The sequence below is a fragment of the Barbus barbus genome (assembly GCF_936440315.1).
Source record: "Barbus barbus genome assembly, chromosome: 13".
NCBI classification, from domain to species: Eukaryota; Metazoa; Chordata; class Actinopteri; order Cypriniformes; family Cyprinidae; genus Barbus; species Barbus barbus.
In genome coordinates, this window is record NC_136741.1 from 31,279,016 (window position 1) to 31,350,000 (window position 70,985).

Here is a 70,985-nt window from a genome sequence, read left to right on the forward strand (position 1 = left end):
GCTCGCTTTTATTGTCACAGAAAATGAGAAGCTCGCTGTGGCGCTGGGGGGGAGGAGGGAAGAAAAGTACGGCGATGCATAATGCAAAAGCTGCGCGTGTTTATACGTGCTGATGATTCACTCGAAACGCTCTTTATCACCGCACTCCTGCTACACACATCACAGATCTGCTGTTTGTTTGTTTGTGTGAGAGCAGAAGAGAGCTGTGCACTTAACAACACCTCAGATTAGCTTAGCAAAGCTAACGCAGGCATCAGTGTGACTAGTGCTCATGTACTGCACTAAACGATCAGACGCAGCATGCTCACCTGCTGGAGCAGTACAGGAACCTGAGTGACAGCTGGATATTTACAATGTCATATAGCATAGCAACGCCCTAGCAACCTCTTAGAAGCTTTGCTGAAATGCCCTAGCAACCACCTAACAACAAGAACATCCTAGAAACTTTGTTGAAATGCCCTTGCAACCACCCACAGTACCCTAGCAACTAGAACACCTTAGAAACTTTATAGAAATGCCCTAGCAACCACCCACAGCACCCTAGCAACTAGAACACCTTAGACACTTTGTAGAAATGCCCTAGCAATCACCCACAGCACCCTAGCAACTAGAACACCTTAGAAACTTTGTAGAAATGCCCTAGCAATCACCTAACGACAAGAACACCTTAGAAATGTTGTTGAATTGACCTAGCAACCACCTAACAACAAGAACATCTTAGAAATTTTGTTCAAATGCCCTAGCAGCCACCCACAGCACCCTAGCAACTAGAACACCTTAGAAACTTTGTAGAAATTCCCTAGCAACCACACACAGCACCCTAGCAACTAGAACACCTTAGAAACTTTGTAGAAATGCCCTAGCAACCACACACAGAACCCTAGCAACTAGAACACCTTAGAAACTTAGTAGAAATGCCCTAGCAATCACCTAACGACAAGAACACCTTAGAAATTTTGTTTAAATTCCCTAGCAACCACCCACAGCACCCTAACAACTAGAACACCTTAGAAACTTTATAGAAATGCCCTAGCAACCACACACAGCAACCTAGCAACTAGAACACCTTAGAAACTTTGTAGAAATGCCCTAGTAATCACCTAACGACAAGAACACCTTAGAAACTTTGTTGAAATGTTCTAGCAACAACCCACAGTGCCCTAACAACTAGAACACCTTAGAAACTTTGTAGACAGGCCCTAGCAACCACACACAGCACCCTAGCAACTAGAACACTTAAGAAACTTTGTAGAAATGCCCTAGCAACTGCCCACAGCATCAACGTGGTCAAACATCAATTTTTTTTCCACAAATGTAAAAATGTGCTTCCTGTTAAGAGTCTGTAAATCTGCATAGTTCATGAAAAACCTTCATGTTGTCGCTGAGCCATCAACTACAATGCCTTATGTAAAGGTTAGTTTCATTTATAAAGAACAGAGAGATATGAGTGCTCGGACCGTCCATAAGCGCTGTACGTGTGAAGGAAGAATGAGTTTTTTCCACAATCACTATGACATTTACAAGAGATTCGAGAGAGAGATGGTCTATTTTAAAGAGAAAAAGTGATAGAGACATTCAGAAAGTTGGTGTTTGGTGAGAAATGAGAGTGGGGGGGATCCCCAGGTGAGAGTGAGTGAGTAAGAGCGAGAGAGATAGAGAATATGATGAGAAGCTCTGGCTTCATAATGCTGGCGATCTGCAAGTCGTGCAAGACTATGTTATGCTATGACATTTTTATCGTATCACTTAAAGTCAGTGAATGTTTCCTGCACCAAAAACAGTCACCCTTAAGACTTACACGTAAACGCCCTGTTTTCTTTGCAGGTTTGCTGTCGGCTCAATATACTGCGGTTTCAAGCTGCTCCATCCTTCAATAACAGCCTCTGTGTAAAGCATAAAAGCAATCTACACTGAATGTGCTGCTTAAACTGTTGTAGTGTATTCTGGTCAAAAAACAACTCCAAATGACATGCAAAGAATTTTACCAAAAATAGGTAAATCTGAAATAGTGAATACACAATGTAGATAATTCTCATAATATAAAATATATATTCAAAATATATCTCTGAATACAGAAATAATGCATGAAAAATCAGTGACACTGTGTGTACAGTTTGTGATCAGAACTTCTGTCTGTTCTTGGTTAATTCATTAACAATAATGCAAAGCAGAACTTCCACCTAATTTTTAACATACAAAAACAGTTCTTTCCATTTTTGTGTGGAATATGCATCAGATGAGCAGTAAACACACTTTGGGTGTCATAGTTAAACACCAAATTTCTCTGGTGTTTGGAAATAATAGTATCTTATGCTTCAGCCATTTTTGCTGCATGCCGTCTAATACTTTGTGTTCATTGTGACGTTAAAATGTACATGCCGTGCACTCTTTGAATAATGAAATTGGTTGGTAAAAGCAGTCAGGGCCTGTATGACTTATTCAAAAGCACATTAGCAAGCAGCAAAACCAGCAAGTTAGTGACTTATGGAGGAAAGTGTTTACAAAGAACCCCTAATGAAGTCTTAATTATGTTTAATCACGTTGCCTACCTCATTGTTGTTTTGATATGGAATAGTGACTGAACAGAATATGCAAATGTTTAGCGAGCTAATGGTTGACATGCAGCTGCGAACGCAGTCGTTTCTTAACTCATTCCACATGATGACCTTTTAAGTGGAGCAAAAAGAGCGAAAGTGACAATACTGATGAATAATGGATGATTAAAAAGGCTTTCGAAAAGCTTAATGGTGGAATTAAATTTACTATAATAACAGATTTGCATGGGGCCCGTCATTCTGCTAATATTTAAAGTGGAAGTTTAAATATAGCTTTATGGCATGGCATTGAGAGATATGATAAAACACATTGTATGCATAATGCACAGATTTCTACATCCTGCTGTACTCGAGGAGAACGGCTTTTCATTGTATAATTCAAGGTCAGCTGCACCTCATGCACTGTACAGTTTATGCTTCGTATTCAGAAACATCAAAACCTAAACACACAGGAATATGCATTTTAGTGATATACAACACTACCAAATTAAAAGCATTTGCAAATTTATAAATAGATCTTTGATCCCCAAGATTAACACTTACACTGCAAAAAATGATTTCTTACTCAGTATTCTTGTTTTCCACTACAAATATCTACATATTTTTAAATCAAGATACATTTACTTAAGATGCAAAATGACTTAAGTTGTTTTCTAAAACAAACAAACAAATAAATAAATAAATAAATAACAAAAAAATCTAAATAAATAAATATAAATATAAACATAAATAAATAATAAATATAATACAAAAATGTAATAAATTAAGTTAAATTAAATTCTCAAAAAAAAATTTTTTTAAGTTTATACTTAAAACAAGATTTTAAAAAGCTGACAATGGGATAATAAATATACATTTTAGAAAATAAGTAGATTTTTCTGACCCCATTGGCAGATATTTGTTCTTGTTTTAAGCATGAAGTCACTTAATTTTGACCATTTTGTCTGAAAACAACATTTCATATCTGATGTAATTTTACTTCAAGTAAATGTATCTTTATTAAAGATTGTTTAGATATTTTACTGAAAAACAAGACAAAAATTCTGAGTAAGAATATAATTTTTGCAGTGTACAGTGTTCATATTAATAACTTTAATGTAACAGTGATGCATGGCTTAGAGAACACCACAATCTTAAACAGAAAAAGCAAGTAACTCTCCTTTCTGTCCTTCAGTGTTTTGTAGCATTTATTTTCATTTGGCCGTGTCTCTAAACGAGTGTTATTGTATTATTCATCTTCCCCAGAGCTATGACTATCTCGGTCCTCGGTAAGAGTCGTACTCGCCGTCCTGCCGCTGCCAAGACAACAGCAACGGATTTAAAACAACACAGGCATTAATGAAGAACGAGTGGCGTTCTGCAGTATTTTAAGAGCGATTGAAAAGCTTTCAGTGGCCTTGGATGTGGAGTGTCGGTGTGGGCCGCTGGAGTCGCTCCTCTGTCTGTACTCGAGTGTTTCTCTGCTCAGAGCTGATATGGAGTTGATTTAGGTGCCGGATATTTAACCTCTCTTGCCGATGGCTGTCATTAAGAGTCAAAATGCTGAAAAAATACTCTCCAGCCCTTAAAAGGTGAAGTTTTTTCAAACAAAATCCTACAATACTCCCATCCTGACATCAAGTCAATATGAAATGCAGTTTATAATGCATATTACTTAAAATGCAAAACAAATTTAGAAAGAGTTACAAGAAAATGTGAGCGAAATATGTTTGGTTTTATTCAATTTGTTCACACTTTGAAACATACCTCAATCCTGAATATTAATATAGGCATGTAACTGTTCTGCTGATGCAAAATATCCCAGAAACAACATAGCAACTTCTTGGTAAACACCTAAAACTAGAATCATGGTAGTGAATTTCTTCGGAAAATGTAAAATCTTGATGGTGCTTCAGCCACAGAAATAACACACTTTACCTTTAATAAACAGGAACGAATCTCTCTTCACTGCCGCCCTCTCCAGACCCATAAACAAAGTCAAATATTAATATCAAATATAAACATTCAGCAGTCTGAATTCAAAGTGAGTCTATATCAGTTTTTGTCTTTCTCATACACGTTCCTCCCAACTAACAAGGAAAGTTTGGCTAATTTTCTCTCAGAGTTATCCAGTAATGTTAATAGAATCTTTATTCAAAGTTATATGATCTTTAATAAGGTTCTCTAAACATTAGCATAGAAATGTTATTTATAAATCATTCATGGAATATTTGTGTAACATTTTTTAAATGTTACTTCATGTTTCAGAACATTTAGGTAACATTCAAAAATATTAGCAAAATGATAAAATATTTGCAAAATGATAAAATATTTGCAAAATGATAAAATATTTGCAAAATGATAAAATGTTTGCAAAATGATAAAATGTTTGCAAAATGATAAAATGTTTGCAAAATGATAAAATTGTGTAACATTTTTTAAATGTTACTTCATGTTTCAGAACATTTAGGTAACATTCAAAAATATTAGCAAAATGATAAAATATTTGCAAAATGATAAAATATTTGCAAAATGATAAAATATTTGCAAAATGATAAAATGTTTGCAAAATGATAAAATGTTTGCAAAATGATAAAATGTTTGCAAAATGATAAAATATTTGCAAAATGATAAAATATTTGCAAAATGATAAAATATTTGCAAAATGATCAAATGTTTGCAAAATGATAAAATATTTGCAAAATGATCAAATGTTTGCAAAATGATAAAATATTTGCAAAATGATAAAATATTTGCAAAATGATAAAATGTTTGCAAAATGATAAAATATTTGCAAAATTATAAAATGTTTGCAAAATGATAAAATATTTGCAAAATGATAAAATGTTTGCAAAATGATAAAATATTTGCAAAATGATAAAATATTTGCAAAATGATAAAATATTTGCAAAATGATAAAATGTTTGCAAAATGATAAAATATTTGCAAAATGATAAAATGTTTGCAAAATGATAAAATATTTGCAAAATGATAAAATATTTGCAAAATGATAAAATATTTGCAAAATGATAAAATGTTTGCAAAATGATAAAATATTTGCAAAATGTTAAAATATTTGCAAAATGATAAAATGTTTGCAAAATTATAAAATGTTTGCAAAATGATAAAATATTTGCAAAATGATAAAATGTTTGCAAAATGATAAAATATTTGCAAAATGATAAAATATTTGCAAAATGATAAAATATTTGCAAAATGATAAAATGTTTGCAAAATGATAAAATATTTGCAAAATGATAAAATGTTTGCAAAATGATAAAATATTTGCAAAATGATAAAATATTTGCAAAATGATAAAATATTTGCAAAATGATAAAATATTTGCAAAATGATAAAATGTTTGCAAAATGATAAAATATTTGCAAAATGTTAAAATATTTGCAAAATGATAAAATGTTTGCAAAATGATAAAATATTTGCAAAATTATAAAATATTAGCAAAATGATAAAATATTAGCAAAATGATAAAATATTTGCAAAATGATAAAATGTTTGCAAAATGATAAAATGTTTGCAAAATGATAAAATGTTTGCAAAATGATAAAATATTTGCAAAATGATAAAATATTTGCAAAATGATCAAATGTTTGCAAAATGATAAAATATTTGCAAAATGATAAAATGTTTGCAAAATGATAAAATGTTTGCAAAATGATAAAATATTTGCAAAATGATAAAATATTTGCAAAATGATAAAATGTTTGCAAAATGATAAAATGTTTGCAAAATGATAAAATATTTGCAAAATTATAAAATGTTTGCAAAATGATAAAATATTTGCAAAATGATAAAATGTTTGCAAAATGATAAAATATTTGCAAAATGATAAAATATTTGCAAAATGATAAAATATTTGCAAAATGATAAAATGTTTGCAAAATGATAAAATATTTGCAAAATGATAAAATGTTTGCAAAATGATAAAATATTTGCAAAATGATAAAATATTTGCAAAATGATAAAATATTTGCAAAATGATAAAATATTTGCAAAATGATAAAATATTTGCAAAATGATAAAATGTTTGCAAAATGATAAAATATTTGCAAAATGATAAAATATTTGCAAAATGATAAAATATTTGCAAAATGATAAAATATTTGCAAAATGATAAAATGTTTGCAAAATGATAAAATATTTGCAAAATGTTAAAATATTTGCAAAATGATAAAATGTTTGCAAAATGATAAAATATTTGCAAAATTATAAAATATTAGCAAAATGATAAAATATTAGCAAAATTATAAAATATTTGCAAAATTATCAAATGCTTGCAAAATGATAAAATATTTGCAAAATGATCAAATGTTTGCAAAATGATCAAATATTTGCAAAATGATAAAATAAAAGGTTAACTTAACATTCTTATAACCAAGAAGAAAAAAACAACGTTTAAAAAAAAACTGGACACTATAGGAGCACAATTCTAGATAAATTGAGAGTCACTTTTTTTTTTTTTTCGTCTCAAATAGAGATCACGATTCTCCCACGATTCTGAGCTAATCGAAAAAATAATGTGACAAAATATTATTGCTGCAGTCTATTTAAAAGTGTTTAATTCATCTGAATGAATTATTAAACGTTTTACTATACACGTATTTAAAATATAATATATTTAGTATACTAATTGTTTATATAAAAATGATGAAAAAGTGGTTTCGGTGAATGATTCAATGACTCATAAATACTTCACTTGTTTCATTCATGTTTCATTACAGGATGATTCAGAGTTTTGGAGCAAATCTCTTGAATGAATGATTCAATGACAAACACATTTTTAACCCTCACTTGTCGCCACCTACACTGTAAAGAAATCAAAAGCAAGCATCTGAATACAGAAAGTTGAGAAAACTCAGCTGAAGCTGGTTGCCTTAAACTTTAAATTTTTTCTCGACTTTTCATTTTATACAGTAGCGAAACAATGCAATCGACGTTATTTGAAGCGCCAGTTACTTTCAAAAGATGCCTTTCTCTGTTTTGATCTCTACCATAGACATAAATGTTTATATCCGAACAAGAAACTTTCATCCCAGTATTTCTGTGATAATACGAATGACTGTCAGACAGAAATAACACAGTGTATTTGAAAAGTCTGTTTGTGAAGCTGTTTCGTACCTAAACATGGTAAATGCTCTCTGTGTCAGCGGCAGCGCAAACAAAGATATGAATGTTCTGGTAAGATTTTTTCAAAGATTTAATAGACGCGGGTGAACCATTGTCATTTAAAAATGGGATCGCATGGGTGTTTGAATCGAGATTTCAATCTTTTAATAGTGCAGCTCTACCAGAGACTCACAAACAGTTGCCGGTAGCCATTGACTTCCATAGCAGGAAAAAAAACACTATAGAAGTCAATGGCTACCAGCAATTTTTTGGTTACCAATTTTTCTTTTTTCCTTTTCTTTTTTTTTTTAAATATCTTCTTTGTTGTTCAAGAGAAGAAAGAAACTCAGGTTTGCGTGTTGAGGGTAAGTAAATGATGACAGACTATACATTTTTGGGTGAACTACCCCTTTAAGGGAACATTAACAAAACATTCTTACAACACATTTTTGTGGAAAAGGAAAAATACGCCAACCAACCTTACAATAAAAATCAACCCTATTGTATTTCACTGGAATATAGTTAAAGGATTTTCAATGACATTGGGAAGTACCTACGAAACATTAACAGCCTTTACTCTTCATGCCAAACAAAGTGTTTCCAGCAATCAGCAGCTATACTGTACAGAGCACAGCAGCATTATTACGGTAAGAGACACTATAGCGTGATTTCACAGGGAAATGATTTGCTTCTAAAGGCAGGAACACAAACACGGAGGTTGGATTTAAATAAGGGGGTCGGACCAACGATGAAAAGAAGAAACTCACTGTTAGATTGCAATCAAGGTTTTATGCTCAGCACTCATCACAGAAAAGAAGCACGGCCGTTCACTAACAAGTGTACTTCTCTGCACACTCAAACTCCTGTCTGTTCAAACTGAAAGGCTCAAATTGGCATCTACTTCTCATCAGCAATTATTCCTGTATGTATAGCTTATTTACAGAATAACAGAAAATACTCTCTCTGTGTTACAATTAATTAGCAAGCATTATTGTTCCATGTGATTTTATTTGTCTTTGTTTGTCTATGTGTGAATATGAGCAGCACCTGCAGTTATAGGGGCGTTGCATAAATGCACAGGCCCAGGACAACATGTTTATGGGTGGATCTCCTCATCACAGGGTGCAGGACAACATTCCCCTGAAAACAGCTCTGTCTTTAGATGCATTCACATGATGCAAGTGTTTACAGTGGGAACCTGCTGCCATCTAGTGCACTACACTGCACACTACAGTCGTGTCTAATTTAAATATGCATATATATCACAAACAATATCCCAGAGACATCAAACAAAGTACACATTTTTTATATTAAAACTTTTAAAACTTTTAGAATTATAAATGTCAAATTTTAGAAAATAAGTAGATTTTTCTGACCACACTGGCACATATTTGTTCATGTTTTAAGCATAAAGTCACTTCATTTTAACAATTTTGTCTTAAAACTAAATTTCATATCTTATGTAATTTTACTTCTCAAGTAAATGTATCTTGATTTAAGAATGTCTAGATATTTTACTGAAAAACAAGACAAAAATACTTAGCAAGAGTATACACAACACTGGACACTACAGTCGTGTCCAATATAAATCTGCATATATATCCCAAACAATATCACAGAGACACAAAACTGTTTTTTTTTGTTGTTGTTGTTTTATATAAATGTAAAAATCCTCAAGAAGGAGTTGTGTTGCATGTTATATATATATATATATATATATATATATATATATATATATATATAAACCTGTACTACAGAATTTGTTTATATACACACACACACACACATTTCATATCACCAACAGAATAACTACAGCCAAAGACTATAGAATGCCCTCATAAAGAGACTTTACAGCCTAGCAAGCAAACCAGCATACAAACCTTCTCTTCTTCCTTTTCTAACTAACCAAATTCAAGAGCAAACCACAAGAACAGACACAACCAAACCACATAGAGAAACACAAAATCACATAACAGACATCAGTTTTAGACTCAGCACAACAGACAGATGAGCACTTTCTCCATGCAGTAAATACTCTCCTCCTGAATAATTGATCTTGACTGCCTGTTCGGGTTACTATAATAAGTGCTGTGTGCGGTGCCAATGATTCTGACGTCTAAAGAGACCACTATACAGATGCCAAATCATGCTGACAACGAGGTTTGGAGAATATTTTTGACTATTATAACTGCTTTTAAAATCTCAGATGCTCTGTTTACATTATTCTCCCTGATAAATGTCAAACAAAATACTATCGTTAGTTACATAAACTGTAGCTACAATAGACTTAGCCACAAAAATAAATAAATAATAAGATTCTAAAAGTATAATCCACAATTTGTCTGATTTATTATAGTTTTACAGCAACAATTGGCAACATATATACAGTTGCCATGGTTACTGATTTAATTAAGTAATTTAATAAACAACTACTTTAAACAAATGATGCACTCATTAAACTGATTATTGTGTTGCATATTTACAGATTGGCTTTAAAATAACGATTGCTTTGAATTGAGAATGAAAAGTCATTATAATTAATATTCCGTTAATTTGGTTTGGTCTGCCAAAACATGCTCTGAATGAAAGCTAAAAGACAAATGGATGAATAGAAAAACACATTTGTGAAAAACACCAAAGGGCGCATTTGATCTTCTCTTACAAAAGAAAAAATGTAATTTTTTTAAAACAATTTTTAAGTGGAAGATGGATGCATTTTTCTCAGTCCTGTTACCAAAATGCTAATGTCTTTTAAAAAGCATGTTTAAAATTATGTCAACAAATTCCTTCATTTCCCCCTCATGCAGGTGTTTATTTGAAAGAAATTGATGTCAAAAAATATTATTTTTTATCATAAAAATCACTATTTATCTACACAAGCAAACCCATTATTTAATTTTAAACGCGACTCAAACCTCAAACCTTTTCAATTTTCTATGATGCAATTTATTAAACAATGGGATAAATTATGGACCAAACTTAATTGAAAAAATAGTGGTTTAACTTTATTTTTTAAAGAAAAAACTAGCAGGAATGAAACTGGTAACAGGAAGGAGTATGCATTATATTAGTATGCAGGTTTGAGTACACACGTGAGGTATTAATGCCCGCACCGATGTAGTGAAAGTGTTGAACACTGACTAGTGAGCTGACCTCACTGATAAAAAAGACCAAATCATGTTTCCATCTAGTGGTCTGCAGAGGTTTTTGTTAGGGTTATGTATAGTGGTAGAGGACGGGTAATAAGATAAGATATAAATATCTAAAAAAATAACAAATATTAAATTATAATTGATATTAAAAATAATAAACTTAAATAATATATCAGTTTTTCTTTGGATATTGTTTTCTTATAGCGCAGCTCACACTCAAACTAGATATGACAGAAATTTCAAGTACATTTTCTGTCATACTTGCAGGAAAGTAATATAAAACAACAATGCAGGAACAACCATAGGTTTTCTCTGGGCAAAAGCATTGTCTCAGTGTGGATAGAAGGCCAAAACGTTGAGAAAAAGATGCATTTTCAAATTTGTCTAGATTAATATGTATGTAGCCTAATATTTACATGAATAAATCTGATGACACTACTCACTCCTGTTACTTTTGCTCAGTTACTATGTATAAGTATAGGATATATGAGTATATGAGTAACAGGACTGAAAGTAACAGGATTGAGATGTTAGGAAATACATATAATCTAGCCACATCTAGTACATGCTAAAATTACGAGTATACTCAGCAAATTATAGTGATTCACCACAGATTTGTATTTTTAAAATAAACAAGTAACATCTAAGAAATAATTTAGGTAACAGGACAGTATATTTATAATGATGCACCCAGCCACCGTTACAATATCATCAAATATACAGAAAAGAAAACAAGACCACATGCTTCCGATCATTTCATTGCCTTCAGAAGATCCAGATGTTGCAATATTATGTTGAAAATGTGTCAGTTTTTTAACCCTAACCCTAACCCTAACCCTAACCCTAAATTGAGATGATTTATATTTCACACATAAAATGTGTATTTTATCCAAAATATTATACATTTATTTTGAAATATGTATTTAAAGCACAGATGGGATATGGAGGTACACAAAAATGCAAAATAAAAATGATAATATTTAATGTTCAAATGTAGCGTTAGATACTGGGGACATGCTATATTTTCAGTGTTTTTAATAATTTTTTAAAATTATATATTTTAAATTTGCAGTTAGATTAATGTGCTTTGCTTATTAATAAAATATGTTTTATAGTTATTTTTTATGCATGTTTGTACCTATTATGTCCTGGGGACAGAAATGGCACCCTTTCGGTGGAATGGCCCATTTAGTGTGTGACTTTGATTCTGTTTGATACTGGCACTGTGATTGTGTTTATTTCTTACCTGACAGAAACTATTGTGGCGTTCACAGCACAGAGTCGAGTGATTTACAAACGCTGGCGAATCTGTGCGATTGAATCATTTGGAAGAATCGGTTCAAACGAACGATTCGTTCACATCAGCCACTGCAGCCAGCCAAACCCCCGCCGCCGCCTGTGCAGACGATGGAGGAGCGGATCTGATCTCATCGGATCTACCGACAAACATGCTGCTCGATCAAACCCGCTTTCCCCGCAAAATCACCAGAAACACCGACTGATTGATATGTGAACTGAATCAGGTAACGCGGTTTATTCATATGTCTGTGTTGCGTTTGTGTGTCCGGCTCGGACAACTGTCACATGGGCCGCGTTCTAAAACCTAGCGAGCTGCCTACGTAGACAGCACTCTGGGGCCTTATATCATATCCAAGTGTGCTGCCTGCTTACCCAAAGGAGACACGGAAACATGTTAGCTGCCTACAGAATCCATGCATCTTTGTCTGGAATCCAAGTGCGCTATCTAGTAAGCGAGCGTAGTAGATTGAGACACCGCCACAGTCCCGCATTGCGGCCTGCTACAGTATATACAAAGCTCTTTAATACTAACTATTAGATTTAAAGTTTAATCTTTGAAGAAGGGATGATTGACAGCTGTCGTTTGTTTATTTTGAAGCCTTCGTGAGACCGAAATCAGCGCCACAGCTGGGAAAACGTCAAAAACTACTGCAGATATAGTATGTTTCCTGGTTGATTTATACGCAGGGAAGGTAATCTTGTTTTTTTCTCGACTGTTTGAACGTTTAGCTATAAATTAGTGGTTTTAATTCCAGTCAGTCTGTGTTAGCTTAGCTTGCGAGTTGCTAATATACTGTAGCGTTTCGCCCTCTGGGATAAAATGAGTATAATTTGGATATAAATTGTCTAAGGGTGTAAAATGAATATGTAAATATGAATGTGAACGGTTGTGTTAGGATTTAAAGCTTCATTGACTCGTATTCGATCGGTTAGCACAGAGGCTAACAAACACAGCGGCTACGGAAGTCCAATTGAAAACATCTAAACATGTTTAGCAAGATTTTACTATTATTTATCTATTGGTGGTCGTTCAGTAAGAGATTGCTTCTATAGTAACTATTGCTATGAAATAAAAAGTACCATGGTAATATTCTTTGATTTACCTTAGATTAACATGTAAATGCATGGTTATATGGTAATGCATCATGTTTTTTAGACATGAACCATGATATTCTTCTGTGTGTGTGTGTGTGTGTACTTATATATGTGTATATATATGTAAATTAGTAGTTATTACAAAGATAGAAATAAATGCATGTTCTCTCTCTGTGTATATGTGTATATGTGTGTGTGTGTGTGTGTGTGTGTATTTGAGTCTATATTCTGTGTAATAGATAAGCAGTGTTATTCCTGAGGGTTTGAGATCCATTTGGCGTGGCTCCATGTTTAAAGTTTGTGTTCTAATATTAGCAGAGCCATCAGATTGTGTCTAGATTAGAAGAAGGAGAGACTTGTGGAGTTTTTCTATACTTGGTTAGATTGGCCTTATCTGTTTAGTGAGATCAAACTAGCTGATAGTTCCTCATGTCAGATGAGCTCAGGATCAGGTGATGGACACAGAACACAAAACACCGTCCTGCATGGTCTTCTCATCACTTCTGTAAGTGACAGCAGACACTGATGTCTGATAAGAGGAAGCTTGTTATGAAACAGGACGCTTCATTTTATAGCACAGTAATAGCATGTATCGTAATATAGCTTTATTTACTGTAAAAAAAAAAAAATGTGTGTGTGTAATATATTATACACATACTTGTAATATGTACATTTATTTATTTGGTATAAAAATTTAGATAAATTTAAGTTAAATATAAAGAAATTGTGTGCACACAACAGTACAAATTTTTATATAAATAAATACATTAAAAAAGCACAATTATAAAATGTATATTGATTTAATTGGTATAAATTTATATACATTTAGCTCAATTAAATATAAATAAAAAGTGTGTGCGTCCTAAAAATACAAAAATGTATATAAATGTGTTTGTATGTAGGGTTAAAGATTAGTGGGTTTTATATATATAAATATTATGTATTTATTAAATGTGTATATACATAAAAGCATATTAATCGCAAGTAACGTGTCTAATGTTTCTTTTGTAAAATTAATATGTCAAAATATAGGTGAAATAATGTTCCATTGTCAGTCAGTGTAACAGATAAATTTATGTAAAAATTAAACAACATACTGTATGTATCAAGTCAAGTCTGCTTTATTGTCAATTCTTCCACATGTATACTGAAGAAAAATCGAGCATAATAAACTGTATTGCATTTTAATGTCAGACAGGATTTTTGTTATTTGAACTACTCTTACATTCAATGCCATTTTTGTGGGTGTCTTCTTTAAATCATATTAAAAATGTATGATAATTATCATTTTTTTGTTCAGAAAAATAAAATAAACAGGACACATTCTAATGTACAGCTTTAAAATCTGTGTTAAAATTTTATTATTTGATGCTTGAAAACTCCTTATCATCTTTGACCTATGTGTGTGTGTGTGTGTGTGTGTGTGTGTGTGTGTGTGTGTGTGTGTGTGCTATTCTTCCTAAAATAGAGTTAAAAATAAATGCCAAAGATTATTTAAAGGGTTAGTTTACCCAAACATGAAAATTCTGTCATTAATTACTCACTGTCATGTCATTCCAAACCTGTAAGACCTTTGTTCATCTTCAGAACACAAATTAAGATATTTTTGATGAAATCCGAGAGCTCTCTGACCCTCCCATAGACAGCAAGGTCTTATGCGTTCGGAACGACATGAAGGTGAGTATGTAATGACAGAATTTTCATTTTTGGGTGAACTATCCCTTTAAGATTATTTTGTTTACCTGTGGTGTTAAATTGTTTCTCATATCTGACTGTCCCTGTCTCAAACTTCAAAGCTGTGATTGTGCGTCTCTCCTCAGGCCGCAGTCAGATCCAGCAGAAGTCGCGGTCATGTACTCTGAGTGGCGGTCTTTACACCTGGTGGTCCAGAACGATCAGGGCCACCTGAGCGTCTTACACACTTACCCAGCCGGCGTGGGTCGTGACGTGGCCAACGCTGTGGTGCGGCCCCTGGGAAACAGCCTCGGAGGAGCGCCGTCTGAGTGCCTCCTCAAGACTGACAAGGAGGTAAGAAGTGTGTGTGTGTGTGTGTGTGTGTGTGTGTGTGTGTTTCATAACATCTCTCACCTGTGAAGAGTCTTCAGTTCAAACCCGAGGCTGTGCAGGAATTCAAGGTTGACTTACTGGGTGGTATGTTTGAATTAATTCAGACGTCCGACCTGTTAACTGTTAACTTCTGCTGAGCTCAAGAGCAACATCCAGGCTTTTGGGTGGAAAATATTTGGTTTCCTCAGAGCAGTTCATGTGCAGTTTGACTTCTATTTGACATGGTTCAAATTCACTTATTACCAGACCTGCCAAAGACGGGTTCATTTGAGAACGCTTGCAGCCATAAATATTCCTTTTTGACAATGAAACTGCATTTTGCATTATTTTAATTTAAACATATTTATGCATATATATTGTGCATATATTATTTCATTTTAATTACTTCAGCTATTTTTAATGACCTACCTTTATTTCATACCTTTGTCATTAAAAAAAATATATATATGTAAAGCACTTTTATCACTCTATATGAAATGTGCTATATAATAAATTTGCCCTGCCTAAAAATCTTATTTATCTGTTTTTGCATATTAATGAGTTTTTGCATATTTATCGTGTCACTCACGGGATCATATATGCCATATAAACCAAATTATAATTTTGCTTTTCATATTTTATATATAGTGACTTAATTTGAGGAATATTCCATGAAATATGGAGGAAAAAACATTTCAGATGATTACTCTTTGTGCAGGTCATAAATTATTTTGATGATAGATGGTTTATCTTCAATCCCTCATAATTTAGTTTTAGTAGATTACACTTCATACGTATTACATTCCATAAAATTTGAAGCCACTGTTCTTTAAAAGTTGCTATATAAGGACTAATTCATCAAGCATGTAACTTTAGAAGTTGTGGTCTTTTTTTAGCAAAACGGCGACTTCAAAATGTCTCTTTAATTAATGATAATCACTGCTTTTTTAATTTATAAATCCAAAACTGCTGTTCCAAAAACCCATTTGACTGATGTGAATTAGCCTCCGGATTGGCCTACAAATTGACTTTATGAGCTCCATTTGACGTAAACCGTATAATGTTACAGTTCCTAATAAAGTTAGATTTTATTAGGAAGTTAAAGAGCAGCGCTGTTGTTTCCTCAGTCAATTATTTGCATAATTTGGTTAGAAGCAAAACACGCTGCTCAAGTTATGTCTTGATCTAAAATGAGAGACATGCTGTGATATTATTAGTGCAAAGGTTTGAGTCTGTTTTAAGGCTTTGTTGAGTTTGTTCTGTTGTTTGTTTGTGTATCTGGGTGGGTTTCAGTGCTTCTCAAAAACCTTCATTTGCGTGTGTGTGTGTGTGTGTCGCACTGACTTCCATTGCATTGTGCGTGTGGTTCCTGTAGGCTTCTGTGTACTGTGATAAGAGGAGAGGAAATCCTGTCAATTTCCTATCGGCCTCTGATTTTTTTTTTTTTTTTTTTTTCTTCTGACCTCTGATCCGTCTCATTGGCGACCGATGCTGTTTGGAATATAATCGCTCAAAAATGCAGATCCATTGAATGCAGCGCTGTTCTGTTTCCTGCTGACAGAACCAGTGTGTTTCACTGACAAGCGTGCATGAGGGAGTCATCAAACCTCCCTCTCAAGCTCAAGGACTGTTGATCCATCTCAAACCGGTTTAGGTAGTTATTTGTCCATCTAATGCTGTCCATGTCCTCAGGTGAAATGGACCATGGAGGTGCTGTGTTACGGCCTGACGCTCCCGCTGGATGGAGACACGGTTAAGTTGTGTGTGGATGTCTACACTGACTGGATAATGGCCCTGGTGTCTCCACGTGACTCCATACCCCAGCCCATCATCAAAGAGCCCAACCTCTACATCCAAACCATCCTCAAACACTTGCACAATCTTTTCCTGCCCAGGTGTGTTCGGCCTATGTTTTTAATTACACATGATGCACAGAGCACCAAACTGTGCCATGACTGCATTGATGAACACTGCATACTGCACACTTTGTACTGTATAGTACCTACAGTATCATTTTTATTTATTTTTTGATAATAGTATGGGAAACATTGCACAGTATGCAACAATTATTTCAAACATTAGTATGCTTCATCGATGTTGTAACATTTATTTCAATGAGCAGTGTCCACTTAATATCTCATAAAATAAAAAACTATTATTTAGTATGTTTTGTGCAGTTTAATGTAAAAGTGTCTATTGCAGCTCAAATAAAAAACATATTTCACAGATAGATGGATATATATAATTATAACTAAATATGAATATATATATATATATATATATATATATATATATATATATATATTTAAAAAAAAAATATATATATATATATATATATATATTGTGGCGGGAGGAGCAAACGACAGACACAGTGGGCGTGGCGTCAGGCCTCGGAGAGGTTTTTATTAAACAATAAATCAACAAAAGTAGTGTCCAAGGGGAAAAAGTGTCCCAAAATAAACAGGGGGATCTGGTGTCCTCGTCGTGCTGCGGGGCTAGTGAAGGAGGGCAGTGTTCAGGAGGGAAGGGTCCAGTGAAGAGGCGGAGTCCGGTGGCCGCACGCGCTCCCCTCTCGGGTCCGGGAGCGAGTGGCGGCGGCTTCTTCCAACGGCGTCATCCTACTCCTAGGCCCCCGGAGCTTCTGGGGGACTCAACGGCCCAGCATCCTGGCCCGTCAGCCGTCTAAGAAAATTATTTGTATTGTTCTGATAAAATGGCTCTTCTAGAACATTAACAATATTATTTTTGGATTTGTGTATGTGATGATAAGCTTGTGTTCTGTCTAGGAAGTGTAGCACTTCCTGTTTATGCTTTCTGATTTTGAATATTCATGCTTCTTTTTTTCAGACCAGAGCACTTCAGCCTGGTTCACTTTAAATTGTGTCAGCAAGTGCTGTCTGCAGTGCAAAAGTTGGCCCGTGACTCGAACGGCATGGCCAGAGAGACGTGGGAGGTGCTGCTCCTCTTCCTGCTGCGCATCAATGACACGCTGCTGGCCCCGCCCACTGTGGGAGGTGCGTATGTCAGACGGGGACAAACACAGTGATGTTTCCCTCTAAAACAGAGCCAGGTTCTGCATTTAACTAGAACTTACATTGACTGGCAAACAAGGTGCACGCTTTGCATCTAAACAAACTGCATTTTGTGTGCAGTATGCAAATGAACCTGCTTTAATGTAATTGTGTTTCCTGTTTTAAGATAACGAGTGCAAAAATGTGTAAAATTGGCTTTGCTAATTTTTCTGCAATCACAAATTCTATTTTTCTTTTTAATCAACCATGCATTATCAGATTAATATAAATAAATCATATTTTGTACTTTTGTAGCATTTTATTTATTCAGTGAAATGCAGTTGAAATGTCATGTTTTCAAGGTTTCTTACACCAAGATCTGTCCTAGTTTGTTTTTCATGACTATTTTCAACCTTTACAATGTTTTAATTGTTTTCACATGCTAACTTATTAACCAATCATATTTTGACTTTGCAGCTTTACAATACATTTAAAAGCAGCACATTTCTGCTTTTAAACTTTTTTTAGTTGTCTAAAAGTGCCGCATGTTCCCACTGTTTTTGTATAGAAAAATTCTGAGTGTCAAGTCAAAATGAATGGCCCTTATTCCACTAGTGCTGCTGATCGTGCTGATCGTGTAGACGGCAGACTGTCTGAAAAGGTTTGGCTGGTTGTGTCTCCTGCAGGTGGAATAGCCGAGAAGCTGGCAGAGAAGTTGATCAGCGTGCTGTTTGAGGTTTGGTTTCTGGCCTGCACACGCTGCTTCCCCACGCCGCCCTACTGGAAGACAGCCCGAGAGATGCTGGCCAACTGGAGACATCACCCTCCGGTGGTGGAGCAGTGGAGTAAAGTCATCGCTGCGCTCACTTCCAGGTACTGTAGGCCTGCATAATAGCTGCTTTTATTTTCTTTCAATTATTGCATATTTATCCAGGGCACTACAGAATATCATTTCTGCACAATATTGAGCAGCAAATGTTATGGATCAAAGACAAAAAGGGGTTTTCAAGCATCAATGCAAATGTTTAATAAGGCTTTTTTCTTTTTCTTCATACATTAGAATGTCCTATTTAATTTTATTTCATCTGAGCAAAAAACAATGACTATCGTACATTTTTACCGTGAATTACTGAGACGCCTACTAAAATGCCATTCAGTGTAACAATATTTCATATACCAAAAAATCCTGCCAGGCATATTTAGAACAAGATTCATTAGATGACATTAAAAGACTATTTAAGGATCCCAGTGCAGCTTTAAAAATCTAATTTTAAAATATTTACCAATCTTTGCCACTATCCTTCAAACCACTAGGTTTTACCCATTTGTCAACAAGACATGTTTAATCATTTAAAAATAATAATAGTATGATCACTTACTCGTTTATATATTTTAGTAAGTACAGGTCAGAATAAGCATGTTTTTCATTTTTACCTGAATATATCTGTTACACTGAATGACGATGAACATTTATTTTAAACATGTATTTTGATGTATCATTATGTATGGGACGCACTCGTCTAGGTAGTAAATTTATATGCTCAGTCAGAACCGTGGCAAAGTGGGAAAGACGCTTGTTTGTGACACACAATCATTGTGCTTTCAGAAATGCTGGTTCAAATCCTGTACATTAAAGGCTCAAAAGCTAAAATAATAATAATAATAATAATTGCATGTATAACAATTTAATCATACCAATTGAGATTGCCCTATATGCACTCAATTTATAAAAAATGTCCCAAAACAGAAATTGTTTTAAAATAACTTCTTTATTGTGCATTTGAAAAATATGTACTTTTGCACATTCTTAAAGGAACAGTGCACCCAAAAATAAAAATTAAGAATAATTTATTCACCCTCATATCATTACAAACTCATGAGCCTTTGGTTAATGTTTGAAACAAATCAAGATATTTATAATGAAACCAAAAAGTTTAATGTCCCTCCTTTGAAAGTCCAAGTAACCAAAACTTAGAAGATCCAAAAAGGTCATAGAGTTGTAAGTTTAATCACCAGAGAGACTGAAACCAGGGGGCCACACGATGTTGCTATGTAGCCGTTAGTTCAGTTGAATTTACATTTGTTTATGCGTTTGGCCGGTTTGACAGCCTTTATTGAAAGTGACTTATATTGCAATAAGATATGCATTTAATCAGGTCATGCATTCTCTTGGAATTGATTGGCATGGCCTTGGCATTTCTAGCACCATGCTCTACTGGTTGAGCTACAGGAATCTGTAAACAGACAGCTGGTTTTTTTTACTGATGTCGATGCTTTTGTTTGTTTGACCTTCATCTTATTTGTTCTGTTGTCCACACAGGCTGCTGCGGTTCATGTACGGCCCGTCCTTCCCTCTGTTTAAAGTGCCAGAGGAAGACGCCAGCCTCATCCCCGCTGAGATGGACAACGACTGTGTGTCTCAGACGTGGTATCGATTTCTACACATGCTCAGGTCTGCAGTGGAACTGGCTTCATCTGCTTACTATCCAGGTCCGATCATGATTACTTACCTAAGTTGTCTGTTTTTCTCTCTCTCCTTCAGTAATCCTGTGGACCTGAGCAATCCCGTCATAGTGAGTTCCACCCCAAAGTTTCAGGAGCAGTTGTTGGGGGGAAACGGCGTTCCTCACGAGGTCATTCAGCACCCCTGCCTCAAACAGCTGCCTCAGATCTTCTTCAGAGCGATGAGGGGCGTCAGCTGCCTCGTGGATGCTTTCCTCGGTAAGATCTGTGCGCCACATTACAAGGCACTCTTATGAATTGCATTGGTTTATTGGATGCTTACTGTGATATTCCATAAAGTAGCATATAAATACTATGGTAAATGAATGTGGTAATCGTTCAATACCATAGTATGTGCAACAAAGCCTCTACATATACACAGTTTTGTTGTTTTGCACTATATATTAATCTCATATGTAAATTATATTACTCAGCAAACACTTTCAAATAAACTTTAAACAATAAGTCAATCCTGAATCCATTTTGGAGTTGTTATCCAAAGTAAACTTTAAAAACCTTTTTAAATGGCTGTTTCTTAGCATTTCAACTAGGGGTGTGCAATATGACGGTTTTTGATCATGGACGATTAAAATGTCTCCACGATTTTTTTTTAAAGAAATATCGTGCTACAGCGCACGTTCTATCAGCTGCAGTTCTGGCGCCTCCATCTCTATATACAACACAACGCCACATGCATTCACATCAGTGTTAAATCAGCGGTAGCAGGGCTCGCAAAATTTCAGCTATATCATAACTAGTTACCTAGCAGGGGACTACTTTCAGGCGCTACGTCATATCATTGCGCCTGCTGCACTCATGGTACGGCAGCAAAGTTTCTTGCTTATTACGCCGGAATCAGAGTATAGTTCCTAGCCATATTGACCTAGAAAATCACAACTTTTCATTTTACGTCGGTCTTCGTACACGATGTAACTACAGAAGAGACAAGCTTTAAATAGGCAAATTATCAAAACTCTTTGGTCATTGTTGATGACCAAATGCTAATGGTCTAATCCGATTCAATGAGCTATGCTAAACTAAGTTAAAAGTGCTACCGCCAGACCCGGAGATCGGCTGAATGTATTCAAAGACGGTAAAACTCAACTGTTTAACTCTAGGGGAGGTGTAAAATGAGCCTATTTCCAAAAAAAAGTGGAGTGTTCCTTTAATAGGAATCAATCTATATAGTGTTTTATTCTTATATTTGTTCATTCAATTTCTTGAACGCTCCTGCTAAATACACCTATTGTACCTAAAAATAAAGCACTGTTTGTTTTATTTGTATATTATGTGTATTTGTAATGTGTATCTTTGTTCTTATTTTTTAATAACAAAGATAAAATAATGACACAGATTTTTATCTTCACCCACTTTGGCCTAAATATCCGCCATTCTTTTTTTATATTTTGTTACCTTGAAAGGCTTTGTCTTTATAATAGGGAAATTAGTTTGGCTGTAATGCTCAGACAAAATAGTAAAACCAGCATGACAAAGAATCGTGATAAAATCGTGATTTTCTGAAAAAAAAAAAAAAAAGATATTTTTGCCATATCGCCCACTCCTAATTTCAACTTGTTACTTAGCATGGAAATAGTCAAGGAGGCTGACATGATGTTAAAACAGCAGTCATCCAATGATCTCAGATGTTGTTTTAGTGTTTGTAATGTGATTTCTGTTTGAATCTCAGTCGCAGTGATGTATGAACACTGGCTTTGACTGTTTTTCCATTTCTAGGTGTTGCTGTTTGTAAGAAACTCGAGTGTCGTGAAACTCTGCCCTCTTCTGGTACTCGTATAACTGTGCTGTTCTCTTATCATTAGCACTCTTAGCCCTTTTTTACACTGACATGGTGCTGGTAACTGCTCTGCAAGTGCATGATGTTGCTTGTGGTGATCTAGGTCCATTTGATGAACTCCTGAAGACTGGAGTAATGATGCTGAAAATACAGCTTTGATCACAGAAATAAATTACATTTTACAGTAAATTCACATAGAAAACAGCTATTTTAAATTGTAATAATATTTCACAATTTTTAATTTTTTGATCAAATAAATGCAGTCTTGATGAGCAAAAAATGATTCTTTCAAAATCTTAAACTCGTTACATCAAAGCCAGTTTGTGATCATAAAGTAGCTGCATTAATTTACTTAGGTTGTTAAAATATGTTCTCAAAACTAGGAGTAAGACTTGTGAACAACAATTTCAACGTGAGATATCAGGGTGTCCACGGGTCCTTAAAAAGTCTTAAAATGTCTTAAATTCAGATTCAGTAGGTCTTAAAATTTTTTGGTCACATTACCGCTAAAATATATTTTTCAGTCTGACGGACCTAATGACTGTTTACTAATGACCCCCCCCCCTCGCGGTAGTTACTGTTACAATTTATTGATTAATTGTAATAATTTGACATGAAAGATGACGCATACATTTAAAAAGGTTGAAAAAGGTCTTTGTAAAGGTAAATAAAAATATGCAGATTTAAGTATGTAAAAACTGATAGAACACTGAAAATATTGCTTCAGAATAAATAGTTTACACCACCAAAAATCTTGGTGATGCAGTACATTTGTGGGGATATTTTGTATATGGAATATTTTCTGCTGATATGAAAAGTTCACAGTATATCATAGTAATATAATTTATGACAGCGATGATATTTTGTTTTATTTTTACATTAAACACATTAAATATTACTTATATGTATGTACTATAATGTGGATTTTCCATTATAGTTCCATTACATCTTAAATTTCATATAAGGTGGTATTAAAAAGGTCTTAAATTTAACTTGTTCATATCTGCAGAAACCCTGCATGTTTGACTCGGTCGTTATTGTTGAGCATCAGCACCATTTCGATAGAAAAAGGGCAATAAGTCAATCTATAAACTACATTGTGGCTGTTACTTCATTCTGAAAGCAGAGCACAGTCTGGTTTAATGGATTTTTGGTTTAATTATAAGTTCAAGCATGTTCAGGCATTTAGAATCAGAATTTAAACTGAATAGAAAATAAGCTTAATTTGTTTAATTTGTTCATACAGACAATATGAGACGTTTCTGTCTGCTGTTGAATGTGTAGTCAAAATGTGTCCTGAGAATGAATATAGCGAGCTAAATGTCTGGCCTTCCACGGTCTGTGACCAGACTGTCACATCTCGGTTTAGTTAATTGTGATAGTTTTTAATCATAACTGCACATGCTCAGTGGTTTGTTCACAGTAGCCTGACATGTTGTGTCCATATCAATTTCTAACATTTCTTCAGCGGTCTTGTTTTATGTTTCCTCAGGGGTCACAGTGTCTAGGAGCAATATTCGAGACAGACTTCCCTCTATAGGTACACTAAACCTGTCCAAACCCAATCAGTTAGTGACTAACAGTGGGCTTAACTACCCAACACACTGATTCTGGAGGTCATCCTGATTATGGACAGAAATAAACATCATTTCCTAGTTGGAGTTTCTAAAATTGTTCATAATGTACTTTGTAATTCTTCCTTTTTGAGGTTACTGTGTAATCCCATTTTTTTCCCCAGGTGTTGCTGTATCTCGGAACAATTTTCGAGACAGACTCCCATCTTATGGTATTTGATAACGCGCCTCTGACTAATCAAGGGGGAGTTTGATGAGGATTGTAGATTTTGCGAGGTGTTTGGTTCATACTCAAACACTTTTAGATCAAAAATCCCTGTGTGTTGTGCAAATCAATTATCCATCGTTAATTGCCTTGTTTTTGCTCCCATGCAAGAGTAAATCGTTGCCCAGAATGAATGTGAGCATACTTATTGGTTGGTATCCAGTCTGCCTCTGTTCCAGCTGTTCTTTGTTTAGAAACAAAATCAAACTGGCTTTTAAATGGCACTTAGATTTATAGACCTCATGAAATTAAAATGTGACATTTAGCTGCTGTCTGTAGCTTTGGGATCATTTAATTCTAGATTATGCCACAAAACACACGTGTGTGTGTGTAAAATTTTAAAATAAAATAAAAAATGTAATTTTACATTTATATTTATTTATTTATTCATTAAAAAAGCATTTTCTATTATCCTCATGTGCAATTCTCTTTGGATAAAAGCGTCTCCTAAATGATTAAATGTCAAATTTAAAATGTAAAAATCTTTCTTAAAAAAATAAATATATATATATATATATATATATATATATATATATATATATATATATATATATATATATATATATATCATAATTTGTTTGTCCAATTAAATTCTCTCTTAAAGAAAATGTCATCTGTAAATTACAGATCTTCATTGTGCACTTTATTTCTCAGCCATCTAGGAAGTGGATGTCGTTTATGTAATTTGAGTCATAATCAGTCAGTTTGATTTTGACATAAGATAAAGGCTATTGGTTATTTGAAAACAGGCGACCAGGCCTTTGATGTCCTGCTCCAACTTCATGTTTCTTTAATATGGGGTCTTTAATATCCCATCTGTGAGGTGGAGATATACATGATCAAATGGCTCTAAAATATCAGCTTTCCACTTACAAGCAACAATCAATAAACTCTTTCGGTTTAAATGTCTGTGGAGCTTTCTGGACCATAGGATGTTAAGAGGGAGATCGGTTTCCTTTGCCAGCCAATCAGTATGTTCACAGATTTTAGGCAAATAACCAAATTTGAATGCAGGGGTTTCAGGATTTACTGCCAATCAGCAGCTGAGCTGGGATACTGTATGGAAATGCAGCACTGATACTGATGTCTTTGTCTCTAGTGGTTTTGAAATGAAAAGTTTTGAAATGCTGTGAACAGGTGTCCCTCGCCTTATAAGCAAAACTCAGTCATGAGCTCAAAATGAGTCTTAATGTTAAACAGTCGTTGGTTTATTGTACTTTTTATTTATTATCATTCAATGGTATGGTGTCCTTGAGTGTTTTAAAGGCACCTTTAAATAAAATGCATTATTAATGAATTATCAATTAGAACTTAACACACAATACTTTATAGTTATGGGAGAAAATTATTAGAATTAGGATGCAGCATTCTTTCTAACCTTGTCTGCCTTTTTATTAATATCGTTTGCAAAAGAAAAATCTAATTATATAACATTATTGTCCATTCTAGTTAATTTTTTCTCAATCTGTAACTTCAAGAAGAAATGAGTGAAATGAATGCTCGTAATGCGAGGGACATCTGTGTTTGAATTCAAGATTATTGCGTGGATTAAAGGAATAATTCACCCGATAATGAAAATCATTTACTCACCAACATGACGATTCAAACCCATGTGACGTTCCTTTTTCAGTGGAGCACAAAAGGAGATGTTTAGCAGAATGTTTACGCTGCTCTTTTACATACTATAACAGCAGACAGTGATCAGGACTAAAAGCTATGAAGTTGGTCCATGTATCTGTGCACTATATTTAAGTCTTTATTTGTTGGCACCTTCTTAGCTTGTGAGAACCAATGGCATTTGACATTTTTGAAGTGAAAACTTGATGGTGTTCCACAGAAAGAAAGTCATACAGGTTTAGAACAACATGAAGGAGTGTAAATGATGATGAATTTTTATTTTTGGGTGAATAATCCCTTTAAAGTTGGTGAATCTTGCACTACTGACCCAATCAGTACTCGCCATGAAGCATCATGGATATACATGTTCATTTTATGCAACAATGGGTTCAGAATATGTGTTATACAGCCTGTATCAAGATTTGCTTTTTTGTTTAGTGATTGTGTTTCACAGAGCTGAATTGTTTGGCCTTGCCGATGATGCTGAAATGGCAAAATCCAAGAAGCATCTGACGTTTAATTGTCTGATGTCACAACATATGAAAAGCCTCTTTCATTTTGCTTTTTCTCATATTTTAGGGCTGAAATGGATCTGCTGAGATATTGTCCTGCAGTTAAATAAAAGTTAGGCATTTTGGCAGGTGCTTTATGGCTGAACAAGTGTCCAGATGTGATCTCTGATGTGTCGTTGGTTCTAATTCTTTGGTTTTCTTGCTTCTCCACCTGTTTGATTTGTCTCTCAGGTATTTCCCGCCATCGGTCAGACAGTGCTCCGCCCACACCTGTCAATCGGCTCAGTATGCCGACGCCCCCAACAATAACCAACACTACACCCCCTCACAACCGCAGGCACCGCCCCACCGCTGTTGCCAAGACAACCAGCAAAACCTCAACGGTACGACCATAAAAAACAGAAGCTCTGCCTTGCCTTATTCTTTTTGGGGATTCGAACGCTGAGCCCTGAAACCTTATAGTATTTGTTTGAATGGCCAAGGATCATCGATCTCCACCTGAAACTGATCAGGCAGACCAAACCATAAGATGTAGAGACTTGAAACTTGGAGGGATGGTAGTACTCACAGCTAGTAGTGCTACAACGATCAAAAGTACAAAATAGCTCATAACTCCTAAATCGTCGTGGAGCTTGGCCACTTGGTGGCGTTATAAGAGGGAACAAAAACATAAAAATGGCTATAACTACGCAAACGTTTGTCCGATCGACGTGAAAATTGGCATGCAGTGTCATAGTCCAAAGTGCCACAAGTGACTATAAGGACATTTGCATATCTCAAAAAACATGGCTGCCATTGAAGTTTGAGCACCTATTAGTCAAGGTCAACGGAGGTCGATTGGACCAAAACTTGGTGGGCCTGTTTGACAAATGGCTCTAAAGGTCTGTGAGAAATTTGAAAAAAATCGGCCACTGAGAGGCAATATAGCATTTTTCAAGGGCGTAAACAATTGTATATTGCACGCTTTTTCACACATGCACACAATATTCATATCATATGATAGACCTCCTCATTCTGGACAACTTTGCCTCTAGAACCACTGCTGTCAAGCAAATCATTTGTTAAACGATTGAGAAGTTGTAAAAAACTGAGAAGTTGAAAAAAAAAACACTGCAGTACAATTCTCTGGACTGTCTAGGTCAATAATTGTCAAAATAAAAAAAAGTTGAACTTTACCCTTTAGTTCAAGTTCAACCTATGCTCGGATTGGAGGAGTTCGCAAATAAATAATGTCAAATATTTAAAGAGCAATTTGATCAGTGGTCCTACAGGCAAAGTTGTTCAAGTTCAACCTATGCTCGGATTGGAGGAGCATATAGGTAGCTATAACATGGTCATTTAGAAAAGGGGTATGTCCAAATATACCCAAAAGCCTATAAATCCTAAACACAAACTCAAACCTTTATGAAACTAGGTGAGAACATGTGACAGATGATTCTAAACAAGCATGCAAAGTTTCACAGAGATCGGACCATAGGTGGCGTTATAACAGTTAAAATGGCTTCAAAAACAATATTTTTCTATGGTAAATGACCTCAAATTGCAAAAAATTTTAATATATTCCTGCATACACTAGATCTTCATGTAGTACGATCAATCTCCTCGTTCTGAACAACTTTGCCTGTAGGACCACTGATCAAATTGCTCTTTAAATATTTGACATTATTTATTTGCGAACTCCTCCGATCCGAGCATAGGTGGTGCTATAACAGTCATAAATGTTAAAAATCATATTTCTGTGGTAAATTTACATGGATTTGCCAAAAATGATTTTTTTCAATCATTGATTTAGGTGGTTACAGGCTTGCTAAATAATACGTAATGTCTTTTTTCATATGTGCTTAAGTCCCTTAAAGCGCTCAAACCCTGATAGTCGCTGCTTGCAGCTGTATTTTTGTTTATTATCCTGTTTCACTCAAATGCTTCACATTAATTCGCAATATTCATTGTTGACTTCTAAAAACCCATGTAATTTACTCTCCACTCCACAGACTGGTCAGACCAAAGTGTCGCACCAGCCGTCATCCACATCCCCGCTCTCCAGCCCAAACCAGACGAGCTCCGAGCCGCGGCCGCTTCCGGCCCCGACCCGGCCGAAGGTCAACAGTGTGCTCAATTTGTTTGGCCAGTGGCTGTTTGACGCTGCGCTGGTTCACTGTAAACTCCACTCCGGCCTGAGCAGAGACAGCAGCATGACCGGTAAGACCGTGATACGTGTTATAATCAGTACTACGCTCACCCTGTTTTCATTTGTTTTTCATTTCTCTACTTATTTTACTTGGTGAGGGTGTTTTATTTTCTTTTCTTTTATAAAATATTCCTACCTGCAAGATTGTACAACATTCAGGGATCGTCTCCAGTGTTGTTACACTAGTGTAGATGCTGTGAAAAAATCAGTCAGAATTTTGAGATCTTGCAAATCTAGAGAGGTTTAATGTTAATGTATTTTAATATTTGTACATGAACATCCTGACCTGATTTGCCACACATAGAGAGCTTAAATTGCATTTATTATTCAGTTTAATAACAGCAAATTATATTCCTGTAGCTCAAACAGTGGAGCATGGCATAAACAACACCAAGGTCTGTCCATTGATAAATTTGTCAATGGATTTTGAAACTGGTGCAAGCACTTGTATTAAAGGAATAGATCACCCCAAAAATGAAAATGTGCTTACCTTCAGGTCAACCAAGATGTAGATGAGTTTGTTTCTTCATCAGATTTGGAGGAATGTAGCACTGCATCAGTGTCTCAGCAATGGATGCTCTGCAGTGAATGGGTGCCGTCACAATAATCCACACCACTCCAGTCCATCAGTTAACATCTGGAGAAGACAAAAGCTGAAACAAATCCATCATTAAGACCTTTTTAACTTCAAACCTTTGCTTTTAGTTAAAATACGAGTCCATAATCCATAAAAACACTTCCTTCAGTGAAAAAGTGGTCTGGTCTGAATCAGGAGAGAAATCTGCACAGATCAAGCAGCGTTTACAAACCAAAACAGCTCTAAACAAATATGTGGCTGGACTTTAATATGAGAGACAACAGGAGATGCACTTTATTATATCAATATTATAGATTATTGACCAATGTTTTAGCCAGAAGTAATGGTTTGAAGTTAAAAATGTGTAAATGATGGATTTGTTTCTTACAAACACGCAGCTTTTCACTTCTCCAGATGTTAACTGATGGACTGGAGTGGTGTGGATTATTGTGATGTTTTTATCAGCTGTTTGGACTCTCATTCTGACGGCACCCATTCACTGCAGAGCATCCATTGCTGAGCAAGTGATTGAATGTTTTCAGAAAATGTTCATTTTTATTGTTAATTATTCCTTTAACTGGACATGATAGTCATCAGGCAAATATGAAATTGGTCAATCAGATTTGTTTTTACACTTGTATGTTAAGAGAAAGTAGATTTATATTAACATTCAGCTTTCTAACATGGTTAGTTTCCACCTGGACAGTATTTATGTATCACACTGTTGAGAATCTAGTCAATCTAGTCTTATTTTCTATGTAATGAATGGGTTGAAATCATTCTGTGAAGTTGTTAATAGCATTGCGTACATCTTTTCTTCACTTGCATTGTTTTTGTTCAGTTTTCAATTTTGCATGATGGGTAACTGAAACTCTTTATAATGGTCTCCCTGTGTCTTTAAAAGCACAGAAGCAGAACGAAACGTCTGAATAGTTTACTGAACTCTACTGCTGTTCTTTGATTTGTTTCCATTTTATCTCTGTTATCTTGCAGCAACATTTTTCCAAATTCTTCTTTCTTATAAATCTTGTAAGTAGGAACACAAGCTTTACCAGTTGCAGTTATTTGGTTCATTTCAGTTTGTTTACTTCAATCATTTTGGTTTTCTTTCGTTGACACTGTCACTCGTCCATTGTTGCAGTACTTGTTTTCTTGGGGCAAGAGACTTGCGCATAAACTGCTTGAGTTAAAGGTCCGGGGAGTGTTTTGACTGCTGCCCAAATCTCATTGGCTCAACTGCAACAAATATTCAGGATCCTGAGGTGGGCCGATGTTTTCCGAGCATCACGTGACCCGAGAATGTTTGTTGCGCTTGATCCGTCTCCTTGATTCAACTTACCCGCCATCATTAAAACCAGTTCCTACCCATACCATCTCCTGAAGGACCTCTACTAACTGATCTTCTCCAAAGAAACACACCAACCAATCTTATTTTGAGTTTTTGCCCAGCGTTTATTTGGCAGCTTTTGTTTTTTCTGTTAGCGTTTGATTAATTTCCTCAGTTTTCATTGGTTCTTTTTATGTTTTTGTATGGATATTTCTGCATGTCGTGGTTGTTGGTGCAGTTTGTTTCAGCCATATTGTGCCTTATTGTCTTAATTTAGGATGCTGGACTATAGAAATTGGCCTTTAATCAACGTCTGTCTGACATGAAATCCAACTGACATGCTCTGATAACAGGGAGACTGACCAGGAGATGTTGAACAGCGTGTTCTGTTCTCGCTCACAAACATTTGCGTGATCCGAAAAAGATGGTTTCCTCCAAATAGATACAAACGTGCTGCTGAAGCAAAAGACCCATTAGATTAGCTCTCGCTTCCTACCGCAAATGAAATTATGCAGATATCCTGTCAAACACATGTAATAAACTCTTGTGGAAGGATACATCTTCTGTAACGTGAATATTTATAACTACAAATGATGAATAATATTTAATAACGGTTAAATGCAGTGACTTTTTCACTTTCATAGGTTTCACTTAGTATTTAAATCACAAGTTTGGAATAATTAAGATTTAAAAAATATTTTTAAGCAGCAAATCAGCATATTATTATGATTTCTGAAGGATCATGTGACACTGAAGACTGGAGTAATGATGCTTTGATCACAGAAATAAATTACATTTTAACATGTATTCTTATATTCTAATAATATTTCATAATTTTTTACTGTATTTTTAATTCAATAAATTCAATATTGGTTAATTATTCCCCAAAAAATTATTCCAAACGTTTGGCCAGTATTGTAAATATTTGAAAAATTAACATTTAATTATTAGAATGTCCAACTTTTTTATTTTCCTTAAATGTCATATGCATTTAAAGTTGAGTCGTTTCGATCCATCTACATATTTTGTAATAATGAAATTTATCCAGTAATTATTGCTATTGACCTAAAGATCAAGCTAAAACTGTTTAACAGCATGCTTGTGATGGCATTACAGGTTTTGACCTATGTGAAGTGTATTTTGATGTAATAAAAATAATAATAATTATTATTATTATTACAATATTTTTTTAAAGCCAATTAATTTTATGATTTTGTATTATATTAGAAAAATATTATTATTGCTGTTATTATAATTACATTATTTAAAAAAATAATCAACTATAATATTTTATATATTAAAAAATAAAACTACAATTCAATCAATTCAAATATATTTAAAAGCAGTTTTACAGAAAATCATGATGTTAATGTTTATAACATCTTACAGTCGCATTTAGCAGATTAGAGCAAATGATTGGGCATTTTTCACTCCTCTGCCGGTCTGAAGATCTCTTTGTCGGTAATCCCTGTCATGGCCTCCAGCGGTTCGCATGTAAAGCGTCACTGAGTGTTTGCGTTTGTGTCTCTCCTTCCCGTCTCTCTTTCTCTCTCTCTCAGCCCTGGCGACTCAAGCTGGAGTTGAACTGAGACGTAAAGGCTCTCAGATGTCCACGGACACCATGGTGTCCAACCCCATGTTCGACGCCAATGAGTTTCCCGATAATTACGAGTCGGGTCGAGCTGAAGCGTGTGGGACGCTGTGCAGGATCTTCTGCAGTAAGAAGACAGGAGAGGACATACTTCCAGTGTACCTGTCCAGGTAATCACCAGCTGTTCCCAACCAATCACCTCCTCACTCATTACACTACTACTCAACAGTTAGAATATTTGTAATGTTTTTGAAAGAAGTCTCTTTTGCTCACCAAGGCTGGATTTATTTGAAAGAAATTAATACTTTTATTCACCAAGGAGACAATAAAGTGACATTTATGTTATAAAATTTTTAGTAACACTTTAATGCATTGTAAAAGTAGTTTTAATGCATTACATATGGCATGAAATGCACCTTATAAAGCATTGCATGATCTCATGAAAAACTGTAACCACTGTTATAATACATTATAATAACTAGATATTTATTGTTACATCTTTAGAAAGTGCAATGCATTAAAGCACATGAAAAACAAACCTTCAAATATTATTATGCATTTTAACTTAGTTATTTATGAAAAAATATAATGCATCACAATGTACATTATGATGACCTTTAATGCATTATACATAAAGAATTGAAGTGTTATCAGTATTTCTATTTTTTTTTTAAATGCTGTTCTTTTGAACTTTCTATTCATCAAAACATCCTGAAAGAAATATCAGTTTCCACAAAAATATGAAGCAGAACAACTGCTCAACATTTGTAGTATTAAGAGCCATTATTAATAATCGAGCACCAGTAATAATTGATAATAACTGAGCAGCAAATCAGTATATTAGAATGATTTCTGAAGATCATGTGACACTGAAGACTGGAGTAATGATGCTGAAAATACAGCTGCAGATCACAGAAATAAATTACATTTTAACATGTATTCACACAGAAAACAGTTATTTAAAATTATAATAATATTTCAAATTTTTTCTGTATTTTTGCCTAAATAAATGCAACCTCTGGAAGCATAAGTAATTATTCCAAACTTTTGAGCGCTAGTGTAACCAAACAAATGAACCTCTGTTCTGTATCTGATGGTTCTGTCAGGTTCTACATGGTCCTCATCCAGGGTCTTCAGATATCGGACTTCATTTGCAGGCCGGTTTTAGCCAGCATCATCCTCAACTCTTCGGCTCTGTTCTGCTCCGATCTCAAAGGGATCAATGTTGTGGTTCCTTACTTCATATCTGCACTGGAGACCATCCTACCGGATCGGTGAGCAGTGCTTTCTGATTTCTGAGAAATCGGATCCAAAATATGCCTACGCACTCAATTTTTAATGCATGTTTATTCTGCGTCGACAGAGAGTTGTCTAAGTTTAAGTCATATGTGAACCCCACTGAGCTGAGAAGAGCTTCCATCCATATCCTGCTGTCCATGCTTCCTTTTCCTCACCACTTCGGCAACGTCAAATCAGAGGTGAAAAGCTTCAGATCTGGGATTAGCATTTAGTCATTTTGTCCGTAACTTAATTTTCTGAGATAAAAATACAAATTTAATAGGCTGTGCTTTTCTAATTGCATTTGCAGGTTCTGTTGGAAGGGAAATTCAGCAATGATGACAACTCTCTTCATGACAAGGCGGTCACCTTCCTCTCCCTGAAGCTGCGATTGGTCAATATTTTGATTGGCGCCCTGCAAACAGAGACAGATTCGATCAATACACAGATGATACTAGGTACTGAAATGGACATGTTACTGAAATATTGTAAACATAGTTCAGGCTCTAAACCTGATTGGATGAGCCTTGTTCAAACCCTTGATACCTGATATACACAAACTTGTGACTGAACTCATATATAAATGTTCAACAGCCATTAGTTAAGCTAATTAACAGTTTTAATATTTTTTATTATATTTAAAAATTATTGTTATTATTTTTTATTATTAAATTGTTCTATAAAAGTGAATTATACTAATATTTAATATTATTACATTAGAATATAAAATAATATTAATAATAATCATATTATTGTTGTTGTTGTTGTTACAATATTTTTTAAAAGCTAATTAACCATATTAATATTTTATATTGTTATATTCAAAAAGTGTAATTATTATTGTTAGTTATAATTAGTTATTATTATTATTGTTAAATTATTTTATAAAAACGAATTAACTATATTAATATTTAATTATATTAACATAATGATAATAATGATTATTCTTACGTTAGTTTATAATAGTTAATTATACCAATATTTTATATTATTTTAGAATACAAAATGTTAATAATAATCATTATTATTATTATTGTTGTTTTGTTGTTGTTAAAAGCTAATTAATCATATTTATTTAAATATTAATTATGTAATTTAAAAAATGTTTTTATTTTTATTAAATGATTTTAATAGAAGCAGTAAGCCATAAAAACAGTATTGATTTGAGTTGTTGATTTTTGCACATTTAATAGTGATAAGATATCAATTGCATGCGTGTCTGTTTTTACAGCGGCAATGCTGAATATCGTCCAGGATTCGGCTCTGTTGGAGTCTGTTGGTGCTCAAGCTGAAGTGGTATGATTTTCTATTTATTTATGAACTCAGAGAGAGCTTGAAGTAGATTTGAATTGTCAGTAAGGTGATATGCAGATGTAGAGCAATCACAGTTCACCAATTAAAAATGCCATTGTGTCTTTGCTCTGTGTAGGGCAGCGTGGATGGAAGCCATTCTCTGGCTAAGAGCCACAGTCGCAATAACAGCGGCATCAGCAACACTAGCGCAGGCAGCTCCGAGGCTACGACTCCAGACAGCGAACGCCCCGCGCAGGCCCTGCTGAGGGACTACGGTAAGCCCAGAGGGACACTGTGCACAACTGACCAATGCATTAGAGCCGTTTGAACCTCTAACTTTGAGGAATTGCTTTTGTTCCTCTTTTGTGAGTCGCTTTGCATTAAAGTGTCTGCTAAATGCATAAATGTAAAAGCTCAATAAGATTTCACCTATTTAATTATTCCAGAAATGCCAATGCGTTCACGTTTACCATACAAACCTCTTTTTGTGGAGCCCAAGACATTTTGGAGAACATTCTTGCTGCTCTTTCCGTTCAGTGAAAGCATACAACATAATAAAACCACCTTAAATGTATCATAAACTAGCCAATATGTAAACAATACCCATTTTTTTTGTCTAGGGCCTCTTCAGTCAGAACTGATGGAAAAAATTAACATTTTGAATTTTTTGAGTTTGAATTTTTTTTCAATTTAGCTTAATCTGTGACTTTTTTCGCATTAGATATGTGAACACAAAAAATCATAGACATGATTCGGATATGTTAAAGGGTCAAAAAATTAAAAAGTAACGCTTAGTACCTTTGAAAAAACTTTGTACGTGGAAAAAAAAGAGCTCATAAAATTATTTATGAATATTGCATAGTATCATAAAATCTCCAAATTGTAATATATAATCAAAAAGTATTGTTGAGCAAGAATACATTACATTGATTTTTCTGAAAAAAAAAAAAAAGCTTTCATTTTAAGGTTTTGGTCACTTTTGACCGTGAAGGTACCAAGTGAAAATTAAGTGTTTAATCTTGTCATTTTACATTATTGACGCACTATTTTCCTTTTTTGATATTGTGCAGTTGCTTTGACACAATTTGCATTGTTAAAAGCGCTATATAAATAAAGGTGACTTGACCAAGTATCACCCAAAAATGAAGAGGCCCAGACGGGTAGTTGTGTTTTTATTTTTATAGCATTTATGAAGTGCATCCGAAGAATGTGGTGTCATGCATGTTTGTAGAAATAGCATGGTGTTTGTCAAACATGTTGATGGTGCATTTAATGTCAATTTTATTTATATAGCACCATTAAACACAATCAAAGTTGACCGGTGTGCTATACAACAAGATAAAGGCACATTACAAAGCAGACTAAAAACAATAAAACAACACAATAACATGACTAAAAATGCAGTGCAATGATGCTCCATCACTGGACATTTTAAAATGCCTGTCTGCAAGTGAATGTGAATGGATATTTTTTTAAAGTGTGGCTCACGTGTAATGTCTTTAACCAGTTTCTGTTCTGTATAATGAATGCTTCTGTTTATTTTCAAAGCATGATGTCAGATGAATATTAACGTGGCTTGTTATTATGATTTCTCTAGATTAGATCATCCGTGTCTGTGACTAGCGAGTGATAACATGTTCTTGTGCTCGTCTGCGTTCATGTGTATGGTTTACGGCTGCCGTCACATGACTGTCTCACGACTGCATCTGTGCCTGGCTTGCGTCTGGTGTGCGTGTGTGTGTTACTAACCCGCTGTCTGTGGCGTGCTGTGTGTTATATCCCAGCTCTCCACACAGACACAGCGGCCGGGCTGCTGATCCGCAGCATCCACCTGCTCACCCAGAGACTCAACTCTCAGTGGAGACTCGACATGAGCATCTCACTGGCCGCCCTCGAGCTGCTGGCCGGCCTCGCCAAGGTACGCTGACAAAATCAGCTTCACATTTATATTTTATATATACGTTTATAGCCAGTGGATCTACAATTGCAATAATTTTTGTCTCTTCTGCTCACCAAGACTGCATTTATTTAGTGAAAAATACATTAAAAATTTTGATTTTTAAAAAAAAGTTTTCTATGTGAATATATTTTAAAAATGTAATTTATTTCTGTGATGCGCAGCTGAATTTTCAGCATCATTACTCCAGTCTTCAGTGTCACATGATCCTTCAGAAATCATTCTAATATGCTGATTTGCTGCTCAAGAAACATTTCTAATTATTGTTATATGTTGAAAACCATTCCTCTGCTTCGTATTTTTTTGGAAAGTGTGATACATTGCCATTGAAAAGTTTGAGGTCAGTATGACTTAAAGGGGACCTATTATGCACCAAAGAGGCTTTACAAGTGTTGTGTTTTGGGATGCACTAATGAACATAGGAGTCTCCATAATCTCCCCTCATCTGAACCGAGGACACTGTGGTTAAATTTCATTTTCGAAGGAAATATCCCGGAAAAAATCTGTAACGTCCCCTATATGTTTAGGAATTAATACCAACGCTTTGTGTACGAAAGTCAGCTCTAGACAAAGTAAGTATAATGCGTTTGTTTTCCAAATTGCCTTTCTGAAAGAGCTTCTTGGCACTCTGTAAGGCGTATTGCTAAAGCTATCATTGTCTCTGCCTGTTTTCACTGGTGCTGCCTTCAAGTGCTGCCAGAATGATCGTGAATAGGAATGTGGTTCTTAAAAGTTGCGTATGAAAGCAATGTGAGTTCTTGAAATTGTCGAGCTCATTATCAGAAGTGGGACTTATAAAGTTTGTGATAGCTTGAGACCATCTATGTTGTTATTTTTATCCCGCCGTGCTCCCCGTCTGTGTAATTCATAAACGCAAATGTATTATGCACAGTATAATCAGATGACTGACTTTGAGACTGATTAGTGTTCTGTAAAGATAACAGGCTTGTATTAATAGTGGAATGTTTATTTGCAAAGGCTAGCACTGCTAATGCAGAGCTGGAGCTCTTGAAGCTCCGCCCTCTTCTCCGGGAGCAACAGCTCATTTGCATTTAAAGCAACATACTCAAAACAGCGTGTTTTTGCTCATACCCTAAAAGTGGCAATTTTAACAAGCTGTAAAATTTATCTGTGGGGTATATTGAGCTAAACCTTCACATATACGCTCTGGGGACATCAGAGACTATTTTACATCTTGTAAAAAGGGGCATAATGGGTCCCCTTTAAAAGAAAAAAGAAAAGTAATTAATGCTTTTATTTAGCAAGGATGCATTAAATTGCTCAAAAGTGGCAGTAAAGATATTTATAAAGTTACAAAAGATTTCTGTTTCAAATAAATGCTGTTCTTTTCAACTTTCTATTCATCTGTGAATCCTGAAAAAAATAAAATGTATCACAGTTTCCACAAAAATCATGTGACACTGAAGACTGGAGTAATGATGCTGAAAATTCAGTTTTGATCACAGCATTAAATTACATTTTAACAAATTCACATTGAAAACAGTTGTTTTAAATTGTAATACTATTTCACAATTTTACTGCATTTGTTGATCAAATAAATGCAGCCTTGGTGAGCATGAGACTTCTTTCAAAAACATTGAAAAATCATAATTATTCCACTTTTTGGAGCACTTTTCCATCTTTTTGTAGTCTACAAACTGAGTAAAATGCATGTTTGTTTGTTTTGTCTGTCCAGGTGAAGGTGAGCGTGGAGTCGTCGGATCGTAAGCGTGCCGTCAGCTCCGTGTGCAGTTATATCGTGTATCAGTGCAGTCGTCCTGCTCCGCTTCACTCCAGAGATCTGCACTCCATGATCGTCGCTGCTTTCCACTGCTTGTGCGTCTGGCTCACAGAACACCCCGACATGCTCAATGAGAAGGTACGGCCCGTCTGACATCAGCTTCATCTATTTTAGAGTCTGTAAATGCTGAAACTTGAGCACCAACGATTGGTAATGAAGCCAAAAACAAAACTTGCGATTTGTAATCAAACTTCCATATCAGCAGCCGCTTTACAATATTTAACTTCCCGTTTATGTCTGCTGCCAAATGTCATTTTAAACACATTTGCCTAAGGCTTAAACATGCAAATATTGTGATAATTGCATACCACTTTTGATTTGCTGCAGTGAAATTCACATGCGCTTCTTGTTTAACTTTGTTTTCACGCCTCTAAGTAGTCTCTTCTGCTCAGCAAGGCTGCATTTATTTGATTCAAAATACAGTAAAAATTTTGAAATATTATTACAATTTCAGATAGCTGTTTTCTATGTGAATCTATGTTAAAATGTAATTTATTTCTGAGATCTGCAGCTGTATTTTCAGCATCATTACTCCAGTCTTCAGTGTCACATGATCTTCAGAAATCATTCTAATATACTGATTTACTGCTCAAGAAACATTTCTGATTATTATCAATGTTTTAAATAGTTGTGCTACCCAATATTTTTTTGTAAACTGATACATTTTATTTTTCAGGATTCTTTGAATAGAAAGTTGAAAAGAACAGCATTTATTTGAAATATAAATCTTTTGTAACATTATAAATGTCTTTACTGTAACTTTTGATCAATTTAATGCAGCCTTAATAAATAAAGTATTTCTTAAAAATGTAACAGTAGTTTATTAACACTTATTAACAGTAGCATACTATAAATATATATATATTGGTGCATATATTAAAACTAATAATAATTTGTGGAAAACACGCCTTGAATGTTTTAACCAGATTTTTTACTGTTTTTTTTTTCAACAGTATAATATGTTTAAATTCATAAATATCAGGATATTTATAAAGTTTTAAAAGTCTGAAACAATAGAGAGATTTGTTGTTTTTGTTGTTGTTCAATTTTGTGATCACATTCTTGTGCCATATACGTTTATATTGTGTCTTTAAGGATTGTCTGATTGAGGTGTTGGAAATTGTCGAGCTCGGCATCTCGGGCAGTAAGTCCAAAACCAGCGAACAGGAAGTGAAGTGCAAAGGTGACAAAGAGCACAACCCGGCATCTATGAGGGTCAAAGAAGCTGCTGAGGCCACATTATCATGGTGAGTGTCCGTCATAAACCGCCACTCATTTCTCTCCTGTGATATTTAAAGGAGAAGTCCACTTACAGAATAAAAAATTCCTGATAATTTACTCACCCCCATGTCATCCAAGATGTTCATGTTTTTCTTCTTTCAGTCGCAAAGAAAATACGTTTTTTGAGGGAAACATTCCATATATATATTCATACATGCATACATACATACACACACACACACACACACACACACACACACACACACACACACACACACACATCACACATCCATGATACATGGGAAGGGTAAGTGAGACTGGATGAATGAAACCGGACAGAAACGGGGTAAATGAGGCTGAGTTGACCATCTGAAAGAACCATCATTCTCTAATTCAAAGCACAGTATACGATAGCTTACAACAAACCTCTGTGGTGAAAGGAACGATACTTGCATTTGGATACTTGCAACGAGAACGAGAGTCCCGTGAAGCTTCTGAGGAAGGTCTGGATGGCTCCATTCGATGGCCGAAGTTGCAATCTCTTGAAACTCCGAGGTTGTTCTTGACTCTGTTAGGAGAGAGGACTCTCTTAACCCCAAGTAAGCACATGGCTGGGTGTAAAGTGGGGCCAGTGGAACTGCAGGCCGCAATCCATAGATGAAGATGCAGAGACTGCCGGGAGTGGGGAGAGAGAAATGTCTGAGCTTTTCCAGGCTTTCACCGCAGCCTCTTTCAGTTTTGGGGGGTTACTCCCTTCAGTCTCTTCTTTAGCAGGTAAACTGCATCCTCTACAGGGTTTAAGTGTGGAGATTGAGTGTCAGTCTAAAACCTTCCACTTCTTGCCCCTGATGAACTCCTTTGTTGTTTTGGCACTATGTTTTGGGTCATTATCTTGCTGCATGATGAAGGATCTCCCAATCAGTTTGGTTGCATCTTTCTGTAAATTATCAGACAAAATATTTCTTATTTCTGCAGACTTCTGAGTTAATTTTGCTTCTGACATCATGTGTTACATCATTAATGAATATTAATGAGCCTGTCCCAGAAGAAGCGATGAAAGCCCAAGCCATTACATTACTTGTGTAATGTGTACTATAATGTACACCTGTGTACACTGTATTTCAGATGAGCTTGTATGTTTGGGATCATGAGCAGATCCTTTCTTTCTCCAAACTTTAGCCTTTCCATCACTTTGGTCCATAAAATCAGTCCATAAAACCTTGTCCCAGAATTGTTGAGGCTCGTCTTCTATTCTTCTTGCTAATGAGTGGTTTGCATCTTCTGGTGTAGCCTCTGTACTTTTGTTCATGAAGTCTTCTGCGAACAGTAGATTGTGATGCCTTCACTCCTGCCGTCTGGAGGTTGTTGCTGATGTCACTAACAGCTGTTTTAGGGTTTTTCTTTACAGCTGTCACAATGTTGCTGTCATCAGCTGCAGATGTTTTCCTTGATCTACCCGTTTGAGGTGTTACTTAGTACACCAGTGGTTTCTTTCTTCCTCAGGAGATTCCACATGGTTGTACTTGCTATTGCCAGTGTTTGTGCAATGGTTTGATTGATTTTTCATCTTCTCTCAGCTTCACAGTTGCTCGTTTTTCACCCATAGACACCTCTCTGGTTTTCAAGTTGGTTACACGTCTAACTAACTATAAATGCAGTCTGCACGGATCTGAAACTGAGCGCAGACATTCAGTGCTATTTATTGTTTGAATAATCAATTAATAGGACACACCAGGGCATTTTCTCCTCCAACTTTGAAATCATCCGACATCGTTGTTTTACCTTTTTTCTAAAAGGCATTTGACATTTTTTGCATGTTCGCTTTGTAAACACTGGGTCTGTACCTATGCCTATGTCACACCATGATTAAATGGTGTATAAATATACATTTTTTGAAGAAAATGGCAGATTGTTTCGCTAGATAAAACCCTTATTCCTTGGCTGGGATCATGTAAAGCTCTTTGAAGCTGCATTGAAATACATTTTGGACCTTGAAATCGTTGGCCACCATTCAAGTCCACTATATGTAGAAAATTCCTGGAATGTTTTCCTCAAAAAACGTAATTTCTTTGCATGAAAGACATGAATATCTTGGATGATATGGGGGTGAGTATTTTTATTCTGGAAATGACCTTATCCTTTAAGCCTGCCTCTGATTTGTGTCGCTGTGTTTCAGTATAATGCAGGTGTTGGGTGCGTTCCCGTCTCCCAGCGGCCCCGCATCGCCCTGCAGTCTGCTGAATGAAGACACGCTGATCAAATACTCCCGACTCACCTCCACATCCCACAGCAACTTCAGATACTTCGTCCTGGATAACTCCGTCATTCTCGCCATGCTGGAGCAGCCGCTGGGAAACGAGCAGAGTGAGAGCGATACGCTTCACTTCTCATTCCTCCGGTACATTTCAACTCTGATTTCTCATCAATGTGTTTGTGTCAGCAGACCCCTGTCCGTCAGTCACCATGTTAATCAGAGGCATGTCTGGTCGACACGCGTGGACAATGCAGCTCTTCCATCAGCCTCGAGGAGCAAGAGCCAATCAGAAGGTAAGACGCAAGCTCAACCACCAATCAGAACGTAGATGTGCTTTCAGTAGCCAATCAGAAGCAATTAAAATGGCATGTGAGAGAATGTTGGCTTCTCAGATTCAGTATTTGGGAATGATCTGCATCTTGACAATTCTGCTGATTTGCAAAAAAGGCCTAATGTTACCTAAACTGATGATGCAGAGTTCAAAAATATTAATACAAACCTTTTATAAAAAATTTATAAAAAAAATTAATTTGCAAAATAAAAATGGAAGATTTATCAAAATAACAAAGCAGTCAGCTGTCAAAAGTTTTGATTTTAAAGACACAACAAAGTATTTAAAATGCATAATTTAACCTATAACCTGCAAAGTAGTGGATAAATCTTTTTTTAATACTCAATTTAATGCCAAAAAAAAAACATAAACACGAGTTTAGAAGTAAATAAGCTTTTTCATAAAATCTGTAATTTTGAGCAGAAAAGATCAGGCTCATGTTTGCATTTTCTTCTGTCTCCGGCCATAATTCTAACCTTGAATTCAGGATTAGGCATCAAATAATGTCATGCATGTGAAAATGCACTGAGAATTCAACAAATCACTGTAATCTGGCTCAGATGAAGACAGGACTCATGTATTTCTGGTGTTTTTCTGCTGATTTAGGAGTAACACTTGACTTCTTCACCTTGCAAATGATTATCAAAAGCAAAAATGTTATGAAATTCACATTTTGTGAGAAAGTGTGACAGGCTCCAGCAAAACAGGCACTTTTTAGAATCAGCACCCAAAATTAGTAAGAAATGGGTATTGGATTTCATTCAGCACATGTGATGAGCATCGTTATGATTATACTTTGTCTCGTTATGTCCTACAGCAAGTGTTTGTTCCTGAAAGCCGACCGGCTCCCAAAAACGATGTAGGGATTCGGTTTAACGTCAAGCACAGGCCGTTCCCAGAGGAAGTGGATAAGATTCCGTTTGTGAAAGCTGACCTGAGCATCCCGGATCTCCATGACATTGTGGATAAGGAGGTAAAATAGCCTCAGGACATTGTGTCAGCTGTAGTATTACACACTTGACATTGCTATGTGGACGGTATCAAGCTTTCACATCATGATAATTGCTGGAGCTTTTATTCAATTAAGTTACGAAAGAAATAAGTGCTGTCCTCTTAATAACAATTTAGTAACTTTTGTTTCTTATAGAAGCATTTATATACATTAAAACAATAAAACAGCACATAATAATAAATTGTTTCAAACAGATTCTCAATGACTCTACAATAACACTGGTATAAACAAATATTTGAAAATGAATATTCCATTAAAGGGATAGTTTACCCAAAAATTCAAATTCTGGCACAAAGGAAGATATTTTGAAGAAAGTTTGTAACCAGGCTGTTTTGGGGTACCATTAACTTCCATAGTAGGAAAAAAAATACTATGGAAGTCAATGGTACCCCAGAACTACTCTGTTTCCCACAATCTTCAGAATATCTTCCTTTGTGTTCAGCAGAACAAAGACATTCATACAGGTTTGGAGCTACTTGAGGGTGAATAAATGATGACAGAATTTTCAGTTTTGGGTGAACTATCCCTTTAAGCTTTTAATAAAAATTGCATTATAATGACAGAAATTGACTTTCTCATATTTGATGATGTTTGCAGCATTGATTCAGTACTTTCCTGTTTATTACTGTGAAGCTGCTTTGAAACAGTCAATATTATATAAGCACTATAGAAATCAAGGTGAATTGGCTTAAATATTAGTTCTTGGTACTACAACATCATAGCAAATACAAATATCTGAATGTCTGTTTTAAACATTTAAATACTGTTTGACTTCCTTTCTTCTCCATAATATGAGTTATGGAAAGAAGCGTTCAAAAGCTCTGTGCACCTCACGATTCACATGAATATGAAACATGTCACTGCTCAATATGTGAGTGTTTGTCAGAAAGTCACACTCACAGTGGTCTTGTGTTTATCCTCGCTGTGTGTGTGTGTTTCAGTTGGAGCAGCAGCACGATAAGCTGCGAGCCGTGATGGGAAAGCAGATAGATTACGAGACGAAACTGGAGCACCACACAGAGGAGTTATGGAGGAACAAACCCTTCCCAGACCCGCTGACAGACTGTAAACCGCCAGCTCCCGCTCAAGAGTTCCAGACGGCCCGCCTCTTCCTCTCGCACTTCGGCTTCCTGTCACTAGAGGCGCTCAAGGTACGAGAACAGACTGTTTGCTTTGAATGCCTCTGTTACAGATCGGCCAGTATTTTTGAGGTTTTCTGCATTTCAGCTCTTCATTTTTGATCGGTTCTAGCTGTCAATTCTGATTCCAATTACATACTTTGGAATGGGTTTTTGGTAAATATTATTTACAATTATGTCAATTTAAAAAAATTTATTATAAGAATATTTTTAAACTATCACATCGCATATGTGATTTTATTTTATATAAAACACACATTTCCTATCTGAATGAGGAAATATGAAAAAAAATATATATATATTTCTATTATTATTTACAGGTGCATCTCAATAAATTTGAATTAGAAGAAAAAGTTTATTTTTTTCTTGTAAGTTATTTAAAAAAGTGAAACTTTCATATATTTTAGATTCATTATATGTAAAGTAAAACATTTCAAAAGTTTTTTTGTTTTAATTTTGATGGTTAGAGCTTACAGCTCATGAAAGTCAAAAATCAGTATCTCAAAATATTAGAATATTTATATTTGAGTTTCAGTTAATGACCATCTCTACAGTATAAATTCAGGGTATCTCTTGTTCTTTGAAACCACAATAATGGAGAAGACTGCTGACTCTGCAATGATCCAGAAGATGAACATTGACGCCTCCACAAAGAGGGTAAGTCACAGAGGGTCATTACTGAAAGCTGTGGCTGTTTACAGAGTGCTGTATCAAAGCATATTAAATGCAAAGTTGACTGGAAGGAAGAATTTGGGTAGGAAAAGGTGCACAAGCAACAGGGATGAGCGCAAGCTTGAGAATACTGTCAAGCAAAGCTGATTCAAACACTTGTGAGAGCTTCAGAAGGAGTGGACTGAAGCTGGAGTCAGTGCATCAAGAGTCTCCACGCTCAGACGTCTTCAGGAAAAGGGCTACCAAGCCACTTCTGAACCAGAGACAACATCAGAAGCATCTTACCTGGGCTGTGGAGAAAAAGAACTGGACTGTTGCTCAGTGCTCCAAAGTCCTCTTTTCAGGTGAACGTAAAGTTTGCATTTCATTTGGAAATCAAGGTCCAGAGTCTGGAGGAAGAGTGGAGAGGCACAGAATCCATGTTGCTTGAAGTCCAGTGTGAAGTTTCCACAGTCAGAGATGATTTGGGCTGCATGTCATCTGCTGGTGTTGGTCCACTGTGTTTTCTGAAGTCCACAGTCAACGCAGCCATCTACCAGGAGATTTTAGAGCACTTCATGCTTCCTTCTGCTGACAAGCTTTATGGAGATGCTGATTTCATTTTCCAGCAGGACTTGGCACCTGCCCACACTGCCAAAGGTACCAAAAGCTGGTTCAGTGACCATGGTGTTACTCTGCTTGATTGGCCAGCAAACTCGCCTGACCTGAACCCCAGAGAGAATCTATGAGGTATTGTCAAGAGGAAGATGAGAGACACCAGACCCAACAATGCAGATGACCTGAAGGCCGCTATCAAAGAAACCTGGGCTTCTATACCACCTCAGCAGTGCCACAAACTGATCACCTCCACGCCACGCCGCACTGAGGCAGTAATTAAAGCAAAAGGAGCCCCTACCAAGTATTGAGTACATATACAGTAAATGAACATACTTTCCAGAAGGCCAACAATTCACTAAAAATGTTTTTTTTATTGGTCTTTTGTTAAATGTGAGCCTAAATCATCACAGTTACTTCAGTCTGTGTGCATTGAATATATTTAATACACGAGTTTCACAATTTGTTGATTTCAGTAATTTGAGTTAAATTACTGAAATAAATGAACTTTTCCACGACATTCTAATTTATTGAGATGTACCTGTATATACTTTTACTGTATTTTTTATATAGTTTGGATTCACTTTTATATTTAAAATTTTAATTGAAAAATTAACATAATCATGTAAATTAAAAAATATGTATTATAAAAATAGTTTTAAACAATATCACACTGCGTTTGTGATTTTATTTTATATAAAACACACATTTCCTATCTGAATGCATATATGATGCATTTTTTATATATATACAATTACTGTATTTTTATACAGTATTTTGAATTCACTTTTATTTTTATATTTTTAATTAAAAAATTAATAATGTAAATGTAAAAATGTATTAAAAATTTGTTAAAAGAATATCACACAGCGTTTGTGATTTTATTTTATATTTTATTTTATTTATCTTTATTTTATTTTATAAAAAAAAATAACTGCTGACAATCCTCATCGAGTTACGCTGAGAAATTCATTTTATTAAATGTTTATAGCTAATGCATTCTACACATACACTGGTTTGTTTTGTCAGGTAAAGGTAAGTGTGGAGTGCATATTTTGCACAATAATATGTTAAATTAATTATAATTATTTTTTTTTTTTTACGTATATTTAAACAATATCACTGAATTTGTGAGTTAAAAATATTATATTATTATTTTTACTGGCTATATTATTTTTTACAGCCTATTTTATTTTAATTATATTTTTTTATATTTGTCCTCTCCTCTAGCTACACTTAAGCAGACTTTAGCCATTGTTCTAGATTCAGATTTTACATTTTAAGCATTAGTTTCAGTGTCTTCAATGTCATTCATACTGAATTCCTATTTCAAGTAGCTGGATTTTTCTCAGTAATAATGTTTTTTTCCCCGGAGTATCTGTATTAATGGCAGGAAAAACATTGACCTAAATCTAGCTGGTGCTTTGTGTGTGTGTGTGTGTGTGTTTTCTCTCTCAGGAGCCTGGAAACAGTCGACTGCCTCCTCACCTCATCGCTCTGGACTCGTCTGTGCCTGGCTTTGTTGACGACGTTGGCTACCTGGACCTGTTACCGTCCCGGCCGTGTGACACCGTGTTTATCTTCTACATGAAAGCTGGACAGAAGAGCAGCCAAGAGGTGAAACCTTGCTGCACTAGTTAATATAGCAGGAACGCAGCTGATGGCACAGGTGTGCATGAATGGGCTTTAATAATAATGAGCTTGTGTGTGCAGATCTTGAGGAACGTGGAGTCGTCTGCAAACGTACAGCCTCACTTCCTGGAGCTGCTGTTGTCTCTGGGATGGCCGGTGGAGGTCGGTCAGCATCCGGGATGGACAGGGAGTGTGTTCACCAGCTGGACCATCAACACATCCTACGGCGCTGAGACACCAGGTACACACACACACACACACGTTTCCTATCTGAAAGAAGAATAGATGATACATTTTTTGTTAATTTAATATTATTTATGTACTATTATTATTGTATTTATAAAAATGTTGAATTTGGTTTTATTGTTAGTGTTTACCATTTAAATTGTTAGTAATTTTGTTATATGCTCTTGAAATTTGTATTAGTTTTTGTATATATATATATTTCTATTTAACTTTAATTCTGTTTTAAGTTTAGTAATTTTAGTACTTCAACTTACGTATTTCCATTAGTCACCAAGGCAGTATTTGTAATGAGGATATATGGTACATTTTTGTTTTGTTTATTTCAGTGTTAATTTAGTATTATTCATAATACTATTATCATATTCATTAATATTTTGAATTCACTTTTATTTTTATATTTTCAATTTAAGTACTTTTGTGCATTTTTATGTTTTATGTTTATTTTGAGTAATTTTAGTACTTAAATTTATTTTATTTTATTTAGTCACGAAGGCAGCATTTCTAATAAGGTATATACGGTACGCTTCTATTTAGTTTATTTCAGTGTTTATTGTTTATTTATATACCATTGTTTATATTCATTAATAATTTATAATATATATATATTTTTTAAATGTATTAATTTTGTTACTTTTTTTATTGTTTATATTTTTATTTAGCTTTAATTTATTTTTATTTTAGTTTTAGTAATTTTAGTAATTCAATTTAAACTTATTTTGTTAGTCACCAAGACAGGATTTCTATTATTTTTTTCTAATATTTATATTTTTTATCAGCTTTATTAGAATAAAAAATTACATTTGAATAGTTTTAGTTATTAAAAAATCCCTGGTTTATTTTAGGTAGAGCACTTGTCACATGCTCTAATTTAGCAGATTATCACAGTTTTGTCATGTAAACATGTAAAATGACAAGAAAACAGTTGTCCATTTTTATAAATGTATAATCATTACAAAATACATAATTTACAGCAAACATAAGTCAGCATGATTATCTGAAGACATACGTTTTACATGTTTTTGATCATGTCTTGACTATAAAGATAAAGGTCTGTGTGTGTGTGTGTGTGTGTGTGTGTGTGTGTGTGTGTGTGCTCTCAGATGATTCAGTGACTCTGGGTGACACTGGCGGCGGTGTGTTTAACGGAGAGAAGCAGGTGCTATATTACGCAGACGCTCTGACAGAAATCGCCTTTGTGGTGCCGTCCCTCAGCGACTCGTCCGGTAAAACACTCTGTCTGTTCAGGTTCTGCATGCTGTATTAAAACACTTTCAGGTTTTATTAAATTTGTGGCTGAACAGAAACGTGAATTTGAGGCAGCAAGCGTCTTTTCTAACACACTGCAGAGGGCTGTTAATGGAGTATTGATTTCTCCATTAGTTGAACACATTTAATGAATTCGTATTGATTTATTTAATATGACAAATGTTCATTTCACTCCTGCCGTAGCCGAGTCATCAGAGCACAGCTTCCCGACGGCAGACTCGGACTCTCAGATGGAGCTGTTACCCAGTTTACTGAAGCAGCCTAACCTCACGCTGGAGCTCTTCCCCAACCACTCCGACAACATGGGACCCGCACAACGAGTAACTCCCCTCGCTCTCAGATCACTGCAGTTCTGAGGCAGTTTAACCTGGCCAGTGTATTGGTCTGTCACTAATTACATCTGTCAGTCAAACACATCTTTTCCCATTGCAACTATTTGCCTCAGTGTTGCACATTTGTCCTTGACTGCTATTCTCATGCATACATACACATACTGTATATACACACATAGAGAGAGAGTATATATAGTTTGGAATTAAAAGATCTTAATTATATTTTTTTTAAAAGAAGTCTCTTCTGTTCACCAAGGCTGCATTTATTTGATGAAAAATACAGTAAAAACAGTAAAAAGTGAAATCATTACACTTTAAAACAGCTGTTTTCTATGTGAATATCTGTTAAACTGTAATTTATTTCTGTGATCTGCAGCTGTATTTTCTGCATCATTACTCCAGTCTTCAGTGTCACATGATCTTCAGAAATCATTCTAATATACTGATTTGCTGCTCAACAAACATTTCTTTTTTCTTCAGTATATTAGAGTGATTTCTGAAGATCATGTGACACTGAAGACTGGAGTAATGATGCTGAAAATACAGCTTTGATCAGCTATTTTAAATTGCAATAATATTTCACAGTTTTTACTGTATATTTGATCAAACCAATGCAGCCTTGGTGAACAGAAGAGACTTATTCCAAGCATTTGATCAGTAGTGTATAATGTTTATTTCTTGCGCTCAGTCCCCTACAGTGAAAAGCAGGAAGTTGCCACCCGGCAGGACGATACCGCCGTTAGGACCGGACACCAAAGTGTTGGTCGTGTGGGTTGAGCGGTACGATGACATAGGTAACATGTTTTCCACTTACAGAAAATTCCTTGATTTTTTTTATTTTTTAACTGTTTCAAAGTAAATCCTACATTAAATTTGCCCTGTTTCTCTCAGAGAACTTTCCCGTGTCGGAGTTACTGGCGGAGACGAGCACCGGCGTGGAGACGGCCGTCAATAGCAGCACTTCCAGGTAACGCACAGTTTGAAAGACGGATTTCAGTCCCTGAATTGATCTCATTCACCGTCGCACTAGGGGAGTGTGATATTGACAAAAAATAATATCTCTATTTTCTACTAGGACTTTATCGATAGCGATAATTAGACAATATTTTATATCTTAAGGACTTCCGTGGACAGCAGACTCCTAAAGTTTTTGATATTCTTCATATTCTGTGTGGTGGTCAGTTCACACTGATTAGAAATTCATCTTTTCCAATAAGTTTAAATTGATTTTTTTACCTTATAATGGGCATTTTTACTTTTATAAAGCATTTTTTTCTAAAAGTGTCCATTATCTTTTGAGTCAAATTCTTACATTTAATCAGTGAATTAGAATAATAAGACATTTGGGTGTCGAGTATGAACAAAATTCATCTTTGCAATGCAGAGGAAACACAGAAGCTGCATCTAAAGTGGCATTTAGATGCATATACACTGTTTAATGCAAGACATGATTGCCTTTTAACCTGCAATTACAAATTACATATTAAACATAAAAGTTGAATACTGATATGTGAAATTATTTAAATAATAAGAGATACTTTAAATGTGAAATTCAATCCGCCAGCAGGTGGCAGCAAGTCACTGTTAATAAGCGAGTCATTGCGATTGAACCGAATCATTTAAACAGTTGATTCATTCAGGAACAAAACACCGTCATGTCGCTCAGAGATGCAAAATAGCGCTGTGGCTGTGTTTGGAATTATTTTTGTTGTCGAAATAGCGCAATATGGTGTCTAAAACGTAAGTCTCTTAATTAACTTCTTGTTTATTGAACTGTTGTAAAAAATCGTGGTAATTTCACTCTTCGTGTGAAATTGATTAACTAGGCTATATGTCCCCATGTCTTGAATTAGTGATTATTCTAAATGTATTTTAATAGACTGGATCATGCAGTGAAAGAACACACTCTAAATGCACGCTCACAGCAGCCTAATATATAGCGTGCACTCTGGGTGTTTTGAATGGATTTTGCAAAATACTCGATAATGTCAAATCGCACATCATTAAAACAACAATTACAATATTATTGCAGACTATATATATCGTACACCCCTACGTCACACATGTTCTCTCTCAGGTCCAGCTCCTCAGAGAAGGACGTTCCCATAATATTCATCCATCCGCTGAAAACCGGCCTGTTTCGGATCAAACTGCACGGTGCTATGGGCAAATTCAACATGGTCATTCCTCTGATGGACAACATGGTGGTCAGCAGGAGATCACTGGGTATGTGTGTGTGTGTGTGTGTGTCCTGTGGTTATAAATGAAGTCTGCAGTGATGAATTTGTCATTCTCTCACCCTCTCCAGGATTCCTGGTGCGACAGACAGTAATAAACGCATGTCGGAGGAAACGTCTCGAAAGTGACTCTTACAGCCCGCCACACGTGCGGCGGAAACAGAAAATCGCAGAAATCGTGAACCGTTACCGTAACAAACAGCTAGAGCCCGAGTTTTACACCTCACTCTTCCTGGAGGTCGGTGAGACGAGCCTCAACCCGTAAACAAACACGCAAACCACCGCAAACCAAGGTGGATTTCATCTGCACTCGAGTCGGTAGTTTTGAATAAATATATATATATTTTTTTTTTTATGTTGATTTGGCCAAATACTTGCTCAACTCAACCTGTACACTATCAGTGCCCACCTGACAGGATGATTATCAGTCTGTATCTGAAAATGGAGTCTTTATGTCTCCTATGAATCTCACAAAAGCCTATCAAGGTTACATTTCACCCCACTATCACTATATATATATTATTTTGCATAAAGAAAATTAAGCCTGTTTTTATTTTATCATTGGTGACATTTTCATGGCATTTCAGCACATTTCCTCCCCAAATTGTCAATGCATGCATTTTTGTTTATAATAAATAATTACAAAATTAATAAATAATAATAATGTATAAAGAATAATTTTCATTATCTTCAAATATGATTTTCATTACTGCAATACCATTAAAATACTGTAGTGCATTTTGTATTTAAATTGGCGTAATTAATAGGCAGTACAACAAGTACCACCATGATGTATAAATACTTAAAAATGTAATAAATACATGATTATTTTTTGCATTGCATTTATGAGAATGTCAGTTAATATCAATCTTAAATCTTTAAAACAGGCTTTATTTTCTTCATGCAAAGCCAGTTTTATTTCTTGATTTTTGGAGTGAAATATGACTGATTGGCCGGTTTGGTGAGGCTCACCCTGTTACTGTACTTCACAATGAATGACATTTTACTACTTCATGTTTATTTTCTGAAGGAACGTCCTCGCGTGAAGCAATTTCCTCTAAAGCACTATGAAAATGAACACTAAGCTCCAGCAGCCAATGATCTGATGCCAGTCGCTTCTTCCTCTTCCTCTTCAGGTCATGTGTATCACTCTTCATCACGTAGTTCAGTCCGCTCACCTCCGCGCTGCTGCTTCTTTCTTTCTGAACGTTGTTTGCGTCTGCAGATGATGAGGAATAACAGAGATCTGTTCGTTCACGTCCAATGTTTGCATTCTAATGGTTTAAGCAGCTAATAGCAGAAGAACGTAGGGATTTTCAGCACACAGATCCTCACCATGATGCTACTTCGACTCATATTGCATTTCAGTCGAAAGACATAAGGGCTTATCATTTATTTCTGTTCTTTAATTGAGTGTTTCGGACACTTTCTCATTGGCCATCACATCATCAGATCAAACTGAATTCACCTTTTTGACTCTGTATAGAAAGCACTACAGGAATATTCCTGTTTCCATCATCATTCAGGATGTGGTCATTTATTTCAGTTTTGCATTATAAAATGCCTTTGAATGCAGACGTCACCCAAACACAGAGCCAGTTTTGACGTCCGGTTATTGCGAATAATAATTCTGGAAGAGATTCACACGTCACGTCCCATTTTTGTGGTCAGAAGCTCCCTGTTAACGCTGCGTTTCTTTTGTAAGAACAAACTAAAGGCCGGTTGCTCCGAGGCGTCTCTTTCCGTGTGTAAATATTGACGGCATGGACTTTGTATAAAGTTTGACTTTCTATGTAAATATACGCGGGTGTGAAGTTCTGCTCACTCATCTTATACTATTGATTAGGGACGGCACAACAGATGAACGCTGGTTTGTATTTATGCCATCATATATGTGTCCAAACGAAACATTGGATATCGAATGTAACACATGTAATGAAATAAAGGTTTTAATGAAATTCTTATCAGAGAACGGCTGTGAATGCTTTGCTGTGAGCGTGTTAGAATTAGTTTTTTCTCCTGGACAAAAGTTGCAGCTCTCATTAATCATACTGTTATCTTATGCAGCTCTTTATGGAGATAAAACACAATTATTACCCAACTTTCATCTTACACGCTGGTTTACATGAATAGGAAACAAAATAGAGCTTGAAAATGAAGTTAAACTTTTGTTCTTATTCAACAAAAGGTCAGCTTAACATTCAAATACTGTACATAATATGAGCTGTTTCATTGTACATGTATTTTATATGAGGTTTGTAGTTATTAATATGAATTATTGCAACCTTGATTAAAAAAATATATATTTAAAACCCTGATTTATGTAGGGTCATTTGGTAATAATTAGTAATTGAGATTATTTACTTTTCATCCCATCATTCAGACATTTGATGTGTTTAAAATCAGCTCATTTTATGCTGGTAATTCTGTCAGATCACAGTTCATCCATCTATATTATATTTATATAATTTTATAGAGAGTTATATTTATGCCCAATTAAAAATGAAAAGTTCAGCTGTAGTTCAAAAATCTTAAATGTAAAAATTATTCATTTTTACTGGGAAAAAAATTTGAAAAAAATTACACTTATATTTTTTATTAAATTTATGTATTTTATGTATATATTTTAATATATGTATATTAAGGAAATAGTATGAGGGCATTAATTTGTGCCTAATGTATAGAGCATGCATGCATGTATTTCACTGCATGTTAATGTGTTGTAGATGAAGTAACTCCGAGCTCTGTAGATTTATTGGAGGTTTCCTGTGCTATATACAGTCAGTACAGTGTTAATGAAAGTGTAGTAAAGCATACAGAGCTGCTGTTCACTGAAAAGGGGTCACAGGTGCCACAGTCGGGTGTATGATCCATCATCTCCATTCACTGTGTGCTGCAGAAATACTGAGAGACTTGATTCTCAGCAAACTGCGTCGAGATTCACCACTGATATTAATATCAAAATAACTTTAAAAATATTTTTTATGTGTCCCATATTGACCACTTTCTAATAGGTATTATAAAATGAATATCATAAACTGAAAATATCAGCATTTCAATACATTTACAGTTATATTTACACCTAATCAAATTATATTTCAGTTAAAAAAACAAACTTATGTTTATTTTTATAAAAATAAAAATACTCTTAAAATATTGTATGAAATCAAGCAAATTATATATGAACAAAAACCCTTTCATAATATAGATAATGTAAGGTTTGGGTTTTTTTTGTTAAAGCTGCTGAAATGCAGGAGAAAACTCTTTAAAGGCATGTGTTGTAACTGGAATCTACAGACTCAAAAGGGTGAAGTATAATAAAAGAAACATTTAAATGTGTATTTTGTATGTTTTCTTTCCACTGGTCTGAAATACGGCATGTTATGGAAGCAAACTAGACCAAAATTCACCAGTGCATGAAAACAATGATTTTACCTGAAGTGTCATGCTTTAATAAATGTGTGCTAATGTTTTCAGCTGCAGCATTCAAACTAAAATGTCTTAAAGATTTGGCAAGTTGCATGAAGCATTTCTGTTTTTCTCTGTTTTGGAGGCGACAGTAATACAGACAGAATGGACTCTCCAAATCCAGCCGGAGCTCCAGCAGAGCCTGAGGAACGGCGGTGTGGTGAATTTGCTTTTGCCTAGGAAGGAGAAATAGTGTAGTGATGGGTACTCGCGTCACCAATGACTTTATGATTTTTGGATCACCTGTCACTTAAGGTGTAGTTATGAGTGCATCACATAAGAAATATTGGTGGGATCTCTAACTTGTAGAACCTCTTTCTGCATCATCCACACAAGGAAGACACAAGTGTAATAAAAGAGATTATATTAACAAAAGAGTCGAGTAATCATAAAATGCATGTGATTCAGTTGGGTGTTGCTGTCAGAGTTGCATTATCTTATGGAAAGATAAACTGTTGCTACTCTGAAACAAATATGGTGAAGAACCTTATTATGCATCAAACAAATATGTGAAAGATTATTTGTTATCAAGTGTAATCAGCTATATAATTAGAAAAATCATATACTGACCAAAGGGTTCTAAGATCTGGAGCACACCGGCAGAAAGTGCCTTTAAGTGAAGGTTTGCTCCCTTCTTCCTTCCTTCCTGAGGATCTTATTTGCACAGTCCAAACACACATTTAGAAAAGTGTCACTAAAGTTCTACCGATGCATTGTTTACTTACCAAAGACCAGAATACTCTCTTGAAAATAAAGGTGCTTCACAGCGAAGAACCATTTTTGGTTCCACAACGAATCATTCAGTCAAAGGTTCTTTAAAGAACCATCTCTTTCTTACCTTTTTATAATCTGAAGAACCTTCTTTCACCACAAAGAAGCTTTTGTGAAACAGAAAGTTTCTTCAGATGTTAAAGGTTCTTTATGGCATCGTGAAGCACCTTTATTTTTAAGAGTGCATTGTATGAACACAGGTCCAAACATGATGGAAAAACTTGAACTGTAATGCATGCATTCATTTGTCTATAACATCTATGTCTATAACAGCTGAGTTTGTGTAGGATGTTGCACTACACACTGCTGTTGCGGAGCATACTTATTTCTTCTTATTTATAGTTTGCATCAGTTTTATGGCTTGAAAACCTAGTTATTAATGGATTTGGATGGATCTGTGTGATCTCTCTTTGCTGTGTCTGGAACTTTTATGGTGGTCACTGGCCAACCCTTAGGAATCAGTCTGTTGGTGGGTGAAGGGCAGAAACGGCATTTTGACCAATGAGACGTCCTGTCTTTCCCAGGCTTTGTGCCAAAGCTCTTCTTCTTGCCCTCTAAGAGGTGTCTGGCTGTTGTCCTGGCATCTTTATCTGATGGCATTGGACAGTTTGCTTATGTTAGTCCACCAAGATCTAATCGAAATGTAGCAAACCTTTGTCCACTGTTGTGGTCAGAGAGGGGGCGTCCAGTATCTATGCCGTCCTACAGCAGGGTTGCAGTGTGAGGAAGAATGGGAAGGTAGTGTTCACGTTTCTTTAATGTAAGATTAGCACTAAGGTCAGTTAAGAGATGCTGCCGGCTCACGAGGGCCGCTCGGGTGAAGGTCCAGCGCCACAGTTTGTTCCATTACTTACAAACACAATCATGTAGGCGACCCCTGAACCCTGGATGTGTCATTAATCAACGAGGCATAATGAGAAATGTCTGCAGAGCTGCAAGAGTGCAGAGTTGATATTTTGGCTAAAAGAGGAATAAACGGTATGCAGAAGAATCTTTAACTCACCAGCAGCCGTGATGAAACACTGTTATAGAGGCTGCGGTTGGGTTTTAAAAGATCAGTTGTCTTTTTTACTCATCTTTTACAAATGTCCAGTCTAATTAAGTGCCTTTAATGGATGATAATATTGCAATATTTTGCAGTCTCTAAACTATCAAAAATATATATATTATTATGATTTCATATGCCCGTTGGCTATTAAATTAGAATCAGTGTAGTAAAACTATGTTTTAACATGGATTAAAAAAGCATGTCATCAGACGGAAGAAAAATGCATTTTCACCATGTTTTAGGGAAAATACTGTTCTATGAATCAGTGTGAATGATATGTGAACAAACCCCTCTGTAAAAACCCTTCAAAATCTAGAAATAAATCTGTTAAGTTTGGTGATGCTGAAGAGGATAAAAAATATCTTAGATAAAGTGTAATAAAAAAATAACAAATAAATGTGTATTTTGGATGAAATTGATGGTTTCTGTCACCAAACGTGAGGGAAACTGAATCCTGACTGACTGAGACTCTCTCTCACACACACACACACACACTCTCCAGCACATACGGGACGGTGTGTGTGAACTGCTGACTCACTCAAACAGCACTGGATTCATGGCATTGATCTCCTCTGATCCATCCGGATCAAAACCGTGTCTGTACACACACACACACACACACACACACACACGATCTTAATGTGAGCCGACCCACAAAGCAAAACTTGATTGCAAATGTCATCTGCAAATAAATGATGCTGGAGCTTTTCTTCATATTTTAATGAATATTTTGTTTATATTTAGTGGACATATGACGTCTGTTCCCCCAGCTTTCTTCACTTCAAAAAATAATTTTCTTATGAAATCTTGTTAAATATCTAAACTTTAAACCAAGATTAATTTATTTATCAAGCAAAATGACACAAGATATTAAGTCTTGTTTTTGCTTAAATCAAGAAAAAGTATATGCCAAAAAATAGTAATAATAATAATTTTATGGGAGAAACTAACTTTTTTTTCTGACCCCATTGGCAGATTTTATTTTATTTATTTATTTGTGTCCCTGGAGCACAAAAGCAGTCATGAGTAACACAGGTATATTTGTAGAAATAGACAACAATACATTGTATGGATCAAAATTATACATTTCTCTTTTATGACAAAAATCATTAGATATTAAATAAAGATCATTATTCTATGAAGATATTTTGTAAATTTCCTACCGTAAATATATCAAAACTTCATTTTTGATTAGTAATATGCATTGCTAAGAACTTCATTTGAACAACTTTAAAGGAGATTTTCTCAATATTTAGATTTTTTTCACCCTCAGATTCCAGATTTTCAAATAGTTGTATCTCAGACAAATATTGTCCGATCATAACAAACCATACATCAATGGAAAGCTTGTTTATTTATTCAATTGAAAAATTGACACTTAAGACTTTGTGCTCCAGGGCCACATTTATTTATTTGATACATTTTTCAGAATACAAGAAAAGACAAAAATACTGAGAAATCATTTTCCCCATGTTTACAATATACAGTATGACAAATAATTATAGTTTACCTTAATATATATAAAACAATGACTTTAGAAATATTTATTTGCTTTTACATTTATGCATTTGGCAGATGCTTTCAAACAAACTGACACTGCACATGGTATCAGGTTACTTCTGTGTTTGTGTCCCACGTAAGCGTGCCGTATCTGATGCTGTGAGCTCTGTTCTGGACAGCAGAAGGTTTCGTGGCCCCGTGAGGTTCTGGCTCTCGTCCGGTCGAGGGTTCCTGTGGTCCAGTGCCAAACGTCCGTCTTACCCGGTTTGAAGCCTCTTGATGCCTTATGCTGCACTTTCTATCTACAGACACTTTCTATGGAAGCATGTTTCTTCCACAGAATTAAACATTTAAAAGTTTTTATTTCACAATTCTGACTTTTTTCTCACAATTGTAAGTTAAAATTTTGACTTGAGTTTGCATTTCACAATTATGTTGTTTTGTTTCCGTCACAGAATAAAAAAATAAAAAAGGTAAGATTTTTTATCTAGTTTAGTGCCAGACTCTCCTATTGCATGTTGTCTATTGAGATCATATATAATTATGACACTATATGGAATATTTATGCTTGTAAACAATTAATTTGACACTGCAGGACTAGTTATAGACCTACCTTTAGTTCATCCAGAAAGATCATTCTATCATTGTTTATTTACTTTTTTTTCTTTTCTTTTCTGTAGAACACAAAAGAAAATATTTTTGATACACTGCAAGTCATTGGGCTCTAATGTCGTTGGAAGTGACATGAGAGTAAATTGTGACAAACCTTCATATTTATATTATTATTGTTATAAACTTTCATATTTGGGTGGACTATCAACCAAAAAGTGTATAAAATGGTGAAAAGCTTTTGTCTTAGCAAACAAGGTTAGTATAGTACGAGGTTTTGAAGGTTAAAATGACAATAGAATATGAAAGACAAACCCATAAAAGCAAAAAGTCTCTTCTTCTGAGCAACAGAACCGTTGGCATTTCTCTCATCAAACAGCACAAACACTAAAGCTAATCCTCAGGAACAGGCCATCTGGCTCTGCTGAAGATGAAGCTCAGTGAAGCCACTCCAGAACGCGAGACGCTGGCTCATTTCAGCTCTGCTGTTTGTGAATGCTGAAGATGTTTTAGGAAAAATGCACAGACTTATCCTTCAAGCTTTACCAGAGGAGACAGGTGTCTGATTCTGCTCTCAACAGACTAAAGGCCTAGAATTTTCACTATTTCTACTATTGAATTTCACAAATATTTACAAAGAAATGGCAAGTAACATATTGGACTAAATGTAAGATTTTTAAGTAGAATGGCTGAAATACTATTTTCTTGTAAAACACTCCAGTAATCTTTATAAGTTACTTTGTACAAATGAAAAAAAATTGAAACTATGTAATTATATAATATGCATTATGCATTATAGATACAGGATCTTTCACTTCTCATCTCACACTCACTCAAGAAGGAAGGAAGGAAGACATGATAGAGGGCAAGACATTATGTAGAGCGATACAATGGAAGCGTATTTCATCACAGAATAAAAACATAAAAAAGGTAATTGCAACTTTTTATCTCATAATTCCGAAAAAAGTCATAATTGCTAATTATAAACTCAGAATTGTTAGATATAAACTCAGATTACGAGATATAAATTTAGAATTATGAGATTTAAAATCAGAATTATAAGAGCGAAACTTAGAATAATAAGATATAAACCCAGAATAAACTCATAATTATGAGATATAAACTCAGAATAATGAGAAACTCAGATTAAACTCAGAATTACTAAATATAAACTCAGAATTATGAGATAAACTCAGAATAATGAGATAGAAACTCAGAATTATGATATAAACTCAAAATTGCAGAATATAAACTCAGAATTACAAGATATAAATTCAAAATTGTGATATAAATTCAGAATTGTAAGATATAAACTAAGAATTGAGATATAAACTCAGAATTATGAGATAAACTCACAGTTCTGGGAATAAAAGTCTGAACTGTTTCACTGGCATGTTGTGTCCATTACCCATGTGTTGAAGTGAGCTGCTAGTATCCCTGATGAAGGTTTTGGGCTCTGAATGCTCTGTGATTGAAGCCAGTCGTGTAGTCATGGTAACCAGCCCTAACCGCTTTAAACTATTCATTTGTGCGACTCTCTCTCAGCATCAGTGATGATGAACACAGTCACCGATCAACAAAAGCTCACCGGTCAGATCATTACAACATCCAGAACCTGCTTCCAAAACCTTTCTGACCCAGAGATATTTCCAGAACTTCTGCTGTAAAGATTTGCTGTATACTGTAATATATTAAAGTTGACTATAGTTTACTATATAAACTACTTGTTTAGTATATATAGAACGTCAAATGTTTGTGTGTGTGTGTGTGTGTGTGTGTGTGTGTGTGTGTGTGTGTGTGTGTGTGTGCTTGTTTATGCTACATTGTGGGGACCAAATGTCCCCACAAGGATAGTAAAACCTGAGATTTTTTCCTGCGGTCCCCACAAGGGCAAAAAAATAGTAAATAACATTTATCTAAAAGTGTAAGAATGCAAACAGGTTTTCTGTAAGGGGTAGGTTTAGGGTTAGGGGATAGAAAATATTGTTTGGTCAGTATAAAAGTTAAAGAAGTCTATGGAAAGTACCCACAATTCACAGAAGCAAATGTTTGTGTGCGTGCGTGTGTGTGTGTGTGTGCTTGTGTGTGTGTGTGTGTGTGTGTGTGTGTGTGTGTGTGTGTGTGTACTGCATGTAACAGCTTTTCAGTAAAATAATATAATGTAAATTCCCTCATACATTATATCAGGTTGCCAAAGATCATGAGAACCTAGTTATTAAATAAAAATGACATTTGAAAAAACTCAAATGAGAAAAGTGATTTCTGCTCTTAACTTTCACCTGTTTGCGCTTCTTGTTTCTTCTTTTTTTCAGTGGTTTTGAGGCGCATGAGAAGCACTGATCTGTCAGTGAAACACTCTCTTTTAGGGTTTAAAGGTCAGGTTTTAAGAAACTAGAAGTCAACACTGAAATAATGCTTGTCCTCTCAAAATATAATAACTGAAATGACTTTGCTTTTTAGTTCTCAACAAAACCGTTTTTGAATATGTACAGTAAGTGTGTTTTATCTTACATGACCACCAGCAGTGTTTGCCAAATCTGTGATGTTTTATGATTATGTATTTTTTCTGACGTCATCATCATCATCATCTGTACTGTAAGGAGGACGATGATGATGATGAACACACACAACCTGAATGCACTCATTGTTAGCTGAGATGTTGTCATGGCAACACAACCCAGAAGAGATGGAAAGCAGCGCTGCGTTTGTTCTTCATCTCCTCCGTCCTGACAAACACGCTCAGATTTTGATGAATTATGGAAGCCATTCTTCTCATAATGAACCTTTTCTGGACTGTTTGTCTTAAAGGTCCCCTAGTGCTCATCAGAAAACAGATGTTTGTGGTCGATCTCATGTAGTATTTTTAAGTTTTCTCTCATGGGAAGTGAATGTGCTACTGGGCCATAGATTCCCACAGAGAGCTCAGACCGTGATCAATAATACATCCATCCATCAATACTGTCATATTCTCCTGTGTGAGGCGTCAGCTTTCATCTAGATGTGTCTACACTGCAGAGAAGAACAATGTGATTTTGATGTGCATCAGATTGCAGGCAAAAGTAAATGATTTTTTTATGGATGAATTGGATCATCCAAGGTCAGTCCGAGTCATATTTCACCCTAAAGATAGCAACCTAAATATATAATCCAAACATGTGAATTGTTTTGGTACATCTAAATTCCTTAAAGTGTATTTATTTATACATTATATATATATTTTATTATATTATAATTATGATCATATATAATTTATATAATTATTTGTTATATAAATAAAAAAATAAAAAATAGAGTGAGAGAGTCTAAATTCAGTTTTTTTGTTTTTTTGCGCTGTGGCACCCCCTTTAGGCCAATTGGAACGAACCTTTGGATCGGAGTAGCCAGCAATACTACTACGACCTGACCAAGTTTCAGCTCTCTAGGCCTTACGGTTTGGGCTGCACAATCAGTTTTACCGGAGAAATATAATCATTAATAAAAATCCTTATAATTACAATAGGGTTTCAGCACTACGTGCTTGAACCCCCAATAATAAAAATAATGTGTATGTATGTATGTTTACTGTAGTGTATATATATATATATATATATATATATATATATATATATATATATATATATATGAACCGTTGAGACAAGGCAGGATGGATCCATGCTTTCATGTTCTTTACACCAAATTCTGACCCTACCATCTGAATGTTGCAGCAGAAATCGAGACTCATCAGACCAGGCAACGTTTCTCCAGTTTTCTATTGTCCAATTTTGGTGAGCCTGTGTGAATTGTAGCCTCTGTTTCCTGTTCTTAGCTGACAGGAGCGGCACCCGGTGTGGTCTTCTGCTGCTGTAGCCCATCTGCTTCAGGGTTTGACGTGTTGTGCGTTCAGAGATGTATTCTGCATACCTTGGTTGTAACGAGTGGTTATTTGAGTTACTGTTGCCTTTCTATCATCTCTAACCAGTCTGCCCATTCTCCTCTGACCTCATTTTCGTCACACAACTGGATATTTGCTCTTTTTCGGACCATTCTCTGTAAACCCTAGAGATGGTTGTGCGTGAAAATCCCTGTAGATCAGCAGTTTTTGACCAGTCCGTCTGGCACCAACAACCATTCCACGTTCAAAATCACTTAAATCCCCTTTCTTCCCCATTCTGATGCTCGGTTTGAACTTCAGCAAGTCGTCTTCACCACATCTAGATGCCTAAATGCATTGAGTTGCTGCCTTGTGATTGGCTGATTAGCAATTTGTGTTAGTAAGCAATTGAACAGGTGTACCTAATAAAGTGGCCGGTGAGTGTATATATATATTTTACTAAAGGCATTATGCTTGCATTGTACATTATTTTTGTCAATAAGGAATATTATGTTTTCCATTCTCAGAGAAATTAGTAACAGTTATAGAGCTCCATTTGGCTAAAGGAACACATTGATGTGTAGGTCTACGTAAATTTGCGAGTTCAGCAGATGTTTTATCCCCTGCTGTACCGTTATTCTCCTGTATAATTCAGTAGACCTCACTGTCATCCTCAGATGCTGAAGGACGTCTGTGGGACTCGGTGCTGGTTTGTTCTGAGGTTGTCGAGGACTGAGATGAATGACTGGAGAGAAGCTGCAGTGAATATGCTGTTAAATATAGAAGGCCATGAGAGAATAACACATCTGCCTTTAGATCGTCTGCACTCACTGTTTTTGAGGAAGTCCTGCATCACTGGGGCTCACCGCTACTGTTAGTGATGTGCTCAAACCAATAGCAGCATTAACCGTCAAGTCTTTGTGAAGTCATGCACTGGCCGTGAACATAAAGCATGTGGGTCTCTAATGCTTATATTATGATCCAGGTCAGTTTGACCCACAGCAAATTACAAATACTGCTTAAAAGGATGTTTTTTCTTGAAATTCTGTGACTATTTCTCATTTAGGGTCATGAACATGCTCTGAGGTGTTGTGGGACATGCATATAAAATTTAAATTACAATTTTGATGTTAGCAGGTCAATTTGACCTGCAGATTTCATGATTAAAGGCAAGTACTATTGTTAAAGGTTACAATGTTCAGGGAAGGTGGTTTTAATTATTTTATTTTTATTTTATTTTTTTTTTCATTCCCTGAAAAAAAAAAAAAAAAAGGTTACAATGTTTTTGTTTTATGAGTCAGCAATTATGAGTCAGTTTAACCCAGAATGTATTGATTTTATTCAGAATTTTAGCATAAGGGTTCATATGCTTCAGTGGCTCTGAAAGCATCATGAGATGATTTCTGAACGTGCTGTTCCTGAGTGTTGGTCTTTGGCAGGTCTGATGTGAGCTGAATGATCTGAGATCGCTCTTGATTTGATTAGCAGGGTCTGGAGCGGCTCTCGCATGTCTCGGGAGATGCTGCTGTGGTCTGGAATCAAACACACGGAGCTTCAGTATGAAGAGAGTACGCAGAGCTTCATTCAGCAGCCCAGGAGGCAAGCGCTGGATCTTTGTGCTGTGTGAATGTGAATTAGGGTGATCTGTTAGCTTTTTTTGACATCTCGGATACACACACAACAACCCAGAATCAGCTCATGCTGATGTAGACTTGCAGAAATACTGGGTTTTATGTATTTGATGGAGACATGGTCATATTGAGCTTTGGTCAGATTTCACTGTAATCCAACTCTCTTCATACCATTTTCCTTTTCATAACTCTTCTACAAATGAAAGATCATCTGATGCACTATGTATTTTTTTGGGTTACATTCCCAAAGCTTTCTGAAATCTCCAACATTATAATATAAAATCTGCATTTGACTTTTATTCTCAAAACAATATTAAAAAAACAAACAAACAAACAAAACAAAGAGCATCCTGGTATTATGTACTGCATGATGGAGAATTATTTCTTCACCATACATATTAGCATTTTTGCCTGTCCAACAGTAAAATTCTGTTGCATTTTGTTTTAATTTGACACAATTTAATTGGTTTTAGAGGGTTTTGGAATCAAGCAGGGGTGACTAACTTAAACCAGCTAATTAGACTATTACAGGCAATTATTGAAAGGGCATTTATTTATCTATTAAATCTGGATTCAGAACAAAAACAAAAATCAATAATGGATATAAGGTTGTGTATGATGCTTGCTTTTGAAACCCGAACAAGTCGTGCAATTAAAATGCAAATAAAAAATAATAATAAAAAAGTTGCTTACCTCCAAGAAAAAAATAATTAAATCTTTTAATTCAGTCTAAGTCAGTCGTGCTATAGTCTGAAGGCTGGTTTAGAGGATTTTGAGATAAAGCAGGGGCGACCAGCTAATTACACCGCAATTACCGAAAGGTAATTTATCGATTAAATCTGGATCACAACAAAAACAAAAATCGATATGATATAAAATGCTCGCCTTGGAAACCCAAACAGGACTAATTACATTCGCAACACCAAAACTATAGTTGTCCGGGCAGAGTCAAACCTGTGTAGAGAGCGAGAGAGAGAGGGAGGGTGTGTGTGTGTGTGTGTGTGTGTGTGTGTGTGTGAGAGAGAGAGAGAGAGTGTGAGTGCAGATCGTCTTCGCGTCGCTATTGGCTTCTCGTTCCTCAGCGCCACGCAGTGATGCTCGCACCTGGCGAAGGGCGGAAGAACCGCAGCATCAGCACCGGCGGATCTCCATGACGACAGCAGCATCTCCAGCATGGTGCAGAAATCCCGCAACGGCGGCGTGTATCCCGCGCCGCAGGCCGAGAAGAAGCTGAAGGTGGGCTTCGTGGGGCTGGAGGCGGGCGCCACGGAATCGAGCCGAGACGGCGCGCTGTTGATCGCGGGCGCGGAGGCGACGAAGCGCGGCAGCATTTTGAGCAAACAGCGCTCCAGCATCTCCGGGAAGAGGCCGCCGAAGCGCAACGCGTTCTACCGACGCCTGCAGAATTTCCTCTACAATGTTCTGGAGAGACCTCGAGGATGGGCGTTCATCTACCACGCTTACGTGTGAGTATCCGCTGGCCATCAAAACAAAGAGCTTCTGGAGGCTCACTGCCTGGCATCATCTCGCTTTTGTTCGCGCACTTGATGAGATGTTTACAGGGTGGCGATAGAAGAAGGGCAGCTTTCTGTTTCGCCTTTGTATTAATCGAACAAAGGGATCCTTGGTGTTTCTTTAATATGAATAGTTCAGATTAGAGCCAGACCTGCCCATAGAAACCTTTCATTAACAGCGTCTTGTTAATGAAAACGTTTACAGCGTTGTTCCAGTGATAGAACATGATGCCACTTTTCCTCTGTTTATTCTGTTACTCTTAAAATGCTTTGTTTAAATGACGATCTGCCCAGGAACGTTTCATATACTGCAGCGAATCGCTCCGTTTGGGACTTGAGGCTCTTGTTCCTTATGGTAAAGGGTTGTTACATGGCAGTGAACTGTTATCTGCTGCATTTCTGTTGTGCATGTCATGCATTTTACAGAAGTTATCATAATAGAAGATGGTGCAATTCCTTCCGGTTGCTCATTATATCATTCTTAGAAGATTAAAGCAATAGAGCCAGATCTGCCCAAAAGAACCCTTTCAAGAGCATTGTCTTGTGTTCATTGTAGAAAAGCACAGGATTGCTAGCCTAATAGAACATGATGTGACTTTTCCTCTGTTTATTCTGTTACTCTTAAAATGCTTTGTTTAAATGGATATATGCCCAAAGAATTTTTCATATACTGCAGTGAATCATTCTGTTTGGGACTTTAGGCTTCTGTTCTTCATGGTAAAGGGTTTGTACATGACAGTGAACTGTTATCTGCTGCATTTCAGTTTAATATATCATTCTAAATAAGCCTTATTTATATGAATTGCCACCCAAAGTACCCTCTTAAATTACAATGAATCATTCTGTTTGGGACTGTAGGCTCTTGTTCTTAATACATAAGGGATGGTACACAACAATGAACTGTTATCTGATGCATTTCATGCATTTGACAGAAGTTATTGCATAGAAGATGGTGCCGTTCCTTCTGGTTGCTTATTATGTCATTCTAAGAAGATTAAAGCTTTTTTAATGGTATTAATTGTTCAGTTTAGAGCCAGATCTGCCCAGAGAACCCTTTCACGATCATTGTGTTCTTTTGGCTTCTGTTCCTTGTGGAAAAGCATTTACATGTTTGCCATCTTTATAGAGTGGCAGGATTGATCTGCTGTATTAATATAAGATGATGTGTCCTTTCTTCTGCTAGATTATTGTACCACTCTTAAAGACTTGTCAAAAGGTTTATTTATGTGACTAGTTGGCATTAAGAATCATATATGCCTAAAGAACATTTTTATACTGAAATGAATTATTGTGTTTGTGGTTGAATGTCCTTTAGGCTCTTGTTCTTCTTGTTGTGCATTTCATGCATTTGACTGATGTGTACTTGTTTTAGCGACAGAAGATGGTGCATTTTCCTTCTGGTTGCTCATCTGAGAAGATGCCTTAAACCTTTAATGGGATTAATATTTCAGTTTAGTATCCAGGTGAAATGAATCATCACAACTGGATTGTTTAGCACCAAAGTGAAGCTGTCGTCTTCTGTGCTTCTGTTTTTCATCTAACGCAGTTGAATGGGAGATTGTTTTATCCACAGAATATGTGTCTGTGTGCCTTTTCGGTGGTTCATTATATCACTCTGAAAGCTTGTTTTGTGATACTGATAGTTATTATTTACCCAGAGAATATTTTCAGGCTCAGATTTCATGCTCACAATGTGTTGGGATTGAAGGTTCTTGTTACAAGCTGAAGAAATCCAATCGAATGTCATTTAGAGGCGCATTTCAAGCTTGTAAGAGATTTAGTTTCACATTCCCTTGTTTTCGCTTGTCCAGAGCTCACGTCAACCTGCGTTGTTTCTCATTCTCTCCACATCCAGATCTGGATCTTTTGTAACTCGTACTGTATTATTAACCCGTGATCAACATCGGGTACAATCAGAGCAAAACACTGAAGGCAGAATGACAAACAAACGTCTGCAATCACCAAAACATGCTGTAAAAACAGTGTTTAATCAAGAACTGAAACAGAAAATTCAGCATGGTCAGTTTGCATGCATCAAATTACCATTACAATCATATACTGTGGCATTACTTTGTGAATCTGAGTGATTATCTGTACCATGATTAATGTATCGGGTACACTCTTAAAAATAAAGGTGCTTAAAAGGTTCTTCACAGCGATGCCATAGAAAAAATTATTTTGGTTCCACAAAGAACCATTCAGTCAAAGGTTCCATCTCTTTCTTACCTTTTTATAATCTGAACATTTAATGAAACAGAAAGGTTCTTCAGATGTTAAAGGATCTTTATGGAACAAAAAAGGATCTTCAGTGGCATCGTGAAGCACCTTTATTTTTAAGTGTGTATGTACCATTGTCGGTTGTATCAAAGTTTAATGATATATTTACAGCATGTTTGGTGATATCAGCTGCAGATGTAGCTGTGCTCACCAGCGACCCTGTTTTGAAGCGTACAGCGATACCAGTGCGCGTATCTTCACAGCATTACCCTCCGACCGCGTCTAATCTCACTCAATTAAGCGTGAGTCAGGCAATGTGAGGCGCTGGTTTCAGCACCGCGGCATGTGAACAGCTCCCGTGAATCTCACAGCAGTCCTGAGACACAGATGCATGAGCAGGAACAGCATTTACACTCACTTCACATATAAAACTCTGATACTAGGTCATTAGATACAAAAAGAATGGAAATAAAGATCATTTATAGTTAAAGACTGATGCACAAACATCATAATTGTTATGTTACAGTCATTTTGACCTGGAGAGGATGTCCTTGCAAGCTCAAGCTCAAAAATACCATCTCAACCAGCCCAAAACAGCAACATTGACTCTTAATGGTGTTTTTAATTCCCTTGATTAATGGTGAAATAATTAATAAATGAATTGTGCATATTATATTCCTTTTGTTTTCTTATTACTCAGGACTGTAATGTAGTCACAGTCTTTAGTTACCTGACGTCATATTACCTTTTTGGCATCTGTTTTGTTATCTTTTTGTCTTCACAGCTGAAAACGAATATTTTGTTCCCCATTTCTCCCCCTTCCTATCTGATGTAGCCTACTTGTTTCTCTTTATCTGGTTTACTTTTTATCATAATTATATTTAATTAAACAATGGACTCATTAGTCAATGTTATCATGAATCCTGAGCATCTGGATTATATCTGGTCAAATTAGCAGCTGTGTGGGTGTAGATACAGGATTAGTTTCTCCATGGTTTCTTTCCATGCCATAGTCGTCTTAGTCTCACTCAAATCTATTCAGCTGCTTTGGGACGCTATGTATAAAAAGGCTGTACTTAATGTGATATTTTAAGATAGAAACACATTATATGTTTTGATTTGGTAGTCTGCAGTCAATAATAAGGTGTTTTTGAAACTGCAGATGTGTCTGAACCACTGTGTTTCCATGTCATGAAGAAGTATGAAGCACGTTGGCAGAAAACTGCGGAGTAACAAGCTGAAGTCAGCAAAAACTGCTAATCGTAGTAGACAGTTTGGAAACCAGAGAGGATGAGTTAAATAAATAAATGACTCAAAACTGTGCTGACACGATGTTTTAGAGGTGCTGAGTCAAACGATGAGAGTCCTGATGTTCAATTGAAGCTGTTACATACTACAATAAATAAATAAATAAATAGTAGCCGTGGTTGCCAGAACTTTAAGATGAAAAATATGATAGCTACATTTTAAGTGTTGCAGGTTGAACATAAATTTACAGTAAAAAATGTATATTGCATTAACTGACATTAAAAAAAGTATATTTCTTTAACTGAAATAGTTAATATACTACATTATTATAATGTGCTTTGTACCTTTTGTAAGCTACCTTATAAACACCACTTGATGAATTAAGTTCATTATAAGTAGCTTTCCCACATGCTGAATTAAATACTAATATAGCAGGTGCATACAAAACACCATGAAATAATGCAGTAAACATTAATAATATAAAATGTAACATAAAACTTAATGTCCATAACTGATGAGATAAAAATAAGAAGAAACTGTAAACTGAAAACTGTGCAGTCACAAAGGGAATTATGTCAATTTTACAGTTTTTTGCCTTATTTCTAACTTCCAAAGGCCATATTTTATTGTAAAATTCCCATTAGATGTCCCATTAGATTTGTTACAGTTAACCAGTTAACCACTTAAAAAACAGGTTTTTACTGCAGTGTTTGTGTTAGTTTTATCCTTCACTAACATTTGTGACGCTGGAGCACAATACCAGTTTTAAGTTGCTGGGGTATATTTGTAGCAATAGCTACAGACTTTCAGATGATGTATTATTTTGAAAAATGTACACTTATGACTGGTTTTGTGGTCCAGGGTCACATTTGTGAAAAAGATGCAATTTTATGAAGTCTTCATTTACTCACCAAAAGGAGATAAAGCTATATAGTGAGAGTGAGTGTTTGTTGAGAATAACCTCTGTGTTGCTGACGTGATGAATGTCTCTCATGTGATGACATTGTGCTGTAAAACTCATGTCTTATGTGGCCTTTTGGTTGCCGTTGTCTTTCTGCAACCAGCGTCAGCAGTTTTCTGATTAATACCCATCATTACAGAGCCAGGGAGACTGTGTGTGTGCGTGCATGTGTGTGTGTGTCTGTCTGTCTGTCTGTGTGTGTGTGTGTGTGTGTGTCTGTCTGTCTGTCTGTCTGTGTGTGTGTGTGTGTGTGTGTGTGCTCTCAGCTCAGGTGTGAATCAGGCACCACCATTTAAGTTTGCTGTGAAAAAAGCAGCATGACTTTAGTCCGACAGAGATGCGTCCGGGCAATCGGCCCTGCACCAGATGAACACAGTAAAGCGTCTGATTCATGAGGCGCTCCGGCTGGTTTATATGGAGCTGTTAGTTTGCCACACCATTACAGTGATGAAGGAGAAGCACCTCATAAACATGCACTTTCTGATGAGATGAAGCATTGATTTATAGTAACCAAAGAATCAGTTCAAGCTTTTAGTCTTGATGTGAATGTCAGGTGATGTGAAGATGTGAAGGTCTTCTGATGTTACATAATAGATGTGTGTGATGAACAGACCCAAATGTAATTATTATTCGTTGATAATCAACTGTGAGCTTTTTTGTTTCACTATCCATTTTCTTTGCATCAGAATAGCTT

The 70,985-nt window shown here is 35.6% G+C and overlaps 2 protein-coding genes across 5 annotated transcripts in view; both read left to right on the plus strand.

The window, feature by feature from the left end:
* Positions 1-12,200: 12,200 nt before the first annotated feature.
* Positions 12,201-53,434, plus strand: LOC306879330 (ral GTPase-activating protein subunit beta-like). 2 transcript variants are annotated; one of them, XM_079432173.1, is made up of 30 exons: positions 12,201-12,333; positions 15,025-15,232; positions 16,943-17,145; positions 18,098-18,264; positions 18,948-19,134; positions 20,582-20,713; positions 20,804-20,982; positions 26,758-26,909; positions 28,518-28,725; positions 32,178-32,379; positions 33,316-33,483; positions 33,573-33,687; positions 33,798-33,945; positions 34,719-34,783; positions 34,917-35,055; positions 36,565-36,698; positions 38,434-38,616; positions 39,634-39,785; positions 41,936-42,123; positions 42,203-42,306; positions 43,162-43,317; positions 44,298-44,507; positions 47,220-47,378; positions 47,475-47,634; positions 48,740-48,862; positions 49,089-49,225; positions 49,926-50,031; positions 50,129-50,204; positions 51,315-51,463; positions 51,546-53,434. In XM_079432173.1, the coding sequence occupies exons 2-30, from the start codon at positions 15,056-15,058 to the stop codon at positions 51,737-51,739; spliced, it is 4,473 nt and encodes a 1,490-aa protein (XP_079288299.1). In that variant the 5' UTR covers positions 12,201-12,333; positions 15,025-15,055; the 3' UTR covers positions 51,740-53,434. The 2 variants fall into 2 exon arrangements, with proteins under 2 accessions (XP_079288299.1, XP_079288300.1); XM_079432174.1 differs by having other exon boundaries at positions 36,577-36,698.
* A 12,090-nt stretch (positions 53,435-65,524) lies between these two features.
* The window catches only part of LOC306879548 (potassium voltage-gated channel subfamily KQT member 2-like), a gene marked incomplete at both ends in the record, with an annotated part of 44,555 nt that continues 39,094 nt past the window's right edge, over positions 65,525-70,985 (plus strand). For all 3 annotated transcript variants that reach the window (XM_079432574.1, XM_079432575.1, XM_079432576.1), the window contains one exon: positions 65,525-65,817. In XM_079432574.1, the coding sequence (XP_079288700.1) occupies positions 65,525-65,817 (293 nt within the window). The remainder of the gene's footprint in view (positions 65,818-70,985) is intronic.

What these genes read in the sequence shown, in the direction of transcription:
- LOC306879330 (XM_079432173.1), top strand. Translation starts at nt 15,056, where the DNA reads ATGTACTCTGAGTGGCGGTCTTTACACCTGGTGGTCCAGAACGATCAG. An exon ending in GAGCAAGAGCCAATCAGAAG is followed by an intron (nt 42,307 to 43,161) that starts GTAAGACGCAAG and finishes TATGTCCTACAG; the next exon opens with CAAGTGTTTGTTCCTGAAAG. An exon ending in GTCCCTCAGCGACTCGTCCG is followed by an intron (nt 48,863 to 49,088) that starts GTAAAACACTCT and finishes CTCCTGCCGTAG; the next exon opens with CCGAGTCATCAGAGCACAGC.